The following is a 69,907-nucleotide window of genomic DNA, read 5'->3' as shown; positions in this document are numbered from 1 at the left end:
TTTCTTTTGTAAACAAACACAAAAAAAATACGTCATAAGAAACAAAACAAAAAAAGTATTTCTGGACGCAAAATGCAGACCCTTATGAAGCGTGTTCATAGCAGACCCTTACGAAGCGTGTTCATAGCAGACCCTTATGAAGCGTGTTCAAAGCAGACCCTTATGAAGCGTGTTCATAGCAGACCCCTATGAAGCGTGTTCATAGCAATCTGATGTTGCCCTGGGCCTCTAACTGCTGTTGGCTTTGAGTTCAGGGTACTTTTCATTCTTAAGCAGAACAAACTTCTCAGATCTAGAATTATGTGCCATGGGCGGGGTTCCATTCTCATTTTCGTCCTCATTTAGCGATACTTACAGGGCCTGAATGTCCACTAAATATAACGTAGGGAAGATATGCCCGATATACAGTCATACATTACAACCATGCCAAAACAGTACAGGCCATATGGACGCTGACCAATCTTCATCATTGTGCTGAAAGTCTTCCAACTCTCTCCAATGTAAACACATATCTATTGCAACCAGGGGAGGCTGGTGAAGGTAGAAATCGGAGGACGGGCTCAATGGAATGCTTTATATCTGCAACTAATTACACACTAATGCATGACCTTCTATCAACATCTAAAGTTAAAGTATGTGTTCTGTAACTCATGGGTGCATGCTTTATCTTATATGAATGTATGCACAAAATATATGCTTTAATATCATTCCACGTAGAAGACCCAAGCATCTCCTTTTAGGCCAAGAGAACATCCTCAAGCTTGGGTTTACAGGGCTCTGGGAGGGCTACCTCATCAGTACATTTACATGTATGCCATTTAGCAGACGGCTTTATCCAAAGCGATTTACAACAAATACATTTGTTTAAGTAAGTGTATCATCTATCCATCAGTCATCATAAGATAAAATAATCAATGCTCGGACCAGGGGCAGTCACAATTCTAGAAGAAGGAAAACATTTTTATTAATAGGAGAGAAACTTGTACAGGGGGCTAGTGGGGGTGAAGAGCTCTTTAGGAGGGATGTGAGAGGAGAGCGTTATTCCAAACCATCTCCGCTACACTCCGGTATGCTAAATGTGGTGATATACTGTGTTTGACTATCGCACTGGGATTCAAACCAGTGAAGGCTGGCTTTCCTCACACCGTTCCATGTATTACAATGAGCCTGTCCTCCGATTTCTGCCGCCACCAGCCTCCCCTGATTCAAACAGAACAGAGAGCTGTACAGACACCTCACACCTCGTCCTTGTGAGTTCATAACCAGAACCAGTAACCAGTACACAGGTCCAATGAAGTTCTGTCTGGCCAAGGTGCTGGCGAAAACCAAATTTGAACTTTCCACAGTTGTTCGTCCATTCAGCCAATTAGAAACAAGGTTTCGGGGGATGCTTAGTGGCGTAGCACACTAATGCGCTTACCACGTAATCGCAAGGTTCCTGGTTCGATTCTGACCATCGACCTATCTTGCATGTCATCCCTCCTTTCTCTCCCATCCTTCCTGTCAATCTCTACTGTCTCTATCCCAATAAAGCAGAAATGCCCTAAAAACATATTTTAAAAAGAAAAAGAAAAAAAAGAAACAAGGTTTCGTATTGAGTTGCTAGGTTGTTTCAAAAGACGCCCGAATTCCACTGATCAAATTATTTGATTTCCTACCTATTTGTTTTCGATCCCCAGGGCCTAAAGTCCTCTTACTATAAAGGGCCCACCAACATGCTGGCTGGCACATGTCTCAAAAGTTTACTGCAGAGTTTAAAAAGAGAAGTGACATTTCAACCCTTGCATAAGGGGGGAGAGTGAGAGAGGAGGGGAGAGAGAAACAGAGGAGGGGAGAGAGAAACAAGATAGGGCGGAAGTTGGAAAGGTGTTAACAGGACCCTGAGAGAAGTGGAGAGGCATCAGTGTGCTGAGAGGAAGGTAAAGGGGAAGGGAGAGAGGTAGAGGGGAAGGGAGAGAGAAAGGTAGAGGGGAAGGCAGATGGGAAGGTAAAGAGGTAGAGGGGAAGGTAGAGGGGAAGGTATAGAGGAAGGTAGAGAGGAAGGTAGAGGGGAAGGCAGAGGGGAAGGTAGAGGGGAAGGCAGAGGGGAAGGTAGAGGGGAAGGGAGAGGGGAAGGCTAAGGCTGCTGTGGCAGCATAGTGAAGAATGACTGCTTCATTCACTGGAGAAAACACACACAGGCTACAAACACATTCACTGTCTACATTTCTAACTGTTACATGCAGTGTCTACTGTTCACTTCCATTGTGGGCCACAGTAGATCTTATTACATAACAATTTACATCCGAGATCATTCAAAATGTCACTAAAAGTGTGTCAAATATATCTTGAAATATTGCACACCATAGACTGTAAAAAAAAAAAAAAAAAACATCCACAAGCACACAGAAAGGCCTTACAACTCAGATTCTGCTTGACCGACTCCCGTTAACAGAGAGGTCATTGTAAGTGCCCTCTGCTGGACACTGGAGGAACAACAGGCGCAACTTGGCGTGGCTGAAGCGTCTGCTCCGAGGTAGAGATCTCTAGTAATCCAGGATTGCTTCCCTTTCAAACAAACGTGAGTAAGTGTAACACCATTATTAAGTAACACCATTATTGCACAAAAACCTTATGCACAGTGATTGGCTAGCGAATGTGTGTAATGTTTGAGTCGGGAGTGCCACTGCAAAAACCCGTGAAATGTGGGTACCAGACAAACGTGATAATGTCCATATCACACCGTGCGTTGAGGTGAAAATAAATCTCTCCCACTAAAACCAGTTTGGGTGTCCTCATCAGGCGCGTCCGTCAAAAGGCTCTGCGTTCGTCTACGCTGTCGAGCGCGTTAATGGACGCTCTGTCTGTATTTCAGACGCACGCAGCGGCTAGTTCCGTCCATTATTGGTGTCGTCTTGCTGTGCCGTCTGACGGATCATATCAGGACAGCTTTCACAGCTCACAGTACGCTGTCTGCGATGGTAGTCGTTGCCATGTGACACATTAGTTCTGTATTAACAATGACGCATGCTAAGCTATTGTTTTTTGTATTACTGTTACGTGTTCCTACACAATCCAACTGAGTTTCTAACTGTGATATTCCGGGAATTCATATAGCCTGACCCGTAATTGTGAGAGAAACTGTATGTAGCTTGACATGTTTATTTTGCAAACAACGGAAGACAAGCGTAAAATAATCTATTACTGGTTTGGCAAATATGTACAAGTAAACTTTGATATTTATACAATTCGTCCATAATTTCACATTTACTTTTTTGGGGCCCTAATCCTCTAATGCTTATCCTTCTAAATGGAATTGGCAAGAAACCATATCATGTCCCTGGCGGACAAATTCAAACCAATGACCAGTTAAAACCGAGGGAGGAGACAAGGGCGGAGGAGGGAGATGAGGAAAAAATAAACCTGAAGAGAGAAGTGGTCATTACCAAACAGCGACGAGAGAAGTACGGACACTCGGCTCTCGCTGCTGGCCGCGGTGGGACGGACACCGTGTTGTTGAGTCTCTGAGCGGAGGTCAGCGCTCCCTCTGGTGGCTTCACCGCGCAACTGCAGCGCCACTGGCCATAGGTCAGCGCTCCCTCTGGTGGACTCACCACGCAACTGCAGCGCCACTGGCCACTGGGGGCCTGGGGGTCCTGCTGGACTGAGGACCTGTTTCTGGGCAACGGAGGACCTCAGAAGCTGGTCGGGATATTCGAAGCTGAACGGGCCCATAATTGGCGCAAATTGTGCTTTAATTTGATTATTGATTACTTCATCTCCTTGTTATGTGTAGTATGTTATTCTGAACTATGATCTGAGCATATCCACACAAAACCTCAAGGTGTTACCTATCAAATGGCATCCTGCTTTTGCATCTAATCATCATATGCAGTTTAGTTTGTGTCTGTTTTTTAGAAATTAGTCAAATAGGGCTTTCAGCAGAATAGGTTAAGTGGACAAAGAGATGTATCTTTTCTGTGAAGCCTAAAGATAACTGACAAATTAGTTTAAAACCTCAGTGTATTATTGCTCTAAAGCAAGTGCAATTGTTGACAGGTTTTCCACATTTCTCTTTGACCAATTCCTTGAACTATTCAATAAAACTGATGGAAATCCACAAACCCACGCAAACAGGTATGGTACAGTATTAAAAACTTTACTTGGACATGATACAACGAAACAGAAAACAGATTCAGAATTCATGAGCGAAGAAACAAAATCATTATTCATAGTTTACATCCTTTCCCCCAAAGCGCACAAAACAGTCAATCATTTCCGCATGTATGCTGGAGTTTAGAGAACAACCGGACAAAGAATAAGTCGCGAGAATCAAGAAACTGAAGATCTCACGTGACTATAACAGTTTTTGCATTTGTTTAATACTCCTGAATACACACAGATGAGTAGTGCGGTGAGAGGGACATGTGAAACACAGACGAGGGAGAGGTGGGTCTCGATGGGAGCCGATGGCAGGAAACATAGAATCTAATGGAAGAAAACAGCTTTTCTTGACCAACAAATAAACATCTGATCCAAGCTCGTCCCTCCCTATGCCCACCTGTGACAGCATCTCCAGCATTGAATGCATTCTTGCGACTGGACAGCTCAACCCCTCCTCCTGAGTGTGGGGTTGGCCTCGCCCTCTCAGGTTCATTCACTGTAACGGGACACTACCCTGGGGTGTGGCCTCAGCGCTGCACCTCTGGGGTCTGTATGGGCTGGACCGTTTCCCCCCCCCGAAGCCATGGCTCGTTGGCAGTGTCCGATGCAAAACATTTTTCTACGTAAACACACTCCTGTTTGTACTGGACACAGGAGACAGAACCGTGATTCGAATAGTGCAGCCGGGCCAAATAAAAAAATCTTGCATTTTCCTAACTTTCCTAAACTCTGCCCATCCTACTCTCGGAAACCAAAAGTGAGGGTGACCCTTTAAAAAGCACCAATGCACAGCATAAGCACCCTGAGGGGCTACTGGCCCCGCCCCCGACACTGACCAGCCACACCTCTTGCCATCTGGCCACACCCCTCTCCACCTGGTCCCGCCCCGACACTGACCAGTCCCGCCTCTCCCCACCGCCCCTCCCTGGGGCCTCTGTAGTAAACACATGAGTCTGAACCCTCCACAGCCAGGGGACTCAAGTCAGGAGGAACAGCCAGGGGAACAGCCAAGAGGAACAGCCAGGGGACTCAGTTAGGAGGAACAGTCAGGGGAACAGCCCTTTGCCACAGGGTTTACATGTTTATAAGCATGTTTATAAGCACGGAGCGCCCATTTATCTAACAATTAACGACAGCCCCACAACCCACGATCCACTTCAAGAAGAGTTTATTTTCTGTCTTTAAAAAAAAAACACGAGTGATTTCAAAATCAACGAGAAGAAACTGTACGCCACCAGCTTCCCCTGATCAACACAAATGCAGACTCACAACCACCAGACTTTAAAATCAACACCCGTTCATCTGTTAAACTGGCTGCCTGCACAACTTGTAAATGCCTAGCTTATTCAACCTGTTGAATCTGTACATAGCTGTCTCATGTACTGTCCTAAATAACCTCTGCCTAGTTCATGGGAATCAACACACGGACAGCATAGGATAGAATTCACTTTAAAATGTCATATTAGAAGCAAACAGGAGGATCCAAGTCGTTCACATTCAACTTTAAGGAAGCTTCAAATAACAAAACAAAAGACAATTGCAAAAAAAACTAAAAACACATCTGTCGCCAGAATTGAAGAGATCATTATTCACAACGGGGTGCATCTGTAGGGTACAGACTCTTCTCTGTGGGACTAAAATCTTTAAGGACCTTTGAGCTCTTCTCTACTTCTATTTCATTCCGGAGTCGTGTCTTCTTTAGAAGAGAGAGCTGAACTCCTTTTTTATTCAGAAGTTCCACTCTGAACCCACGAGGCTGCGAGCGTATGGGCCTCTACTCTGTACATTCACAATCTAGGGGGGGGGGGGGGGGGGGGGTCTTGAAGGGGGGAAACATCACCTTCTTTGAGATCCCTTCCCCCAATGGGACAAATGGCTGTGAGCTCTCTGGGATGCTTTACAAGTTCTCTGGAAGGTGTCAAAGTGGTGGTGTCATCAGTATAGAATTGATGGGATGAATTCTGATTGGTTCCCCCTTCAGTCCTCTCTGGGCAGAAATGTTTGACTGTAACTGAATCTCAGGGATCAACTGAAGAGAGTGTACAGTTCAGTGTGGGACCCGTTTCAGGTGGACATCAGATTCTACCGTGACGAGAGGGTCAAGGGTGTGTCTGTGTACTTGTGTGTGTGTGATGATTGCATTGGTGTCAACAACATGCAAGTCTAAGTGTAAGACCGCACAAGTAGTTTAGCACCGAGTATGGAACAGCTGGACTTCTGACTGATAAAGGAAACAACAACAACCTCGGTACTTCCTCCTCACAGGTTCTGAATGGTAGATAATATACTGTATGAATGACCCGATACACCCTTTTAAACCACCAGTATTGCTTAAATTAAGTGTGTGGTGAAGCCGTTCATTTGTCTTCTGGTGGGCTGCATCAGGTCACCGCTAGTACATAGGTCAGGGTCACGTGACCCCTAGTACATAGGTCAGGTGACCACACTGGACAGTCACAGTAGATGACTGGTAAATCAGCCAATCGGGTGCAAAACAGGAAGTATTGGCAGAGGCTGGACCGCCACGGGAGGCAGGGCTTATCCCACTGGCACTGCTGAATGTGGGAACCCACAGAGAACCCACTCATCCCCACAGGGAACGCACTCATCCCACAGAGAACCCACTCATTCCCACAGTGGGAAACCACTCATCCCCACAGGGAAACCCACACATCTTTGACTGAGGGGGAATGAAATGCACCATGATAGTCAACGACAACGTTCTCATACGGTCTTATAATCCATTCTATCTACAACGACCCCCGGATATCAAGTTTTTTTCTTCTCTTCTCTCTCGTGTGTATATATATACATGTTTCATGTGTACGATATCTGTTTTTAAAACGGGAGCTTCATTCATACTGCAGGTCTGGCTGCCATTGCATACGTGACAGTTGTGTGTAAACATGCAGCCTGCCCCGGGGGTCGTCCCCTGCTCCGGGGGTCATCCCTACGGTGTGTATGCATAGACAGGGAAGGCCCAGCCCCGCTCCTATGAGAGAGGCATGTTCATCAGCAACAACTGACCAAATGTCGTCTTATATACAGTACATATCATACCAGTCTGACAGGAGGCTGCTAGTCGCTAGTCGACACGACCTGAATAATCTTGTTTGGGGGGGGGGGGGGGCAGTGTGTTCCTGTAACATGTGGAAATAGACCATCAAATGAAAGCTAGTGCGAGGCATATCCCCCGCCCCCCCAACCCGGAAAGAAAAGTGGCCTAGAAGCTCTGATTTGGTAGCCCCCTGGTGGAAAGAAAGAAAGAAAAAAAAAGTAGCCGTTCACGTCGGGAGTTAGTCGTCCCTCTCAAGGACGGTTCAGTCGACCAATAGGATGAAGACCTGAAGACTGCATCCTGATCTTCTAACAGGACGGCCATTTCACAGAACACAGCACAGCCATGGAGCCTCTGCTCCTGTGAGGACGGCTGCTCCAGGAGAGAGGGAGATTCACTCCACATTAACACCCCTGCCTGTGCGTCTCGGCCCAGTGCCTTTAAAAGCTGTGCAGAAGGGGTCAACGACAAAAGGTTCACTTACACAGTCAAGTACTTTTTCTTAAAAAGCTTGGTGTGCGCTTAAAGGCAGGCCTATCAAAGTGCCTGCCTGGACCTCAATGCCTTCAAAGTCCTCATTTCATGAGTACAGAACTTCTTGAATTCAACGCATTAGCGTGACTCGAAGTGTGGTATTCAAATGACATCGGACTCGCTTAACTGGGAGGGCGTGTGTTTGCCACCGCTGGACATATCTGGACCTCTCGGTGCTGGGCAAATTGATTGAACTATTATGCACCCGATTCTCACGGGTTTGGGGTTAAACAAGTAACTGACTCCTTATAGCAATAACATACAGTAGTATTTGAATAACCTCTGAACCACAAATACAAAAACAAGGTCAACCGGATTTCAGAAGCATTTACACTTGAAATGGAAGGCCAGGGAACGAAGGCTTAATGACTTTTGACAAACGTATGTGGTTAAAAAAGGAGATATTTCCATGTATCTTAATCCGTCTGTGGAAAAGTGTGTATGTGTGAGTTTTTGACAGCATATGATCTTTCACAGCTGAATCAGCTTTGAGGGGTGGGGGGTGGAGGTGGAGGGGGCGTTTGGCGGGTGATGGATGGGGGTGGGGTGGGTGTGTGAGCAGGACGTCAGAACCACCAGATGGTGAAGCCCCAGAACCATGGTGCCGGACCCCCTGGTGCAGACCGGACCTGAGCGGACCTCCTAGGTCAGCTGGTGAGGTGCCTCCAGCATCTCCATGAGGAAGGTGTCGATCGGGGTGTCACCAATCAGCTTGAAGAAGAACAGGTGCTCCAGGCACTTCAGACCAATGGAGCGCAGCGCAGGCAGACGGAGGAGGAGCTTAGCAAACCTGGAACCACGGGAAGAACAGACAGGGTCAATGATGGGTGTGTGTGTGTGCCAAATCAAAGTTTATTTATTATGGGCACAGGATACAGCTGTAAACTTACAATGAACATGTGTGTGTGTGTGTGTGTGGTAAATGGACACATTGCTTTAGCAGAGGTGTGTGCGGGTACATGTCCTCTACCTGCCCTGCTGGTCGGGGTATCTTTGTTTACAGTAGGCCTCCAGCGATGCGTACACCTTCTCCCTTAACAGCTCCACTTCACTGGGGCTGGACAGACCCTTGGCATCTGGATGCAGGAACAAACAGCATGGATCATTGGAATTGGTTGACAATTGTTATAAAATCATTGACTTAGAAATGATACTTAAATATCAGCTACCACAATTATAGAAGATATGCCAGTGGATGTGTGGTGGAAATCTTTCAGTGAACAACAATAAACGATGTCTGGCCTCAGTTGAGAGTTTTGATGCATATGCAAAGTTTAAACAAAGTTATGTAACGGCCAAATCAGCGTTCCTTCACCAACCGAGTGGATTCAGATGCCGTGGCTGAGGAGAGGACCGTCCTTTACTCTAATGCTCGTACGTCATAGGTCTAGGTCATAGGTAAACATATCTTGCGTCTGCTTGCTGATAATGGGAAGAACCGTGGGCATTGTGAGCCACTATCTCAACGCCTCAGCCTGCGGTTAGGAGTGTTCCAAGGTCACATACTGTCTATTGTAAGATAGAAGGAGCAGTCGGTTTTGGTTCTTCCTCAGTCACGTAATGGAAAATAACATTAAGTACATTGGGTCACAACAAGGTCAATACATTTCATACAAAATAGTACAAATACAAATAATTTTTTTGCCATTACAGATGTTAAGGCAATGGGGATCAAGGCATACATCAGTGGCATGAGTAGAAAGTTGAACAGAGGCTGATGACAATGCTTTCAATAGCAATACTGGCAATCACTAGGTGGACTGAACTGTTGAGTCAGGGGAGGCTGGTGGAGAACGTAGAAATAGGGAGGACGGGGCTCACTGTAAAGTGTTTGATAGCCTTCCTTATTCCATTCCACACATTACAATGAGCCCATCCTCCAATTTCTACCGCCAGCAGCCTCCCCTGTTCAGAGTAGGGTGTGATGAAACGTGCTTCAGGATGGACATGACAAGAAGGTGTCAGCAGTGGGATCCTTACCCGGGTTGAACAGGATGATGGCTCGCAGGCAGCCTAGCTCTGTCTTGTCCATCTGCATGTCCCTCATCTTGCTGACCAGCTCTGTGAGAACCCTGCAGTCCAGGGCAAGAAGAGGGGAGGCAAAGGGAGGGAGGGAGGCGTGAAAAGGGGATTGGAGAAGGGGGTGAATGGGGTTAGTAGCTGCTTTAAGGCTCAACGCAGTCCGGTGCAGCCGTCAACCCAAAGGGGCATTTAGGAGTGGAGTTACGATGTGCTGTATATGGATCGGTCTTGAGACCTTTTTTTTTAAGAAGGTGACCAAATCTTTTCCAAAGGGAAATAAATAAATACAGTTGGATACCGTATTTGAAATGAGTAATTAAAAAAAAATATATATATATTTTTTTTTAATTACACATTTCAAATACGGTATCCAACTGTATCCTAGTGATAGCCACAGCCACACTTGTCTTATCTAGTTTGTCAGACTGCTGCACGTGAAACACTGGATTATGACAACATAGTTCCAACATGGCCGACAGAACAGAACACAGGATGGAAGAGAGGAAGCAGCAAGTGTTTCCGCAGGCCGTCTGCCGACCCCGTGTCAGCTGGCGGTCGACGTCCGCGCTCCAGACAGAAAAGAGGAGAAACAGAGCGTAACACACTCGCTGACACACAAAAGAGCAAGACACATGACTCTCACTTTACCTGGGGCAAAAAACAGCACTTTGCCATATTATCTGATTCTCAACAACTGCGTCAAGAAAGGGTTTTTTTGTGTTTTTTGTGTTTTAGTTGTTAATAGGGAGGGTGGTGTAGTGGTGTTGTTTGTGTTTTAGTTGTTGATAGGGAGGGTGGTGTGTGGTGGTGTTATTACCTGTCAAATATGGCCCCAACCTCTGCATTGTGCGCACTCTCCCTGTGTATGCAATCACAATGTGTTATTACACGGTTCTTTTGTTATTACATTGTTATTACACTGCGTTGTTGCAACAGGCTAGACTCTGCGTGCATTTTGGGGATCAGCCTCAGTTCTGAGCGTTAAAAGCTGCTTGGTGATGGAGACTTGGCCTGGTGGACTAGCGACCGATTCAGCTGTGGGATGGAAGCTTGAATGACAATATCACTAAAATGTAAAAAGTAAAAAGCCATCAAATAGGTCTATGATGTTCTAGAAGAGACAAAATCTAGAGAGCATTTTCGTATTGAAACCAACCTAGATTTAAAAGAAATTAAATAAAATAAAATTAAGGCAAATATGACCCAATAACTTAAACACCTTAAACTTAAAACCTGGGTAATTAGGTATGAAAGGACTGCTACACAACTCCCTCATAACGGGCTCCGAAGTGAGCGTTAAAATTTAGTTTGTTGAACTTGCTTCTGAATCAAGCTAAAAATCTTCAGTCATTTTTCTCATTGGGATTTTTTCAAGTAAGATATAAGCCAAGAATGACATTCACGATTGTATTGACCTTTAACCTTTTGGATGGAAGTTATGTCCCTAATTTCTTGTAAAAATATTATATTAAAATAAAAAGAGACTTTTAAATCTAACTATGTCTCCCGAGTGAGAACAAAAGGCAGCTAGAATAAACACATACTCACTCAGGAGACATAGTTAGCTTTAAAAGTTTAGGCTACTTTATTATAATGTTTTTAAAGAAAAATTAAACCATTGAAAACGATGTATTCAATTGGGCCGAATAACACTGTTTTAGCCTGCGATTTCTGTTTCTATTATTTCCCACACTATCATAAGCAAATGAGTTTATTTTTTATTAACCAAAGGCACCTCACGAATATACACTGAATGTACACAAAATACACAGAATGCAATTCATAATCATAATTCATAATTCACAAATCGAAACTAAACTTAACTAACTGAACGCAGTTTGAAGCTTAGCAGTTTAGGTTTCTCTAGTCAATCTGTTAGCTATTAATTTTCACATTTAGACTTACAAACCCATAACATTTATAAAGTTACCAAACCCTAACCCTAACCAAACACTAGTTAATCGGAATATAAATGTAATAAGAAATTGTACACCTGTATGTTTCACAAAACTGACTGTGGTATATTATATTAGCTATTCAGGACAATCCCTATGAGAAACATGACTGGGTACTTCCAGTTTGACTGAAACCATAAGCAAGTTCTGGTTCTACATTTTGGCAAAAGCGCTTTGCTCCCTTATACTGGTGTATCAAAATCAGCAAAAAGCGGTTATGGGTAAAAGCATGAGCCAATGGCAATAGAGCAAAGAAGCATAAGCACAGAGGAGATTAAATAGTCAGCAATAAATTAACAATGAAACATTATTAGGGCATTTGAATTTGGTATGAACAAAAAATAATAACAAAAAAAGTTACATATTTTTTTTCTGAAACTAAAGAATTAAGTGATGAAGTGACAATTTAGAAATGGAAATTAGAAATTAAAAACAATAATCTTATTGACTGGAACACAAATAATGAAAGCAGGGGTGTCTAGATAGCAATGAATCTGATACAAACGCAACTGGTTAATCCAAGAGATGCCCAAAGAGTCTATGCCCCGCAGACAGAATGCTTAATTAACCATTAATAACAATGTAATTACTGTGTAATTAACAGTGAATTCACACCATGTGATGCGGGAACCCTATAGAGTTGGGGTGTGCATGTGTTTTCCATTGACATGTGCCATACCCCTTCTACCTCTGCCAGAGGGAATGGCTGAGGAATTTAAATGTTGACACATGCCTGTTAAACATTGTATAAATGAGTGTGCAGTGTGTGGTAGTGTGTGTGTGTGTGTGTGTGTGTGTGTGTTATCCTACTGAAATCAACAGCAATTTCTACATGAAGCATTAGGGCCCCGGCCACACTAGTCCGGCGGAAAACAGACAGAAGCGTAAACGTATGAAGTCACTATCCCATTGGATGCCTGGAATTAGGGTTTAACAACCAGTGGCATGAACGCTTCCTTGTTTCTAACTGTCTTAAAGAAGCATTTTTCCCTGTCATCAACAGGTTTTCTGTTTCCATTCGTCCGCAGTAGACACATTCACCACAACAATCGCATTTCAAACAATGTGAGTCAAGATATCTGGCTTTCAATGTCCTGATCAGTTCTGATGTTCCAAATCGCACATTTGAGCCAATCCCTGTCCAGACCGTTGTCCGTCAACAGATGACTCAGCTAGAAAAACCGTCGGCTCACTCCGTAACTAACGTACGCCACGGACTAGTGTGGGGGCGGGCCGTTAGCCGCCAGCTTCCTGCCATGCTGTCATTCTACAGACAGTCTATGAAGAGCAGTCTCAGCCAATCAGACGCAGACACACAGCCAGCAGAAAGCGAGGGAAGAGAGCGACTTCTCTTCTTCTACCGTTCTCCCTTCTTCCTGGTCTTTACCAGTCAACAATCTCATCAAGTCTTCATAAACATGTCAACAATCTCATCAAGTCTTCATAAACATGTCAAGTTTTAAACTAGTTAGGAATAGATCTTACAGATACTAAACAGACATACTAGCGATATATGGTTTTTATTTTCACTGGAATTGTGAAAAGGAAGGATGCAAAGCTTTGTCATGATTACTGAGTTACTCTCCAAATCACATAAAGGCAAAATCTCTCTCACTCATGAGGATGCAAGATGTTGCCATTATATGGTTTCCGGACAGACAGACAGAAAGAGACAGGGTGTGTGTGTGTGTGTGTGTGTGTGTGTGTGTGTGTGTGTGTGTGTGTGTGTGTGTGTGTGTGTAATAAACGTGTGACATGTTCACATGTGTGTGTGTATTAGTGTCATTCTGTGTGTGTGTGTGTGTGTTACCTGTCAAAGATGGCCCCCACCCCGGCGCTGTGGGCGCTGTTCCTGTGGACGTGGAGGCCGGTGGCCAATAGGATGCCATCCTTCACCGCGATGGAGCGGTGGGAGAAGGAGGCAATCAGCAGCTCGTTCCAGCCTATGGGGAGAGAGAGGGGGCGGGAGTGATGGAGTCATCAGCCAATCCATGAGGGCCAACAGTTGAAAGGAGGGGCTATTTCTCTTTTAAAAAGGGAGGGGGCAAAAGGCAGGATGCGGAATGTTTGTAAACAAAGCTGTTTGGCCGGAACTGCGTACCGGCGCGTAGCAGGATGACCTGGTCGTCCAGGGTCAGCTCAGAGAAGTGAGGAACCCTCTTGGCCCACTCAACCAGGGTGAACAGCTGCTTGTCTGCTGCCTGGCAGATGTTGGTGACAGGGTCGTTGGGCTGCAGAGAGAGAGAGAGAGAGAGAGAGAGAGAGAGACAGAGACGAGAGACAAGAGCGTTTTCTCAGTTGTTAGGAACACAACATCATCTCCCCTCTCTCTCTCACCCCCCCCCCCCCCCCCCCCACACACACACACACACACACACACACACACACACACACACTCACAGAGCTGGCCTCTGAGCTCTCGTCTGCGTGAAGCTCAGTCTTCTGCTCCACGGCCATCTCAGCCTCCAGGATCTTCTCCACCGGCATCTCCTCATTGACAGCGGAGGTGGACTCCACCTCTCCATCCCTCTCCTTGTTCCTCTGTCGCTCCTCCTGCACTGCTGCAGTAGGGGGGGGGGGGGGAGAGAGGGAGGGAGAGAGAGAGAGACGGATAGGGGAGGGGAAGGTGTGAGAAGAGAGAGTGAGCAGCAGAGAGCAGGAGAAAGGGGTGGGGAATGAAAAGAGCAGAGGGCAGTGATGGAGAGAGTGTAAAAGGAGAGGAGAGGAGAGCAACAGGGAGGCAGAGAACGAAGGAAGAAGCGAAGAGGTAAAAAAGAGGGGGAGGACAAATGTGTGGAAGAGAGAACAACATATCGGAGGGAAAAAGAGACAGACAGCAGGAGAAAAGTCGAAAGAAAAGCAGAAAAGCCAAGCAAAGAGTAGATGAGAGAGAGAGAGAGAGAGAGAAATACACAGATATACACGATTCCTGGTTAGTTCAACTCCCATGCAGCCCTTTCACACTGACACTCAGCAATAAAGAAATGCACCATTATTAATAATAATGAGATGTTTTACCGCCTCACCAAATAAAGAAGTAGAAAATAAACCAGAAGCAGAAGAGAGACATTTACTGTTGAGTAACAGTCTCACTTGGTACGGTCCATCTCTGAACACTGACATGAAACTATAGAACAGTATTTACAGAAATACAATACCATTCTCACACACACACACACACTTTCTCACACACACACACACACCCCCCCTCCCACTGTTTTCCTTACATCGTTGCCGTTCATCTTGGACCACTAGAGAAGCAAGGAGAGGGGGAGAGAGAGAACGAGAGGAAACAAGAGAGGGAGAGAGGGGGACAGGGGTTAGTGTTGACAAGGTTGTCCTCCCCCTCTCTCCACCTCTTATTCTCGTTCTGTCCATCCCCAATTAAGTGAAATCAATACTCTCCCCTTAGAAATGTATAGTACAACATATAATTTCAACATTAAATAAATATTATGATCTCTGACATCCTCACTGTGCATTCATTAATTCAGTGGACACACACAGAGAAGGAAAGTCAATGTGTGTCTTGGTGTCAAACTGATATTTCAAATATTGTGAAATGTAATCCATTGAACAAATATATAATCTAACATTCAGTGAAATTTCAGCAGGAAAACATACATGATGGCTAGTGAGGGTCCTCGGAATCCAAAACCAGATTACTTCAAGTTAACTGAACATTTGCGTGACAGAGTAACCTTTCAGTATGTTTATGACCTGGGAACAGTCTTCTCTGCTCTGCCAGGGTAGAAAATTTACTTTTTGGTCGACCAGCCAAGGTAGAACATTCCCCAGACGTCTCTTCTCTCCCTCTTCTACCATCCCCTCTGCCTATCCTTCTGTCTCTCTCTTCTTCTACCATTCCCTCTGCTCAGCTCCCCCTACTGGTGACTACTGGTACCCAGGGCCAGAAGTTTTTCCTGCTTTGAACATGGCGTCTGGGAAAAACTCCTGCCCCCACCCTCCATGTACAGTAATAACGTCCACCCTGTAAACCAGAGGTTTCAGACGTGAGAGGAGCGGACTGGAGGCATGGAGGAGGGGGGCCTCTCACCTTCCCTCTTCATGCCCATGGCCAGACACTTCTGGTAGCGGCAGTACTGGCAGCGGTTCCGCTGGCGTTTGTCCATCAGGCAGTCCTTGGTGTCCCTGCAGGTGTAGGTCAGGTCCTTACGCACCGTCCGCTTGAAGAACCCCTTACAGCCCTCACAGCTGTACACACCATAGTGCTTACCTACAGAGGGAGAGGGGGGAGGGAGGGAGAGAGGAGGGAGGGTGGAGGGGAGAGGAAGAAAGGAGAGGGAGAGACATACAGATAGAGAAGGAGGGAGGGAGAGAGACACAGAGAACTTCAAGCTTACAGCCCAGAGTCTGAACCTCTAAAGGTGTGATGCAATGCCACTGACAATCAGACTGGGTGGAAACAGTATTTCAATGTGGTGCAGTCAATACCGCTGTTGACTGTAAGTAAGGTAAAGCGTGTACCGTGAAAAGGGCGTAGCGTGTAAAGGGAGGAGCGTGTAAAGGGCGTAGCGTGTAAAGGGCGTAGCGTGTAAAGGGCGGAGCGTGTGTAGCATGTAAAGGGTGTAGCGTGTGTAGCGTGAAAAGGGTGTAGCCTGTAAAGGGAGGAGCGTGTAAAGGGCGGAGCGTGTGTAGCATGTAAAGGGTGTAGCGTGTAAAGGGCGTAGCGTGTAAAGGGCGCAGCATGTTCACATATCCCTCTCCGCTGAGTGGAACGGAGAGTGGCAGACACAGGACAGATTTGTTTCAACGTTGCTAAAATAAGTAAAATGGTGCCAGCTGTCAGAGTCTGATCAGAGCCCCCCCCCCCCGGAGGGCTGAGCTCACCAGAGGAGCGGTCCCCACAGATGGCACACAGGCGCTTCTGGGACAGAACCGGCCCGGGGCTGTGGGCCGACAGCTGCTTCAGGCCGAACGGAGGCTTCACGTCATCAGAGCTGCTGACCGCGTGCAGGCCCGACATGGACACTGTGGAGTTGATCTGTGACAGAGAGGGAGGAGAGGGAAGTCATACAGGGTTGATCTGAGGGAGAAGAGGGGGGAGAGGGAGAAGAGGGATGTCATACAGGGTTGATCTGAGGGAGGAGAGGGAGGAGAGGGATGTCATACAGGGTTGATCTGAGGCAGAGAGAGAGGGGTGTCATACAGGTTGATCTGAGGGAGGAGAGGGGTGTCATACAGGGTTGATCTGAGGCAGGTCATACAGGGTTGATCTGAGGGAAGGAGAGGGATGTCATACAGGTTGATCTGAGGGAGGAGAGGGATGTCATACAGGTTGATCTGAGGCAGAGAGGGAGGGGTGTCATACAGGGCGAGACATGGAAAGGGAGGAGAGGGTAAGGGATCCCATCACCGGATGCAACCGCCTACCAGCCCCACATAGCAACAACGAGTTCGCTGTCTGACTCTCCATGTTAGGTCTACCTTTAACTCGGAGGTCAGGGGTTTAATGTGGCTTTTCCTTTTGAATTTCCCATTTTTAAGCAGTGCTTGTGGAAGCAGACAGAAGAGTTTGTGTCTCTTCCATTCACTTCTACTATTGTTGCTAAAAATGCTAACCAAGAGAGTTGATGAAAGATGTGCATAGCTACCGCAATGCCAAATGGATTCAAAAATTGCAAGTCAAACCATGGGACAGTAAAAAATAAGTTACATCCAGGGATCTCATTAATAGAGAAGCGCTGACAAAGCGCTGACTCACCGAGAGACCGATATGTCATCCATCAATTTGACAGACACTCGCGTCTGACTAAAAACATATTGGAGGAGAGGATCTAGGTTCCTCCCTTTACATAGTCTCTTCCAATCGCCGAGGACGAAGAGAGTGGAGGACAGAGGAGAGGACGCGAGGAGTCTTGTTGCTAACAACTGAGAAACAGCTACTGAGAAAGAAGTGTCAGTGGAAGTACTCCTCGCCCTCAAAGCAACGTAACTTACTGAGCACTTCTAACCATCACCATCTTAAGTCATTCAGTGCCGAGGGTGAATAAAGTCACCAAAAAATCATAAATGATGATGCTTAATTTTGTAGCCAATCAAAGTATTGTTGCTAGGTAAACACCACATAAAACACTCTGCACTTTAGGTGGCGAGTGTTACGGAATTCTTTGGCAGTTGGTGAGTTAAGCAGGTTAATTCTCTCAGTGTTCCGATTGCCTGGCTAACCTGTGGTGAATCACCGGCTAAATGTGAGATGGCTAGGGACCAGCGGGGGAGAGGAGGACGACTGACAGAGACAGAGACCAGGTGACCTGGAAACAACTGACAGGAGAAGAGCAGTAGAGTGACAGGATGTCGCAACCCATTCTCTACCCGTCTGAAGGCTTACGGCTCACCTGGGGGCTGCTGATTGGCCCATAGCCCACCGAGGGCGTCCCGGGGAGGCAGGGCGAGCCCAGGGAGGAGCTGATGACGGAGAAGGGGGAACCCATGCTGCTGATGGGGCTGTTGACGGCGGAGGTGATGGGCGGCAGGGAGGTCATGGCGGCGGCCGATGGCGTCAGGTGGGGCGAGCGCTGGCCCAAGGGGGGCGAGGATACAGACGAACTATCGGGGCTGCGGGAATCTGACGAGAAGAGAAAAAGGCAGAAATTATTATTATTATGGCAATGAAAAACACACAACTCAAGATTAACATCAGAGCAGAGTTCGGTGGAGGTAGAAATCGGAGGAAGGGCTCGTTGTGATGCATGAAATGGAATGAGTTTGATACCATTCCTCATTCCATTCCATGCATTACAATGAGCCCGTCCTCCAATTTCTACCTCCACCAGCCTCCCCTGGACGATTTCTTGTAAATGGCAGGCTTGTTCAACAAATGTCCACAATAGCATATGATTCACAACGACATTCTGTCCTATGCATTTATTCATAGAAAGGGCAGAGCTCTCGAATAAATTAATCATAAGTCTTTACATTTCTATCACCAGGAAAGATAAAGATAAGCTATAAGATATGCCATAATAATGTCTGCAAGCTCGACATTTAACCCTCGCCTTGTATTCAAATCACATACAAGAGGAATCTATGCATTAATTCCTAAACCCCTGTGACATTAGCTCCATACCTCTGCTGTCGCCCATGTCGGACTCCTGAGATGAGAAGACGTGCTGGGACACGGAGAGACGTGCTTCAATCACGACTAGCTATCAAACTCAAGACCGCGGACTGTGGCCCGGGCCAGAGTCGCTTTGAGGGACCAAAATTAGGGCTGAAAATGTTCAAAACATGAGAAAGTTGCATGAGGAAAAACGGACAGAAACGTCTATCGTTAACATCACTCTCATCTCTCTAACGTTAGCTAGCTACGTTTCACATTCGGGTCGTGTGCTCAGGCTATAACGTGTGCATGCTGATTTACAGTAGTATCCCTCTCTGCTAACAACAAGCATGTTGTTAACCAGCTAGCTAACAAGTGCTAGCTGGCTAGCCATCATCATCAGCTGTTATTCAGACTAGCTAGCTAGCCAGATCACAACTACAAATAATAGTAGCTAGCGATCATTGTTCACAACCCCTTACGTCTGGTGCATTATATGACGTTAACAGTTTTCTATATGTATATATATATATATATATATTAAGTGCGGCAAATGGACTTCTGAATCTGGGAAAATTACAGGCGTGCAATCTAGCTAGCTAGCTGGAGCTAGTGTGTGGCTAACAACACAGACCGAAGAAAAACTACGAAGTGATTGTTGGTCTGATTGGAAAGAATTCCGCGATCCATTTCGCCTCCAGAGGTATACATGTGAAAATAAACTACCTAACAAAAACACCTATAGCTACTGACATTTTTGACGGTGCCGTTTCTTCGCATGAAAAGATGTGCTTAGGAAGGGCCCCGTGTGTTCTTCCTCTCCTACCCCCTCCTCCTCTCTTTCCCCCACTTAGTCGTCGTCAACCCTCCCCCTGCCTGCCTGAATTTGCGACATGATGGGTATTATTTATTTTTTGTTGGAGTCTGGTCAACCTTTACTTGCCCCATGGTGTAACAGTGGGGCAGTGGGGCAACTAATAGGAGTGTGATGGTTTTGAATAGATCGCAGCCGTGTATCTTACAGTAAAGCATCGCTGGCCTGGTTGTCATGGCGACCCCCTGACCGGGGTCGGATCAGATGGTGTCCCCCACATCTGACACAAAGTGTGTTTTGTTTTTAAGAGTAATATGATTAAAATGATTGTAAAATCAAGTCACAATGATAGTGGCTTACACTTATGGTCCGACGAAGCAGTTTCATGATGACTAATTACGGTTATTGATACCATGAATAGTCATGTTATATTACTCAACTTTTGCAATTATGATTAATTACTAGGTATATACCGCTTTGCAATTTGTTGATTTGTCATGGCGGAGGATAGATTTTCGGACAATTGAGAAAGGGCTACGCCTACTGCAATTAGGAGTAGGTGATGAGGGCCCTACATAATCAGCACGATTAACCACAGCTGGCGTTGTGTTCAAGGTGAGTAAGCATAGTGCATGTTGCTTTCCCCTAACACAACGGAATCGATGTACAGATGTGTTCCCCAACCATGTGTGATTTACTTACTTTACATATTTCTGAAATTGTTTCGGGGTTTTGTTTACTAACCACTCCATTTCAGACCATGTGTTTCCAACTGCTGAACTATGGTAATCAAATCAAATTTTATTTGTCACGTATATCACATACAGTGATACCATTTTTCTTTTTCTTTTTTTTTATAATAATATATATTTCTTTTTTTATATATATTTTTTTTTAGGGCATTTCTGCTTTATTGGGATAGAGACTGTAGAAATTGACAGGACGGATTGGTGAGAGAGAGAGAGGGAGGAGGGATGATATGCAGGATATGTCAATGGCTGGAATTGAACCAGGGCTCATCTTCTCATCTTCCGTAGCTTTGGTGGTGGGACGGGCTCTGCTGATGGAGTGCCTTTCCGTGGACTCTGGGAAGAAGTCCAAGCTTGAGTTCTCAGTCTACCCAGCTCCCCAGGTGTCCACAACAGTGGTGGAGCCCTACAACTCCATCCTGACCATCCACACCACCCTGGAGCACTCTGACTGTTCTTTCACACAGCCTCTTTAAGTGTTAAGCCTATTTAAGTCATATGCAGGTGTCCAGAATGAATTAGAGAAGAGTTTTACTCCTTAATGTTATTTTGTGGGACCTGGAGAGTTTGTGGTCCGCAGGGGAAGATGAGACAGAGAGAAGAAGTAGCTCATTATTTGGTGAAGGTCTCACATCTGCATGTGGCTTCATACCCTGCAAGAAATGGATGTAAACAGCTCACTGTTGATTTGAAACCCAAACCCTTTTAGTGGTCTAATATGATTGGCTGAAAGGATTATTCTGAGCACGTCCCTGTTATTAACTAAAGTCTGTCATTTTCATCATTTCATGTCAACAATATTATCGAGTCACTGGACTCCAAAAAAACCTGTGCTGCTCTTTTTTATAGATCTTTCGAAGGCCTTCAATACTGTTGACCACCTCATCTTGAAACAGCGGCTGCTCATCATTGGCTTTTCAGAGCAGGCCGTCGACTGGTTTGAAAATGATCTATCAGGCAGGACACAATGTGTTAAATTTGAGATGAGGCTTGAGAGGAACATTAAGCACCTTTTTCCATCTGTGTCATTCGTGAGTGCAGAGCAGTGGAGCCTGGTGGAGGTAGACATTGAAGGACGGGCTCGTTACGATGTATGGAATGATATGAGGAGTGGTATGAACACACATGGTTGATACCATTCCTTCTTCTATTCCATGCATTAAAATGAGCCTGTCCTCCTATTTCTACCATGATGAATTAATTTTGTGCTCAGGCCTTTGTTTCTTTTTTTGGGACTGTAACGTTAATGCGTCATAATCGTCTGTCAGCACGTTAGTCTCCAAGACTCAATTGATAGTTTGATTGCCTGTTCTTGATGTAGAAATTGTGTGTGTGTGTATTTGACTTAATGTAGCCTAATACAAAGGTTTTGGGAAAAATATAGGCTTGAAGAGAGTTTCATTCCAAAACGCTATATATCAATTTGCAATTTCCATTAAAACCGTACTTTCAAACGTGTCAAAGGGGTTTTAAGTTGTTTCAATAGTCTGCACACAAAGTGAGTGAAATAGATTTGATGAAACCACATGGCATGCGCCATTCCTTTAGCCCTGTACATGTACATTAGTTTGAAAGACGCAAGATTTAATGTAAATGCAAGCCAATAACTGATCATCAATTTGGGTTAATATAGCTGCAGCACAATGCCTATTTTGTGGGAACCGTCATTCAGCTAGAAATTTACAGTGGTTTCAGTTTTGGACAAGATCGTAAACATGTTGTCCCCCACACCCAATCAATTTCAAAATTCGTTAGGCTGTAGGCCTACTGCATAATGCTCCAATCTACACAGCCACCCTTGTAGAGCTTATTTGATTCATTATCAGATGTGCTTCCTACAGCTTTTACATTTCTCAAAATGTCTCAAAATATTATTCCCAAATTCATTGGGCCTATACAATTAATTCAACATGTTGATAAATGACGCCTACTGAACCCATGTAACCAAACCATCGTATTATTTGAATGGATGAACAAATCAATGAAGTGTAAATGAAACAACATCAACAGCGCATATGCTTTTCGGTTTATTAAAGGTTTACAAAAGGGGTTGCTGAGACAAAGTACAAATACTGACAATTAGGATTAATATTCATCCTCCTCATCTTCACCGGCATCAGCAGAGTCCAGCCCCACCTCCTCATAGTCCTTCTCCAGGGCAGCCATGTCTTCTCTGGCCTCAGAGAACTCTCCCTCCTCCATGCCCTCACCCACATACCAGTGCACGAAGGCCCGCTTGGCGTACATCAGGTCGAACTTGTGGTCCAGTCTTGCCCAAGCCTCCGCTATGGCGGTGGTGTTGCTCAACATGCACACGGCCCTCTGCACCTTGGCCAGGTCTCCCCCTGGCACCACTGTGGGCGGTTGGTAGTTGATGCCCACCTTGAACCCAGTGGGGCACCAGTCCACGAACTGGATGGAGCGGCGGTTCTTGATGGCAGCGATGGCCGCGTTGGCGTCCTTGGGCACAATGTCACCGCGGAATAGCAGGCAGCACGCCATGTACTTGCCCCGCCTGGGGTCGCACTTCACCATCTGGTTGGCCGGCTCGAAGCAGGCGTTGGTGATCTCAGGGACAGACAGCTGCTCATGGTAGGCCTTCTCTGCAGAGATGATGGGAGCGTAAGTGACCAGTGGGAAGTGGATGCGGGGGTAGGGCACCAGGTTGGTCTGGAACTCAGTCAGGTCTACGTTCAGCTCCCCGTCGAAACGCAGGGAGGCGGTGACGGAGGAGACAATCTGGGCGATGAGGCGGTTGAGGTTTGCGTAAGATGGCCGCTCCACTCCAAGGTTACGCTTGCAGATGTCAAAGATGGCCTCGTTGTCCACCATGAAAGAGCAGTCGGAGTGCTCCAGGGTGGTGTGGGTGGTCAGGATGGAGTTGTAGGGCTCCACCACTGCTGTGGACACCTGGGGAGCTGGGTAGACTGAGAACTCCAGCTTGGACTTCTTCCCATAATCCACAGTCAGGCGCTCCATCAACAGAGAAGCAAAGCCAGAGCCTGTCCCACCACCAAAGCTACGGAAGATGAGGAACCCTTGGAGTCCGGTGCACTGGTCAGCCTGGGAACAAAAACACCACAGGAGTCACGCCCAAACGTTCAACACTGAGACTTGCTTCCTTGTACAGAAATGGCCAAAGAACAATGATTATGAATTGCTATACGTGTACTGCATCACTTTTGTAGAGCTTCACCATTTTACGTATTCTGTCCAGCACAGATTCCACAATCTCCTTGCCAATGGTGTAATGGCCACGGGCATAGTTGTTGGCAGCGTCCTCCTTGCCACTGATGAGCTGTTCAGGGTGATACAGCTGACGGTAGGGTCCATTCCGGATCTCATCTAGAGATTATATATATATATATATATATATATATATATATATATATATATATATATATATATATATATATATATATATATATATAAATAATATGCCATTTAGCTGACGCTTTTATCCAAAGCGACTTACATTGCAGTTAGTGCATACATTTCAGTATATATGGTCCCAGCAGGAATCAAACCCACAACCTAAGCGTTGTTAGCACCATGCTACCAACTGAGCCACAGAGGACCAGACAAGCAGTCACATTGACACGTATGGCGAAATCAAGGCAACTGCACGAGAAATGTGACTTCACAAGCTACTAACGCATCACAACGAATCAGGATTATACTCAAAATGCAGTTTCATTTCATAGTATTATGAGGGGCAGCAGACCATCACCAGTGTAGAGTAAGCCTGCACATGCTTACCAACAACTGTAGGCTCCAGATCAATGAAAGCAGCCCTGGGAACATACTTCCCGGACCCAGTCTCACCGAAGAAGGTTCCAAATGATGAGTCAACCAGGGCAGAAGCACCAGAGCCCTGCTGGACCGTCCCATCTGGTTGGATACCATGCTCCAGGCAATACAACTCCCAGCATGCATTGCCCATCTGTACACCTGCTTGGCCGATGTGTACAGAGATGCACTCCCTCTGTTGAGAAAAACCCTTAATCTTAGAGTAACAAGTCATAATGTACAGTACCAGCTACCATTGATCCAAAGTGCGTACTAACAGAGTTAAGTCACTGATGGCGAAGGTGGGGCTCACCATGCCAAACTGAATTAATTGAAGACCCAACTACTGTGTTAGTGTGCAAGCAGAACTTGAGAAGTGCTTGAAATGCACCTCAGCCTACATCTCAAACAAAGATTAATCAGTTTGGTTCAAGGAGCTATGCTTACCATAGTTCAGCAGTTGGGAATGGAGGTTATTCTTTTAAATGAGTGCTTGATAAACAAAACCCTGAAACAAATATGCCATGTAAATCACATGAGGTCGACAAACATTTTTTTTTTCTTTCTTTCAATAATTCAGTTGTGTTAGCAGCCATCTTGCTTACTCACCTTGAACACAAGGCCTTCTGGGTAAATCATGCTGATTATATAGGGTCCTCACCTGCCCTCAGTGCTGCAGTAGGCAAGGCATTCAATTGAACGTCATTTAAAGGAATAGACATCAAATGTTCAGTTACACTCTATTGTGATACTGCAGCTTGCACATCACTTTGTATACAATTATACAATAATTTTCTTGCCGTGACTCGTTCAATTTAAGAAATTGGTTATTCCAAATCCTCTTAATATCTCTAACCCAATGATGCTTCACATGCTACAAACACATCTCATAGAATGAATCTCACGTAATTCCATCTCATTTCATAGTGCTATGAAGCATTTATAGTCAATACAGGTAGGGAGAGTTGTTAGGCACGACGCCAGCTGAGTGCCGGCAAACCCCGTGACGTTATTGACGATAAATCACGGCTTCGAGGCCATTATTGCTTTTATACGAGTTGTTGTATATGTATGGTTCTCTCTCTCTCTCTCTCTCTCTCTCTCTCTCTCTCTCTGTACCCCCCTCCCCCTCCCCCCGCTCTCTCTTCCGTACACGCGCTTCGTGTCCCTCCCCCTCCCTCTCTCTCCCTACTCCCCTCCCACGGATTCAGTCTATTAAACGGCTACCATCGAGATGTAAGTATAAATTCTATTTTTGATTTGGTAAAATGAATACGATACATTTCGAAAATAGTCACTGTCGCATATTGACTTATTTTGAGTCACCTACCTATTTCTTTTAGGATGTAAGCAATATTTACCGATTTAAAAAAGTTGCGTGTATATATATATATTTTTTTAATGTAATGACATCTATTATTGAAATTGTGTCTTAGACAATATTATGATGACTGACACTCAGTCTCACGACATCACTACGAGTCATTCACTGAGTCATTTTCTATTCATCATTGTACTTATTCTCAAAAGTGCTTTCATGTCGGTAATGTGCTCCTTATCTTGCATTTCCTAGTTTTGATATCTCTTCAGTCATCATATTGTACACGTTGGGGGTTTATCTAATTGTAAAACCCATCTATTTTATGTTAGCAGCCTCCATTGCTTTTTACTAAATCTTTCTCCATTTTGGGTGTCGAAATCATCCTGGTTTAATGCAGGCTTTGGACTAAAAGTAGGCTATCGTGGTTGTTTGGCTGATTGCTGAAGAACGCATTTTATAGGATGTTGTTTAGTAATCTGTCATCAAGATTAACTTCTAATTCACTGTAGTGTGCATTTGGTCTGTTGTTACTTCAACACATTTTTGCACTTAGCATTTTTTTTTTTTTTTTACAACATAAAATAAAGAAACTTAAATAAAATAAAATAAATGAAATGAAATGAGTCTATGTATGATAGACATGTTGGAGTGGTTTTGTCTCTTATTCTCTCTCCCTCCCCAGGTCTGCTCCTATCCCAGACTCGGCCACTCCGGGAGCCCCAGGGGGCCCTGAGGGAGAGGTTGGCCCCCCGGCCGCGGCCCCCAACCTCACCAGCAACCGCCGACTACAGCAGACTCAGGCACAGGTTGATGAGGTAAGAGAGGGGGGTCAAAAACAATGCTTTATTTGCCATGCAATCAATTGTCAATCAACCCCCCCCCCCCACCCCACAACCCCAAAGACAGGACGAATGAAGGATGAAATCCTAAGGAGAAAGGGAGGGATGGGGATGAAGGGATGGGGTCATACAGAGTTCACAAGGATGTTATTATCAGTCGGGAAGAGAACGAACCGTCCTCGTGTTCTGTGACATCACAGCCTGATGACAGTTCCTTATAGCCACTTCTCGGCTGTGATCAGGGCCAGGAGGTTTTCCCGGACATTCCTAAGGCCAGTTCGGGGTCATATGGAATGACTAGGGCCTAGGTGAACCACAAATCTCTCCCACTATAACCAGTTTGGGTGTCCTAATCAGCTGCGCCCGTCAACAGGCTCTGGGTGCGTCTGACGGATCGTATCAGGACGTCGACGCAAGCGACGAGGTGTTACCGGTCATGATTGATTCCTAATTGACTGACTGAAGGGTTTGCCTCTACCGCCCCCTGCAGGTGGTAGACATCATGCGCGTGAACGTGGACAAGGTGTTGGAGAGGGACCAGAAGCTGTCGGAGCTGGATGACCGGGCCGACGCCCTCCAAGCCGGCGCCTCGCAGTTCGAGAGCAGCGCTGCCAAGCTGAAGAACAAGTACTGGTGGAAAAACTGCAAGGTGTGTGTGTGTGTGTGTGTGTGTGTGTGTGTGTGTGTGTGTGTATTTGCAATCATTGGTTGATTGTTTATTGCTTGTTTTGTGTGTGTGTGTGTGTGTGTGTGTGTGTGTGTGTGTGTGTGTGTGTGTGTGTGTGTGTGTGTGTGTGACTTGTTAATGACTGTTATTAACATTGGCCTATGTGTGAAAGTCCTTTATTGTTACTGAAAACACCATAGACAATAATGAGGTGAAGAAGACATCATAGCCAACCAGGGGAGGCTGATGGAGGTGGACATCGGAGGACGGGCTCATTGTAATGCATGGAACGGAATGAGGAATGGTATCAGATACCATTCCTCTTTCCATGCATTACAATGAGCCCGTCCTCCAATTTCTACCTCCACCAGCCACCCCTGTAACCTCTTGAGGGTTATTTTTAATAGAAATGATTAGTTGATAACCTTCATACAGGACAGTCTTTGAATCATAAAAAACGACTTTGCAACGTTATGCTTAGGCTTGCATAGTGCAGGCTACCATGACAGTCACTCGCTGTATTACATCATGATGAAGTGCCACTGGTGTATTTTCACTGTGGTCAGCCATTTTGTGAAAATAATGTCCGTATACACAGAGGATATGTTGGTTGAAAGGACTCTCTTTCCCGCCTGTATTGCACCAGTCTTCTTGTGTGTTGATGTGACTGTCTGTCCTGCCTCCATCTTCACCCTTGGTTTGTTTTCTCCTTTCTCCTGCACTTCATATTGGACATATTTCCCATCCTTCCATCCCACGATCTGTCCATCCCACGATCTGTCCATCTATCTATCTGTCCATCCATCTATCTGTCCATCCCACTATCTGTCTATCCAACTATCTGTCTATTCCACTATCTGTCCATCCCACTGTCTGTCCATCCCACTATCTGTCTATCCAACTATCTGTCTATTCCACTATCTGTCCATCCAACTATCCATCCATATTTCATCTTTCAACATGAATTTATAAACCCTCACGCAGACGGCCCGTTCTGCTCCTGAGCACAGATGGCTGGCCCGGTACCCATCCAATCAGATTGCTCTGTTGGGGAAGGGGGGAGGGGGAGGGCTAGAAATCCCAATCTGGATTACAGTAGGGGCTGGATTAAAAACCCAGCTGTGACTTGTGATGTAACTCCTCCTAATCATCCCTCTCTCTCCCACACTTTCATGCTCTCTCTCTCTCTCTCCCTCCCTCTCTCTCTCTCCCTCTCACTTGTTCTCTCTCTCTCTCTCTCTCCCTCCCCCCCTCTCTCTCCCTCTCACTTGTTCTCTCTCTCTCTCTCCCTCTCATTTCTCTCCCCCTCTTTCGCTCTAAACCCATGTTTCTCCTAATCTCAGTCGTCCGGTCTCCACCCCCATAGGCTTTTTTTTATTTTTTTTATATCTTTTCATTTCTCAACCTCACGGCTCCTCTCTCTGTCTGAAACATCACAGCTCCTCTCTCTCTGTCTGAAACATAGACATCATGGCTCCTCTCTCTGTCTGAAACACTCCTCTCTCTGTCTGAAACATCAACATCAACATCACGGCTCCTCTCTCTGTCTGAAACACTCCTCTCTCTGTCTGAAACGTCAACATCACAGCTCCTCTGTCTGTCTGAAACATCAACATCGACATCGACATCAACATCACGGCTCCTCTGTCTGTCTGAAACATCAACATCACAGCTCCTCTCTCTGTCTGAAACTGACTCTGTCTGAAACTGATCGCTCTACCTGTAGAAATGATATTGGATATCAATGTTGACTGACTCAGCAGTGTCATATTATTATTATTAGTAGTAGTAGTAGTAGTAGTATTAATTATTATTATTTGTAGTAGTAGTATTATTAGTAGTATTATTAATTATCATTATTAAGTACTAGGGGGGTTTACAAAGTAGAACTGTAAGTGTCAGATGATAAATCATGTTGAGAGATAACACAGAAGGATTCATATTAATAATTATTATTACTGGTCCTCTGTGGCTCAGTTGGTAGAGCATGGCGCTAACAAACATTAGGTTGTGGGTTCGATTCCTGCTGGGACCATATATACTGAAATGTATGCAATGTAAGTCGCTTTGGATAAAAGCGTCAGCTAAATGGCGTATATTATATTATATTATACATCTGAAAGGTGTTTTAACTTGTTTTGCAGATGATGATAATGATGGCAGTCATAGGCGTCATTTGTTTTGGAATCATTTTCTGTAAGTACCATGTTTGTAAATGTTGACTTATACAGTACCAGTCAAAAGTTTGGACACACCTTCTTTTTCTTTATTTTTTATTATTTTCTACATTAGAGATAGATTAATATTGAAGACATCAAAACTATGAAGGAACACATATGGAATTATGTAGTAAACAAAAAAGTGTTAAACAAACCAGAATATGTTTTATATTTTAGATTCTTCAAAGTAGCCACCTTTTGCTTTGATGACAGCTTTGCACACTCTTGGCAAGGTGTGTCCAAACTTTTGACTGGTACTGTATATTTCAGCTACAGACAGTATGTCAAGCTTACATAACGTCATACAACACTAAGGTATTGAAGGCAAATGGAAGCTGATCTCAAGCTGATTCTCAAGTTTGAATATGGGACAATACAGGCCAATGTCCACACAGATGAGAGTGTACTTTTAGAATGGAATATGTGTCAACATAGTAATTCATCATAGAAACTAATCTTGTGTACATCTACAAACAATATTTACAAAAAATGATTGGCTTATGACATGGTTTTCCTGCTCATGTTCCCCCCCTCTCTCTCTCTTTCTTTCAGTGTATTTTTTCTACTGAGCAAGTTTCTCCAGGGATGGACACCAGCAGAAGACGAGATACCAGAGCGTAGCCATGATTGTGAATCCTCCCTCTCCCCCTTTACTCCTCCCCTTCATCCCACTCTTCTCACAGATGCCTTCCAACAGAACCACCAGACACCTGTAGACATGCAGTACCCCCTCCTCTCCTGTAGTGGGTGGCTCTTTCTCTCCTTTCCCCTAATTTTACACTTGACCAGATATTTCACCTGAACAGTACAGTATATTCTAGTGTATTCCATATAATATGTGTGCTTTTCAGGAGCCGAAGCAAGTGATACCACTTAGGATGTGTCTTTGCCCTTGGTTGACTGTGTTTGCAGCACATTTCAGCATATATGTAATGAACTGTACCAGGGAGAAAAGTGGGAAGAGCTGTATTTGCTTTGTTGTACAAAGCACATCCTTGATATCTTAGCTTATTGATGCTTATTGATGCTTTTGAGTCACTCTATGGACTTGTCATAGTGAAAGGAGGCAGAGAGCACCAACACAAGGAGAGAGGGAGAGAGCTGGGATCTACAGATGCAGAATGTTTTTTTTTTCCCTATTTCCTTCAATCAATTAATGTCTCCGCCCTGATCCTATTGACAAGAATAACTACAACGGTCATGATGATGTGAAGTATTTGTTGTTTCTTCAGTCTTGTGAACCGTCACGTTGCCGTTCGGTCCTGTATTATAGACGTCTTTTGGGTATAAACGTGTCCCTTGTTTCTTACCTCCTCTGTTAGGAGAAGTGTGTAGACTCGTTCAAGTATAATTTCACTGTTAAAAAAGGGCCAAAGACGAGTGAAGAAAATAAGAACAGCATACATGAGAAGAATCTGACGACTCATTTCATAATCTATGCTGACGTGATTGTAGCCTCCACCTACTTTCTGTAACTACAGTGGGACTCATGTAGTTTTATGACAGCCGAGACCCTAAAGGGGGGCCTAATATTTGTAGTCCACACTTGGGGTTAGCGTTTTGTTTCGTATTTAGCAGAACTTGGGACAAACTCCTGTATCAAGCAGGATTCGGTTGGTTTAATTGATAACGTACTCATACACATTTAGACACCTCGGTTTCTCTAACCACAGGCAGACTGTGAAGGCACAGTAGGTCAAGGCATTGGCAGAATTGTGTGTACAGGGGAAAGAGAACACATTTAAATACCCTGTTGATATGGGAATTGATACAAATGTGAAGACGAACATTTTGTTCGAATAGGAAATGAAATGGTAGGCCTACCACTAGTTTTAGGCCTTGTGATTACAGCACAATTAGGCAAGTACCACATTACCCTCTTTTATCTAGACAATAAACAATATAATATTCCAACTGATTTAAAATATGAGTATTTGTGAAAGTGATAAATGAACAGTAATTGAAGTGAACTACATATGATCATTTCAATTAGGAACAAATATCTGTGTGACGGTGGAGATGAGGATTTCTCTATGGGATTTGGCAAAATAATAGTTTGATCGTCTATACTGTAGAAAAAGAGCTGGATGGAATATTTTTGATAACAACACTGCTAAATGACGTGATTCAGTTATGCAACAGCACAGCCATTTGCTTACCATATGCTTATTCTAATAAAGGTATGAATATAGGCATCTTTCGGTTCGTGTTCATTTCTACATGGCTACATTTCTTTTTCTAATCAAATCCATCAACATATGGTATTTATTTTGTAAGTATGTAAATTATGTGAGGACAGTGCGGTGCAAAAGTATCTAGTAGTATTTTAAACACTAACCCTTGTTTTTCATTTTTAATAAATGATTGCCTTTTTAAAAAAAAAAAAAAAAACATGTTTCTTTCACTTTGAACGTGTCCAGTAGGCTGTGTAGATCTGTAGGGAAAAATGTAATGTTTTTCAATTCCAGGCTGAGGTACCAACATTTGAAAATGTTGTAAAAAAAATAAAAAATAAAATACTTTTGCACGGTACTGCCTGTTTCTTCCCTAGCAAGTGGGGAGGGGAATCCATCTAAAGTATCGATAAGGTTAGAATGATCCTGAAACAGTTGAAGTGAAGCTGCCTTAAGCTGCCTACACACTACTGAACCACAAAGGACTTCCTACGGTCGGAAACTTTGACGCCACACCCAGATGAGAAAGTTCCGTCTCTCTCCAGACGCGTGGATTTCACACCTAACATCAACAACTCCACCGTTTCACCGCAGGAGAGGAACGCGCTTTGGGCACAATCAAATATCAAACACGACATTGTTCCAAAGGTCGCCGATCGTCGCAGAGTGCAGCGTGCTTTTAATTTACACAATTCCCAAATCGTCTAATAAGCCTAGCTAGCTCCCACATCCTTCAGTCATGCAATCAACCTAGCGATACAAAACAAACACTTCTTTAACAATCCTTTATTACATGTTTATTTAGGTCCCAAAAACATCATAATAACATTATATCAATAATATTAATAAAGAAATTGAAAAAAAAAAAAGAAGGAACAAATAAAATAGCTTTTATTTCCACAGCCTCCATGGGTGTCAGCCTATAGAAACTCTGCAAGTCCATATATATAGGTAAGGGGGCGTGGCTTCAAGCTTGAGCAGGTGGTCTTAGCTGGGCCAATCAGGAATGTAGAGGTGAGGCGCGGGGGCGGGGTCAAGAGGGCTAGCCTGAGCCAGGCTACTGTTGTGACATCTGCTGGAGGTAGAGAGAGAGATGCCAGAGTTAGCAAATGTCCCAAGAAGAAAAAAACATGGAGCACATGTCAGCCTTTTTTACTTGTTGACTATGTCTGGGCCTCTACTGGCCTTTAGTACCTGTTGACTGTGTGTCTGGGCCTCGACTAGCCTCCTAGCCTCTAGTACCTGTTGACTCTGTGTGTCTGGGCCTCGACTGGCCAGGCGACTCAGGATGTTCCTCTCCGACATCTGAAGTCTCACGGCGACGGGTGGTATCCGGGCAATGGTTGCTGGGAGACGGGTGACATCCGCCTTCATGTCACTTAGCAGCTCCTCCAGCTGTTTTAGAACTGAGGGAGAAAGAAGAGAGGGAGGAGGGAGGGAGGGAGAGAGAGAGATGAGAGAGTTGGCTATGTAAAAAGTGCTATGCTATTTGATTAGTGATAGTAAACAAAAGGCTGACTACAGTCTTTCAGAGCTCATGTTTAATCTTTTGGGAAGAAAACCTGTCTCCCTCTCTTCTATGGAAAGACTATTCCGCTCCTACTCCCTCGACATGGGCGTTAGCAGGCAGCAGCAATGCTAGCTACCTTTAGCCTGACGCCGTTAGCAGCAATGCTAGCTACCTTTGTGCAGGACGGCGTTAGCGGGCTTGTTGCCCGACATGGACTCTTTGCTGAGGTGCTGGTGGGACTCGGCCAAACACTCGACCTCGCTGAAGCGAGTGTTCAGGGCCATGGAGGGGTGGGACGGGTCCTCAGACATGTTCAGGTAGGCTGCCCTGCGCAGCTGCTCCTCGATCACCAGGGCCTGCTCCAACAGCTGGGGGGTGGGGGGGAGGGGGCGGGGGAGAGGAGAGATTTAGTATTGTGTGACAGGTGTCGTGTTGTGCTCAGTGCATGTTAAGTAAGAGTCATTTTGGAGGACAGAAGGATTGTCGTCTACTGTAGTCCAAGATGCCTCCTACAGAGGGACGACGTGCAGGGGTTGTGTAGATTGTGTGTGTGTGTGTGTGGGTTAGGGTTAGTACCTTAAACCGCCTCGCCAGGAACTTGTTCTTGATCTCCAGGAAGTTCCCTCGGTTCATCTCGCCCTTGAAGGGCTCGTTGAGGATGGCGTACTTGACGTCGTTCTGGATGTCCTGCCAGCGCGCGTAGCCGTGTCTAGGGGGCGCCAGAGTCAAGGGACAACACACACACACAGGCCTCTCTATGTCTGCTGTCTCTGATTGTTAACTTCTGTTGTTGCAGGTTGAACTCCTTGAAGTCTGGTTACCTGACTGATTGACTGTCTCACTGGTTGATTGGCTGACTGACTGGTTGACTGCCTCTAGATCCTACAACAGGGAGCCAACATGGGTTTGAAACAGTGGAGGCTGGTGGAGGTAGAAATCAGAGGACGGGGCTCAATGTAATGCGTGGAACGGAATGAGGAACGGTGTCAAACACAACATGTCTGAAAGGATACTGTATGATGCCAGCCAAGAGCCAGTAGTCATGGCGACGGTGCCAAATCTCATTGGTCTTCTTGGTGACGGTTGCCGCCCGCTCCTCGTTCTGCCACAGAGAGTGCAACTCTGCAGGGGAGAGAGAGAGAGAGAGAGATTAGAGATTATTAACTCAGACATGACCAGTGAATATATGCGCGTGTGTGTGTCCGTCCGTCCTACCTGTGAAGCCTCCATCTGCGATGTTGAACATGAATCTGGTCTTGGCCTTCTTCTTCTCCTCGCTGCCCCCCACCACCACAACATCTCTGGTGCTGTCTCCGTTCTGGAGCTTCTCCTCCGTCTTCACACCATCCTTCTCCTCCTTTTGCTCTGCGGACGGGGAGGGAGAGAGAGAAGGAGAGAGAGAGAGAGAAATGTTAGGAGGGCTTGTCCAGGAGCAGTATGGCTGATAGGTCTCATGTAGAAGAGATGATATTGAGAAAGAGAGGGAGAGGAGCTACCTTTCTTGTCCTCTGCAGCAGGAGTGGTGTCCATCTTCTCTGCCTTCTCCTCCTTCTTGTCTTCTGTCCAACCAGACAGGGTGGAGGAGAGAGAGAGGGAAAGTGGTTTTAGAACGCAGACAATAAAAACAACTCTAAGTGGCAGATGGAATAGAAAACAGAACGGAACCCCGGAGACTACATTCATTATCATTCAGCGTCTTTGGGTCCTTAAAAAGCGCAGTTTTAAATCGGATTTATTATTACTATTCAATAACAGGTAAACGAGGCTCCAGAGGGAATTGACCAGATTGAACTTTCACCTTTGGCCTCGGAGTCTTCCGATTTGACCTCTGCCTTGCCCTCTGCCGGAGACTTGGTCTCCTCTCCTCCCTCCGCTGGCTTTTCTGCAGTCTCTCCCTCCTTCTCCTTCTCTCCCTCCTTCTCCCCCTCTCCGGTGACAGCCTTGTCCGTCTCCATGGGCTCCTCATCCTTCTCCTCCTTCTTCTCCTTCTGCTCGGGCGAGGGAGTCTTTTCATCTTCATCAGGGATCGCAATGATCTGGACGCGAGGGGAGAAGAGGATGAACAGAATTAAGACCAAAACAGAAAGGCAACCGATGCGTTTTAGAACGTGACGCTTTGGGTTTCTAGAAATGTATAGAAAATCTCTGAACACCTAAACTGTGAAGGTGAAAATTAAAGTGAAAACATCAAGATGAAAATCGGCCGATTTTAACTAATTTCTTTCATCTAATAAAACGCATGTCTCTGTGTTGGGTTAGTTCCAGGTCTGGTCTGGACTCTGGTAACTGGGGGAGATCAAGGTGTGTCATTATGGGATGTACCTCTGGGTCGTCTGTCTTGCTGGGCTCCTTGCTCTCCTTTTCTACCTCTCCCTCCTTCTTCCCATCTTTCTCTCCATCCTTCCCGCTCTCCTCCGTCTTAGAGGCCTCGTCTGGAAGGGGAAAGCAAGATCATCATCATCATCATCACCACCTCCATCATCACCACCACCACTCCTCTTGAGTGAGTGTGTGAGTGTGTATGAGAGTGAGAGTGAGAGAGTGTGTGTGTGTGTGTGTGTGTGTGTGTGTGAGCGAGAGAGTGAGAGTGTGAGAGAGTGTGTGTGTGTGGGGGGGGGTGTTACCTGGGGCGGGCGTGTTGGGCTGCGTGTCTGCGGGTGTACCAGTGGAGGGCGTTTTGGGGGCTGGGGGGGTGAGAGCACAGAGGGGGTGGGGGAGGGGGGGGTGGGGTTACTGGGAGTGTTACTGCAGGAGCAGGAAGCAGGAAGCAGAGACAGGGGTGAAAGGTCAAAGAGGCAGGGGGGAGTCAGGGATAGGACGGAGCATTAGACAGCAACAGATTGTCATGAGTGATTGAAGGCTCAAATTAGCGATGAGCGCTGCATTCAAACTAAAGACCTGGATTAGGAAAGTGGATTCTGAGGACAGAGCGTCAAATGAGGACTCCATCATTGTAATGACAAAAAGCAGATGAATGAAAAAGAGAGATGATGAAAGGATGATGGGAAAGTGAAAAAAAATCAAACATTTGTAAGTAGTAAGTGTGTATAAAAATCAGGGATGGACAGAGTTGAGAGGTTCTGAAAAGGAGAAGAAACAGAGGAGTGAGAGAGGGGAGGGGAGGGGGAGGGATGAGAAAGGTACCTGTGGCGGGGGTGTTGGGCTGCGTGTCGGAGGGGGTGCCGGTGGAGGAGGTCTTCCCTGGAGAGTCGGGGTGGGCTTGGGCTGCGGCCACAGCAGCTGCCTTCTTGCTCTCCTCCAGCTCCATCATCCAGGGCATGGACCACTGGCCGTTGACGTGCTCAAACTCCTGCACCTGGGGGGGGGGGGGGGGGGGGGGGAATGGCCACGACGGGTCAGTCAACACACTCACACCATCCACATGGGATCACCATCTGACAATCTTTGTTAAAAGCGAAAATTAAAGCGTTATGTTCCTTTATTCAGCATTTTAGCTGTGTGTGTGTGTGTGTGTCAGTACTGTGTGTGTGTGTGTCTCAGTACTGTGTGTGCGTGTGTGTGTGTGTCAGTACTGTGTGTGTGTGTGTCTCAGTACTGTGTGTGCGTGTGTGTGTGTGTAGAGCGTTACCTTCTTGCGGATCAATGACATCACGCCGATGCGAGTGAGGACGTGTTGCCGTGACAACCCTTCGCGGGGGACGCCGTCTGCGAATGTCTCGGCTCCGTCCGCCCCGGGCTCACACAGATGTCTCATGAAGAGAGAGACGTACGCCCTGGGGGGGGGGAGAGAGACAGAGAGTTACCAATGGAAAAACAACTAGCCGTAGCAAGAAGATAGAATCTAGCATCAGTATCTACACTAGAACAAGGTAACAACAACACCACCAACACCAACAAGGTAATAGAAGTGTTTCGTACTTGAACTCCTTCTCAGACTTCCCTCGCAGGTCCCTGACCAGCCACTGGGTGGTGAAGGCGTCCTGCGGGGGCATCCCATAACGCATTACTGCATTCAGGAAGGCCTTCCTCTGCCGGGCGTTGAAACCCAACACCTGGGGAACAGAGAGAGATGGGGGGGGTCAGGGAGCGGTCGTACGCAGGGCTCTGTGTGTGTGTGTGCTCTAGCAAGGCTGACTTGCTAGAGCACGTGTTCTGAACGGAGACACGTGAGGGGAGCAGTGGAGGCCAGGGGGAGGGAGAGGCCGGCCGGGAGGTAGAAATCTGAGGACGGGCTCATTGCGTTGCATGGAGCGGAATGAGGAATGGTATCAAACCCGTGTTCCATCACAATGAGCTCTGTCCTCCGATTTCTACCTCCACCAGCCTCCCTTGGTGGTGAGTAGGTTGAACAGGCCTCTCCTAGGAGCAGAGGCTCACCTCGATGTTGCCTCCCACTCTGGCCAGCAGGGGGGGCAGTGGCTTGTCTCGGTCGTTCCTCAGCCCTTTCCTGTTGGGTCTGCGAGCGTTCGCTGTGAACACAACAAGCACACACACTCCTTAACTTTCCACTCTCACTCACACACACACACCTTAACTTTCCACTCACACTCTGAATACTTCAATCTGACTGACTCTCTCACACACACTGTACTGACACACACACACACACACCTGAAGGAGACTTTCTTACCTTCCGCCCGCTCATCAAAGTCCTCGTCTCCCTCCTCCGAGACAACAGAGTAATCTGATTGGCCGTCGGACTGGTCATCCTGCCAATCGGCTGTGAGAGGACAGAGACGGCAGGTGTAAATGTTAGACCACCATCACGTGATATGTTCAAAACAGCACATTTAAACACACACAGGCTGGAACCCACCGAGGAAGAGCCCTGTCACGCGCACACACACACACACACACACACGCATGTAAAGGTAAGTAAGTGACGCGTGGCGTCTTGCTGTTACCCCGTCTACTCCCTCGGTCCTCCTGGGAGCCGTCATTGTAGTTGACCTGCTTGCGGATGCGCTTGCCCTTGCCCAGGTTGCGGGCCAGGTCCTCCTGCTGCTGCTCGTAGTGGTGGCGGAGAAGCTTCTCCCAGTAGTCTGGGTCCACACTCTCCTCCTGCTTAATGATCTCCCTCTGGACCTCATCCTCCTGGGCATGGAGGGGGACAGGGTCAGGGTGGAGGGGTCTAACACACACACACACAATCTCCATGCTCCAACACATACCTCCATGGTTCTCGCACACACACACACACACACACACACACACACACCTCCATGGTACAAACACACTCTTCCTTGACCAAGTACTGGGCCACACCCACACCCACTCACCGCCTCTTCCTCGTCCTTGACGACGTACTGGGCCACCTTGAAGGAGCTGAGGTACTCGTTCATGCTCTGGATCTCCGTGTCCTCCGACTCGATCTGCTGGTTCCGGTCCAGCAGCCGGTCGATGGCCTTGTCGTCATAGTGGATCACACTGCTGTCGTCCTCCTTGTTCTCCCCTGCAGGGACCAGAGGGGCCAGAGGGGACCGTTACAGACCATCATCACCCAGGGGAGGCTGGCGGAGGTAGAAATCGGAGGACGGGCTCATTGTAATGAGGAGTGGTGTCAAACACAACCGTTCCTCGTTCCGTCCCGTGCGTTACAATGAGGCCCGGCCTCCGATTTCTACCTCCGAGTCAAACGGGCAATTTGGAACATCGGGACTGGTCGGGGAATTCAAAGCGAGATATCTTGCCCCGTCCTGACTAACCCTAACCCTTGTTTATGAAACAGGATGTTTTGTGAATGCGTCTACTACTGACTAATGAAAACAACAAATCCGCTGGATCACAGGGTCAAACTCCGCTTTTACGTTAACCACCATTCATGACTGTAGTGTTGTCGCGAACATGACCGTAGCGTTGTCGGGAACATGACCGTGGCTGCTGACTCACCCTCTCCCAGCTCATCCTTGAACAGCTCTTCCGTTCCGAACTTGAGGATGTCGTCCAGCTCCTGTTTGGACATGGAGCCGGTCTTGGAGCCCAGGCCGGGCCGCACCACCAGGTGGGTCAGCATCATCTTCTTCTTGGCAACCTGGAGAGGAACAGGGATGTGCTTAACTCATTCACTGTGACAAGGTGTCCCAGGTTTTTATGGTGTGTGCGTTTGTGTGTGTGTTCATGTTGTGTGTGTGTTTTTATGGTGTGTGTGTGTGAGACGAGGTGTTCCAGGTGATGGTTCATGGTGTGTGTGTGTTTATGGTGTGTGTATCTGTGTTTATGTTGTGTGTGTGTTGATGGTGTGTGTTTATGGTGTGTGTGTGTGAGATGAGGTGTTCCAGGTGATTGTTAATGGTGTGTGTGTATGTGTGTGTGTATGTGTGAGACGAGGTGTTCCAGGTGACTGTTTACCTGAGTGATCCTCTCCTCCACGGAGGCCTTGGTGACGAAGCGGTAGATCATCACCTTCTTGTTCTGGCCGATTCTGTGAGCCCGGCTGAAGGCCTGGATGTCGTTGTGGGGGTTCCAGTCCGAGTCGTAGATGACCACGGTGTCGGCCGTGGCCAGGTTGATGCCCAGACCTCCTGCCCTTGTCGACAGCAGGAAGGCAAATTGGACCGCTCCCGGTGCTGATGACAACAACAACAACATTAGTCAACAGTCAAACCAGCACAGCAGATCTGTACCAGACTCTGATGATGGACACAGGCTAGTTCTGAAGTTCTGAAGCTGTTGTGGAGTGGGGTGGGGGAACAGCGTGTGGTGTATGTTGCCAGCCTCCCGTGGAGTACAGTGGGGTTGAGACACGTGGGGAGTGGAGTGGTGATATCCAGCGTGTGTGTGTGTGTGTGTGTGTGTGTGTGTATATATGACTGTGTGTGTGTGTGTGTGTGTGTGTCTCACCGTTGAAGCGGTCGATGGCCTCCTGCCTCATGCCCCCGGTGATTCCTCCGTCAATGCGTTCGTACTTGTATCCCTCGTTCTCCAGGAAGTCCTCCAGCAGGTCCAGCATCTTGGTCATCTGCAGCAGGTGGCAGGACCGCGGCAGTTTAGATGGGTTTATTTATTGTTCATCGTGGTTATTGTATTTATTGTTCTATATAACTGTGTGTGTGTGTCTCAGTACTGTGTGTGTATCTATATGACTGTGTGTGTGTGTGTGTGTGTGTGTTACCTGAGAGAAGATGAGTACTCTGTGTCCGCCATCTTTCAGTTTCTTCATCATCTTCTGCAGCAGCGTGAGTTTCCCTGCTGCCTTCGTCAGCGCACTCCCATCGTACATGCCATTGGGCATCTTTGGGGCTTCCTGTTGAGGGGAACCAATCAGCAGTCAGTATCCGGTTACAACATTTGTTAAATGGTCACAGCCATACAAAAACCTTTCATTACAATAGAGTCATAAAACTGCTTGGAATTAGTATCAACAATGTTGACAGCATATACAAGGTTCATTCATGTGCCTCCCCCTCCCCGCGTCTACCACAATGGCACAGTCCATTCCCTATCCCAGGAGTGGAGGACGGGTTGTACCATAGCAGCCACAGGGAAGAGGTAGGGGTGGTTACAGCACTTCTTGAGGTCCATCACCACGTTGAGAAGGGAAACCTGGTTTCCTCCAGCGCGGGTGTTCAGGGCCTCAAAGTTACGCGTGAGGATGAACTTGTAGTACTTTCTAAAGCAGAGAAACAGACAAAAGGAAAGTTAAAAACACTGAAGAACCTACTTCTTTCCCCATCCATAACGTTTAAACACATACATGTTAGTCCTCCCAGTAAGTTAGTCTTTCTGAGGATGCCTTCTGTATGTCAAGGATTTAAAGACCACCTCCAGTCAAAATCAAGTACGTCAATATTCAACCATCCCCCCCTCCCTCCATCCCTTCCACCCCCTCCATCCCTTCCCTTCCACCCCCCCCCCCCCCCTCCTTACTTCTGCATGGGGCTGAGCTCCACCCTGACGATGAGCTCTGTCTTGGAGGGCATGTGTTTGAAGACATCAGCCTTCAGTCGTCTGAGCATGTGCGGGCCCAGCATGTCGTGTAGCTTCTTGATCTGGTCCTCTTTGGCGATGTCGGCAAATTCCTCCAGGAAGCCCTCCAGGTTACTATAGAGGGAGGGGGGGGGAAAACGCAGGCCAGAGGAGTTAACCATCAATGGTGTGGGTTAGGAATCTCACACACACACACACACACACACACACACACACACACCTGAATCTCAATGGCGTGAGGAAGTTGAGCAGGTGGAAGAGCTCCTCCAGGTTATTCTGCAGTGGGGTGCCGGTCAGGAGCAGCTTGTGTTGGAGGGGGTAGTTATTCAACACCCTGAAGAACTGAGGGATGGAGAGAACCGTGTCAGAGAGGGAGAGAGAGAGAGAAAACGAACAGCAGGAAGGAGGGAACAGCAACAAACATGTTTTCCGATTTATCCGATTTCTACCTCCAGCAGCCTCCCCTGCTGTAGGGGAACCCGTCTCCAGGCCCCTGCTCACCTTGGACTGGTTGTTCTTGAGTCTGTGGGCCTCGTCCACCACCAGACAGGCCCAGTCGATGGAGCCCAGGATGGCCGTGTCGATGGTGATCAGCTCGTATGACGTCAGCAGCACATGGAACTTCACCGACGAGTCTTTCTGTTGGGGGGCGGAGGCGAGCGGTTTCAGCATGACACGAGAAACGTAACATACCAGCAAAGTAGCATACCAGCAAAGTAGCAACCCCCCCCCCCCCCCCCCCCCAACTGTCATTTCCCATGTCGATATGTCTGTGTAATGCTTCAATATGCTTTTATTTATGTCATGGGTTTTGTTCATGTGTTTTGTTTTTATGTGATGTTTAGTGTGTTGATACCCTGGTGATAACGCACTTTAAAACTTAAGTAAACTTGAAAAGCAGTTTCGGTGCTTTGAGTACTGTGACACGCGGTCTCTCTCACGTCTGAACGCTAACATCAGGCCTCTTTTCCTGCTAGCTCAACCAAACACAGACCGTGGGCTCTCTCTAATGGTCCCAGGCCAGGGACAAACCACTGAAGACGTCATCAGATACCGAACCAGCCAACACGTGGCTGGACTGGATTACGTGGCGTTTCCAGAAGTACCCAGAGGACGAGTTAGCAGCTGTTGTGAGTAAATGCATCCTTTAACTCATTCAGTGCCACGGGTGACTTTACTCACCAAAAAAGCATCTATTATGATGCTTCATTTTGTAGCCAATCAAAGTGTTGTTGCTAGGTAAACACCACATTGAACACTCTGCACTCTTTGGCAGTTGGTGAGTTTAGGGGAGCAGAACTCTTTTAACTGGGCTAACTGAAAGACACCATAACCTGTCTCATCGACATTCTCCTGTTGGTTTGGAAGTTTCTTCACTGTCATTTTTCCTCCCCCTTTCTATCCTTCCTTCCTTCTTTCTTTCTTTCTTTTTTCACACTCACCTTCATCCTGGACGCCTTTTTCCCTCCGCGGATGGCGTTGTCTTCGAACGAGAACTCGTTCTCCCTGACGACGGCTCTGCTGTCCTTGTCCCCTACGTAGGTGACCACGTACATGTCGGGAGCCCACATCTCAAACTCTCTCTCCCAGTTGATGATGGTGGACAGCGGGGCGCTGACCAGGAACGGACCCTTGGAGTGACCCTGGAAGAAAAAAACAAACATAAAAACAAAAAGAGTGAGTTTAATTTTCTGTCTTTTTTAGGGCATTTCTGCTTTATTGGGACAGAGACAGTAGAGATTGACAGGAAGGATGGGTGAGAGAGAGGAGGGATGACATGCAGGATATGTCGGATTCGAACCAGGGACCTTGCGGTTATGTGATGTGTGTGTTTGTGTGGTACGCCACTAAGCACCTCTCACTCTTAATAGTGAGATATTAGTGAGATATAATAGTGAGATATTTCTTGCATTATTGTTGTATTACAACACTCCCCCACCCCCCATGTTTTCAATGCACAGGAAAACAACCACGAAACAGATCTGCCAAGCCATCCGTGTTTTCATTTAAGGAGTTGCATTCTGCACTCCGACCAGTAGGTGGCAGTACTAACCCACGGGATCACCTCCGGGAGTGTTTACTCAAAGCTCAAGCTAATGTCGTCAGATTTCACCTGACTTAAACAAAATGGCTGGACTGGTATTCAATCATATGGGCGGTACGTGACCAAGTTGGCATCGTGCGTCAACAAATGGAAACCACTTCACCATTTGGCCCTACGCAAACACAACATGACGCAAATCAAAGTTTATGAGTAGTCTTGTAAATAAAATAAAATAAAATAAAAAGATAAACAAACAAAAAAAAGTTATACAAATCTACCCACTCTCCCAAACAATGCGTTGCATGCCACAAACACACCTATTTGTAGAGTGAGTAGAGACACACACAGACAGACACACTCACAGACAGACACACACCTGTTTGTAGAGTAGAGACACACACAAACACACACAGACACACACACCTCTTTGTAGAGTGAGTAGAGGAACACGGCCGTCTGGACCGTCTTGCCCAGGCCCATCTCGTCAGCCAGGATGGTGTCGGTACCCTGGGCCCAGGAGAACCTCAGCCAGTTGAGCCCCTCCAGCTGGTAGGGGTGCAGCTTCCCCCCCGTAGTGTCCAGGTAATCAGGCTGACGCTCAAACTTTATTGTGGGCTGGAGGAGGGGAGGGAGGGAGGGACAAGGAGTTTCTTTACAACACAATTGCAAATCCGACACACACTTCATGGGTTTTACGACACACACACACACACACACTTCATGGGTGTTCCGACACACACACACACACACACACACTTACATCAATGACAGGGTTCTCTGGAGGCCTGTTCAGTCTTTTTAGTTTGCCCTTGACCTTCAGCTTCTTCCCTGGCTTCCCATCATCTCCCATCATGAGCTCCCTGGAACACCACAGACACGACAACAACAACAACGTTACCCTCAGACTACGTCCAGGTGGTGGTGGTGTTCTTACCCAGACAGAGAGGCAGAAACCAACAACTCGATGAAGGAAGTGGAGGAGATTTGGGCCTTTGGGAAGGCCCAAATCTCTCCCCTCCCCCGGGGCCTCACCTGTGGTTCCAGTACTGCAGCTTGAAGGCGTCGTACTCAGGCACGTCCATGTCCTCGGCCTCCCAGGTGGCCTGGTCGTACGGGAGGTCCTTCCACTTGATGAGGTAGTGGACGTTGTTCTTCTTGTCCGCGCTGAGGAGGAGAGACAGGGAATCAGGTGAGACAGGGAGTCAGATGAGGAGGAGAGACAGGGAGTCAGGTGAGACAGGGAGTCAGGGGAGGAAGGGGAGAGACAGGGAGTCAGGTGAGGAGGAGAGACAGGTGAGACAGGGAGTCAGGGGAGGAGGGAGAGAGACAGGGAGTCAGGGGAGGAGGGAGAGAGACAGGGAGTCAGGGGAGGAGGGAGAGAGACAGGGAGTCAGGGGAGGAGGGAGAGAGACAGGGAGTCAGGGGAGGAGGGAGTAGCCAATCAATACTTTGATTGGCTACAAAATGAAGCATCATTTAAGCATTTATGGTGAATAAAGTCACCCATGGCACTCTAGAATGTTGACCATTTGATTTAGGATGGAGAGATGGAGGAGAGGAAAGGAAACGGAGGACTAGAAAGCTAGACCCTGACCCGTGGTTGAGGATGGAGTGATGAAACGGAGGAGTAGGAAGGCCTTACCTGTGGTTGAGGATGCGGTGTAACATCATCCACTCCATCTTGATGCCGAAGCGATAGTACCTCTCCTCCATCTGGGCGTAGAGAGGGTCCTTGTTCTTCCTCTTCAGGCTCTTGTCTTCTTCCCCCTCCCCTCCGAAGTCCACCGGCGGGGGCTCGTCCATGTCGTTCTTACGCTGGTAGTTCCTGAACATCACCTGGCAGTGCAGCTCCAGCTGGGGAGGGAGGGAGGGGGGGAGGGGGCGTTTAGGAACGTGGCTGTGTGTGCGTCTCCATATAAGTATGTGTTTGTGTGTGTCCGTGTCTCGTTTCATGTGTGTGTCCATGTGGGTACCTGCAGCTCAGACAGCCAGGAGCAGTGCCAGTAGGGTGTGTGTGTGTGTGTGTGTGTGTGTGTGTGTACCTGCAGTTCAGACACCCAGGAGCAGTGCCAGTAGGGTGTGTGTGTGTGTGTGTACTTGCAGTTCAGACACCCAGGAGCAGTGCCAGTAGGGTGTGTGTGTGTACTTGCAGTTCAGACACCCAGGAGCAGTGCCAGTAGGCTGTGTGTGTGTGTACCTGCAGTTCAGACACCCAGGAGCAGTGCCAGTAGGACATGTTGCTCCACTTGGCGAAGAACTCCCTCTCGGGCCGCCCCGCCAGGGGGGCAGGGTCGGGCTGGTCGGCCAGGAGGTCGGGGGGCCGCGGCACCGGGGTGGGGGGAGGGGGGTCCCCCCAGCGCCACGTCAGAATCTTCTGGACCTTCCCCTTCATGGCGGGACACTGTGTGTGTGTGTGTGTGTGTGTGTGTGTGTGTGTGTGGGGGGGGGGGGGGGGGGGGAGTTATATTAGATACAGCACATTTAAACAGCACATTTAAACAACTTTCTCTAATCTTCATTGTGAAGAACTGATCACAGAGGACTGGTGTTATTATATATTCATATCATAACTCTGTCTGATGAGCAGACACACTAAGCTGGTATTGGCTGTTGTGTTACATCCGTCTATTAAGATTTAGTTTCCCTGTGTTTAACACAATTTAGGCGACATTATTCATCCTCGGCACTAAATGAGTTACACCCCCCACGACTGACTTTGCTTCATGTCAATCACCCCCCCGCCCCCCCTCTTCCTCCTCCTCTCCCAGTCCAACCCCCCCCCCTCCTCCTGATCCACCCTCCCCCCCTCCTCCTCTCCCAGTCCCCCCTCCTCCTCTCTCAGTCCACCCTCCTCCTCTCTCAGTCCACCCTCCTCCTCTCTCAGTCCACCTTCTCCCTCCCCCCGCCCTCCTCCACCTCTCCCCTGACTCACAGTGCAGCGGGGGCAGATCCACTCCCCGTTGGGGATCTCTGGCAGGGGGGGGTTGAGGCAGTGGATGTGGTAGGAGGAGGGGCAGGAGTCGCAGCACAGCAGCTCCCCCCCGTCCTTACACGCCCGGCAGAACTCCATGTGGTGGTCGTCCTCCTCCGCCTCCCCTCCCAGCGCCTCCCCCTCCTCCTCCACCTCAGAGCCCTCCTCACGCGCCTCCCACTGGATGCCCTCCTTCTCCTGTGGGTGTGTGTGTGGGTGTATATATGTGTAGGTGTATATGTGAGTATGTGAGTGTGTAGGTGTGTGTGTGCATGTGTGGGTGTGTGTGGGGGGGAGATTAAAAAGATACAGGTAGGTGAGCAAGATGGTCGCAAACTTTGCGGTCAAACACTCAAAACACACAAAACACTCTAACCGGCTTCTCCTATTGGCCGAGCAGAAGCACGTCGCTACATAACCCGTTTCCCGATTGACCGAGGGGGCTGTCACTCACGCAGTGGGGGCAGCTCCAGGTGCCCTCGGGGGCCTTCTCCATGTCGGGGTCCAGGCAAACCATGTGATAGGCCCGGGGGCAGGTGTCACACAAGATGATCTCCCCGCCCTGCTGACACACCTCGCAGTAGTCCTGGTGGTCCGTCTCGTAGCCGTCCCCATCCTCCTCCACTGTGGGGGGGGTACAAACAGACGTGAGAAACTGACATTAAAATGTTTGATTAAGCGTACATCTGTGGGAGAAACGGGTCTCGAGTCTACGGGGGAACAGGGAAGGTGGCTCGTCCCTTCACTGTGCGCGCGCGCGTGTGTGTGTGTGTCAGTTGGAGGCCGGCGGGGGTAGAAATCGGAGGACGGGCTCATTGTAAACGCACACTGTGCTTCACACCGTTCCTTGTTCCTCGTTCCGTTCCATGCATCACAAGGAGCCCGTCCTCCGATTTCCACCTCCGTCGGCCTCCCCCTGGGGTGTGGAACAACACTGCAAGAAGCACTCCTCTCAGTTGCCTCGTCAATACGTATCGACGCTCTGACAGACAGAACACCTCGTCTGCATACCGCTTCCATGATAAAACTATTTAAAGCACAGTGTTTTCACTGTGACTCAGACACACTGACTCATCATGGCCGTGATGGATCCTCTTTCGTGTTAGGACGGACGGACGGATAGACGGAAGACACAGAAAGACAGACAGACATACACACACGCAGAGCATTGACCCTGACCCTGACCATGACCCTTTCTCTTGAGTTAATACACAATGACCTGTGGCCATGGATGATCCAATGTGTGTACACACACAGAGACACACACACAGACACACACCTTTCTTCTTCTTGGGCTTGCTCTTGGGCTTCTTGGAGCGGCTGCTGCGGCTGTTGGAGCCGTCCGACACGGAGACGCTGTTCATGCTGCCATCGTCAAAGTCACTGTCCACGTCTGGCTCATCCTCCTCACTCTGGGGGGGGACGGGGTGGAGAGATAGAGGGAGAGAGAGGGAAAGACAGAGAGGTCAAACCTTGTCCCAACAGGTCAAACCTTGTCCCCATCACCAGGACTAAACATCAGACCTGGGGGGACCGGGCGTTCTCCACTGCAGCCCCCCCCCCCCACTCTTTGGAACAGAGCACGCCTAGATACTCCCAAAGCACGCTCTCCCCTCCTTCAAACTATCCCTCAAAAGCATTTTTCTTTTTCACATTTGCTTTTTAATCTTTAACTATGTTTATTGTTGTTTTTACTGACTGTGCTTATTTATCTATCTATCTATCTATCTATCTATTCTTGTTCTCTCCGTGGAATGTAGTGTCGCCGAGTACTGAGAAAAGCGCTATACAAAATAAATGCATTATTATTGTTATTATAATAAAAGCAGTTTCCTGCCAACATGTGGGTCTGGGGCTTTGAACCAACGAGTGGAGCAGAGAGTGTGTCTGAACGTCCACCCTGATAAGCGTTCCCCAACTGCTATCAACGTGAGAGAGCGTCAAACTGGAAACTAACAAGACAGGTGAGGGTGAGAAAAGATGACTTAACAGGTTTAAGGAATAACTGTAGCAGCCAGGGAGAGAGAGAGAGAGAGAGAGAGAAAGAGAGAGAGAGAGAGAGAGAGAAAGAGAGAGACAGACTGACAGACAGAGAGAGAGGTGACTAAACAGGTGCTAAGGAAGAGAAGGAAGGAAGACCAGGGCGTTCTTACGGAGGAGCGTTTCCTCTTGCTGTTGAAGCCCCCCAGTTTGATCTTGAGCGGAGCCACTTTTTTCGTCTTGACGCTCTTCTTCTCCTGAGGTTTGGGGGTGGGCTTGGACTTCTTACGGGCGTTAGGACCTGGACAGCAAACAGCACCATGGAGACAGCCAGTCAGAACAGACACACTAAAACACACTACAGTTAACGCTGATCTCCACACTGCTAACACTGTGCTACACTGCTATCGGGGGAACTCATATAAAAGGAAAGTAGACAAGAGTCATAACTACGTTTGTGTCTAAATGTACACCTTTAAAGAGAGACCAACAGAGAGAGAGAGAGAGAGAGAGAGAGAGAAAGAGAGACCAACAGAGAGAGAAAAAGAGAGAGAGGACAAAGAGTCAGAACCACGTCTCCCCACCTTTGCCCTCTTTGGTCTTGGCCTTGCGTAGCGGGGGTGCGGGGGGCGGCTGGGGCTCGGCGGGCGGAGGGGGTGCGGGGGCCGGGGGCACGGCCTCTGCCACCATACTCTCCACGGTGGCGGACACGTTGGCAGCGGCCAGGGCAGCGTTGGCGGCAGCTGAGCCTCGCAGCGGGTTGTTGGTGCTGAACTCACGCCACTTGGCGCCCAGCACCATCATCATCTTGGAAACGGCGATCTTGGGGTTCTTGGCGGCGATGAGCGGCCTGAGGGAGGGATGGCGAGGAGGAGGAGGAGGAGCATGGTGAGAAAACGGGCAGGTGTTAAAGGTATATACTGAAATAGACGAGGGGAAAAAAACCGAGAGAGCACGGAAGAGAACGAAGGGAAGAAACATCAAACGAGAGAGAGAGAGAGAGCTTGGTATGTGACTCACACTACAAACTTGGGTGAGGACAGGGAGAGACATGGGGAGACGGGGGTAAGGACAGCGGGAAACAAGAGTGAGGACAGGGGGAGACAGGGGTGAGGACAGGGGGACTCACCTGACATATTGGCTGAAGGCCTTGTAGTTGGTGAGGGAGCGGTAGTCCTCCTCAGTGAAGACATGGTCGATGTCCTCCATCCCCCAGTTTTCCAGCAGCTGGGACGACGTCTTGGGTTCCTAGAGGTCAGCGTGAGGTAGGACAGGTCAGCATGAGGTAGGACAGGCCCACGTGAGGTAGGACAGGCCCACGTGAGGTAGGACAGGCCCACGTGAGGTTGGTCACTAACCGTCTAATCTCTCCCTACACTTCCAGTGGAGTGAGCAGTGAGCATCACACTGGGACCAGGGGAGGCTGGTGGAGGACATGTGTTATAATGAGCCTGCCCTAAAAGCGGCCTCCCCTGCTGGAGACCAGCGTATTACCAGTACTACTACTACTATTATATTATGACAATATTATGACTACGATTTTTTGTTTACACCGATGACACAATACGAAGCTGCCGCTAAAACGCACGTGGCAGCCGTCGCCTAGATACTCCAAGCTGGCGGAACCCGAGGAACCACTGACAATACCAGAACGCACATCAAATTCTACAAATCTGAACGATCCAACACCGTCAAAGGAGTCAAACCGGAGAGAGCCTGACATACTGTACCCCCGATGCTGGCGTTCAGCCTAACAAAGGGTTGACAAACGGCCGTTCTGCGTTGCTATGGTTACGATATGCCTTTGCATAAACGCTATTAACAGCCTTTTCCTGGTCGGGGTCCCAGCGTTCTTTGCTGTGAAGAGATTTAGAAGCCCTCGACTATGTGGAGAAGTGGCTGGCGGCTAAAAGCATGCGTCCCCCATAGAAACCCATGTTAACATAGAAACCCATGTTAACATAGAAACCCATGTTAACATAGAAACCCATGTTAACATAGAAACCCATGTTAAACTTGGTATTCCATCTGGCTAGATAAGACCGCTTTGGATTGCAATCTCGATTTCATTTCTCTCTTATCTGGCCAGATGGAATACCAAGTTTAACATGGGTTTCAGTGCTCTGTGAGTGTGTATGTATGTATGTATGTATGCATACATACATACATACATACATACACCAAACACTTTATTAGGAACACCTGTACACCTTCTCATGGTGGAGGTGGTGTAATAGCGTGAGGAATGTTTCCTTGGCACACTTTGGGCCCGTTAATACCAATCAATCATCGCTTGAATGCCACAGCCTATTTGAGTATTGTTGCTGACCATGTGCATCCCTTCATGGCCACAATTTACCCATCTGGTAATGGCTACTTCCAGCATGATAGTGCACCATGTCACGAAGTAAAAGTCGTCTCAAACTGGTTTCATGAACATGACAATGAGTTCAGTGTTCTTCAGTGTCCTTCCCAGTCACCGGATCTGAATCCAATAAAACACCTTTGGGATGTGGTAGAACTGGAGATACACAGCTTGAAAGTGCACCTGAAAAATCGGCAGGAATTGCGTGGTGCAATCATGTCATCATGGACCAGAAGCACAAAGGAACATTTCCAACATCTTGTGGAATCAATGCCACAAAGAATCGAGGCTGTTTTGAGAGCAAAGGGAGGCCCTACCCAGTATTAGTATAGTGTTCCTAATAAAGTGCTAAGTGAGTGCGTGCATGCGTGTCTGTATGTATTTTTTTATTTATTATTATTATTTTTTATGTCTGCTTTATTGAGAGACAGTAGAGATTGACAAGAAGGATGGGTGAGAGAGAGGAGGGATGACATGCAAGATAGTGCATGTGCTACGCCACTAAGCACCCCCCTCTCCCACAACCTCGGTTTTATTAGTTCCTCCTATTGCATCGTCTTCTCCCAGGGAACGATCTGCTTTTCAAAGCCCACACACCAATCGCCGTCTCTCACAGGAATCCATAGAATGGGCGGTTGTTAGCCATATCCATAAACACACACATGATCAATGGTCAGGGTCGAGGACCCTCCACACAGACGAGATGGCGATTGGTGTGTGGGCTTTGAGAACAAACTGTTCCGCGAGAGAAAACAACATGACAGTAGGAACGATGTAGAAACCTTCTCCTCACCCTCTTGGTGCTGGGGGATGGGAGGTTAACACAGGTTATGGCCACGAGCCACTTCTCCACAATGTTGAAACTATTCCTCTGCGAAAACCAACGCTCTCTGGCTAACAGAAACATCAACCACCTCCCGGAACCCAGACTCACCTGGCTGTCGTCGTCATCTTCCTCCTCCTCCTCTTCCTCGGGCTCGGGGTCCTTCCTCTTGGAGGTGGACCCTCCCCCGGAGCTCCTGTCTGCTCCGGAGCTGCTCCTCTTCTTCTCCTTCGGCAGGCTCGTGCGCTTCTTCTTCTTCCTCCCGGGGGTGTAGTCGCTGCCCTCGCTGTCGGAGCGGGCCGGGGGCGCCCCCCGGTGCTCCTCCCCCTCCCCCGCCTCGGGGGTCTCCATGGGCTCAGGGGAGCTCATGGGCAGCTCCTGTAGGAAACGCCGGGGATGGTGGGTGAGCAACAGGCCGTGAGGGACACAGACAGAGGTATTCTCCATGGCTGCGGTGTCTGCTGGCTTTATTGATTTGAAGTCATAACAGTAGTCTTGAGGATCAACTCTGCTGGGGTATTCTGATCTAAATCAGCCATTAAATTGAAATGATGGCAGAGAATGACTGACGTTAACATCTAACTCAGGGGAGGCTGTTGGAGGTAGAAATCGGAGGATGGGGCTCATTGTAATGCATGGAAAGGGGAATTGCATTACAATGAGCCCCGTCTTACGATTTCTAACTCTGGTCTGCCAGCCTCCACTGATCTAACAGGGCCTCTAACTGAGGCCCTGGAGAATGACACAATGAGCATCCCTGAGAGTCTGAGTCCACAGACAGGCCTAGACACTATGACACGCACACCTCTCTGCAAAGGACTAGGGTTAGGCAGGACTAGACAGTGTGACATGCCTACCTCTCTGCGAAGGCGCCTCTTGCTGCTTTTACTCTCCCTGCTCTTCTTGGCCTTCTTCTTCTTCTTGACCTTCGGGGCCTCGTTCTCTGACATCTCCTCCTCCAGGTCCTCCTCTTCTGTAATGAAGAGGCATAAACACATAGCATGATGATCAGATGATTCCAAGATGGCTGCCTCGGTTCAAGCTGCTCTTCGACTGTGCTCTTCTCTTGCACTGTTTTGTTGATATTTGTGACCCTTTGTGTGCAGAACGTGGCCATTTTTTGTTGTTGTAAAAGGCATTTTGTTGTATATTGTGTACTTGTATTCAATGTAATGACAAATAAACATAACTTAAACTTGATATGAAGGGTAAAGGTTAAACTTGTAGTGTCTCTCATATATATATATATATATATAAGAATAATCGAAAAATAAAATCATGCAAGTACTGGAATAGCCAAAACATTTCAAACGCCCGGCCCTAACACTGTGAGCACCAGTCTGCTCAATGCTTGCCTTCATAATCAAAAGGGACTGATCATATATTCTGAGTTCTTGTAAGTGTGGATAGATATATAGATAGATATATATCTCCACACTTACAATGGGTTTTTAGATACATCTCCCATGGGGCTGAGCAATAAAACTATAGAAATAATTACCGAATTATTTTTGGTGTTATCACAATAAACTACATTTTGCGTCCTGCGTCCCCCATTGAACATCTGATAAAAAGCAGAAGAAAAAACGGACGGCAGGAGAGAGGCAGGACGCATAAAAAGCGCGCGCGAGAGAGAGAGATGGAGATTATTTATTTTCTCCCAGTGCGTAGGCTACTGGAGCCCTTCATGTTTCAGAGGAGCAGCGGACTGCTATTAGCGTGAGAAAACCACAGAGCAGTGGAGAAGAGCAGATCTGTGCACAGATTATTCTTGCCGATCTTTGCTGCACAAAAACCTATTTTTAAAATAATGTGGTCTTTTCACAGCTCTTGCATGTAGTCTGCTGTCAGGACTGTGTTTGGTTTCCGTTAGTAATAAAGACCCAGACCCACGGACACAAACGCAACTTTATTTAGAAAATGACTTGCTTCAGCCATCTATGGGTGTTAGGGCAGAACTCAAGGTAGGCTATAGAAATAACCTTTAATTGTATGTTATTTTCTTATTTCGGGCAAAAACTCTGCAGATGGTTTCTTTGAATAAGAAATGTATTTGAACTTTATGTTAAGCATCATACATACTATTGGGAAATCAATACACAATTTATCTAGCTCTCAATATTCTGTAATCACCCAAATGTCTAGATATGGATTTTAAGCAATATCGCCCAGCCATAATTTCCCATGTTGACGATTGACACAGAGGGTTTTAAAGTAATTAAATAACGTTTGTTATTAAGTTATGTCCAGCAGCCATGATAACAACTTGTAAACAGAATGGGAGTAAATGGGGCAAGTAGCTTCCTGCTCCATTTAGCCCCAAAATATCATTTCAGAAATGCCAAAGTTCCTGTAGATTAGCAATCTAGACGCTGGTGATCAAGTTTGAGTTCTGACAGGAATTAGGAATGGGGTTTGAGCACCCTGAGACACCATACTCAGGAAGAGCAACAAGATTCTGATTAAAACATGATTTTCCAAAAATTATTTGGTAATATGCCAACTTACAGCACTCAGAAGACATATAGTTGCTTCACAAGTAGCTTGGGAATTTCTAAAATGATATTTTGATGCTTAATGGAGCAAGAAGCCTCGCTTTAATCTAGGATTAGGATTAAGCCATTTCTGGGAAACTGGTAATTGGTCTTCTTAAAAATGAATGAGAGGTTTGGGGCTGTGATGGACATCGTCTCACTTGGCGAGCAAGACTGCAAATGAATCATGTTGAGGCTACTCTCCCCATACGACCAGAGCAAGGTCCTCAATCCAACATCATAACAACCTTCATATGAGCAAAGTCAAGTAGAATAGGGTTCAAATGCTATTACCCAATTGCTTATGTCTGGAAATGTAAGCAAATGGCTCCTTGGCAATGAGCAGTGGCTAGTAACCCATGTCTAACAGGATAATATCTACGGGTCTGAATGGCACTTCATTTTTATCAATGCAATCTAAATGCGAGCTGTCAGGAGTCGAATGATTGAATCTAATGCAGTGGAACCGAAGTTACTGCCGCCAACCCTGTGTGTATTGTTCAGGTAATTTACAGCACATGCACATGCTCGTCCAAATGAAATGGGTCAAATATATTCCTAAAAGGTAGGCCTGTTTCAAGTATGTGGAGTAGGTAATACAAAACTTGCGGGAGCAGATGTAGAAACTACTGGTAATAGCTGGGTTTGGGCTAGTTGTGAACACAGCCAGCCCCTTTATTAGTTAAAGTTATTGTCCCTGTAGTGGTAGGTAAAGGTGAGTGGGTGCTAGCTAGCTAATACTGACCGACGTATTGTGCAGGACATCTGCATCATGTCTGAACGGGAAAATCCCTTCGCGTTTAGCACATTTTAGCTCCGTCCTTTCAACTTCTTTTTCAAATATTCGACACATTTCCGTCATATCCGTGGTCTAAACATCGGCGTAAACAGTAACGCGTTAATGGTTGACCCTTCCTGATATCGAGGAGTCAAAACAGGTGTTGTTTTTGTTCAGTCAAATGCACAACCTGGGTAAATTAATTCAAATGTGTGTGTGTGTGTGTGTGTAGCTGTACCACGCAAAACGGCGCTAGCAGCGAGCCGCCGGGGAGGAGGAGAGCTGAGCTAGCTAATGTTACCCAAACGTCATCTGCAGCTTCCAAGCTAACTGGCTAACTCCATCTTGTCATCGGCACGTAAAAATACCGGTAGGCCGCAAGAAAATGCCGGTGGGTCGGCGTGATTTTCAAATACTTTTTAGCCATCTAGCCAGCGTTTCACTGTGAGCTAAAACCTCAGTTTGTGTTACAACATAGGAGCTAATGACTGCAAAAAAAACCATGTAGCTCGTCAGCCAAGGTTGAAAACGCCAGCTAGCGGGTTAGCTAACCCGAAACAACTCTACTCGGTTAGCTAGCAGCCCACACATTACACTGCTAGCTAGCTAGCATCACGTTTTTTGTTCAGTCTAAAACTATTAATGGATTGTATGGTAAACAATTGCCAAGTGTCTAACGATAGCTAGCTGTGGTTGGGCTAGGCATGTTTTTCACATTTTGATTGCAGTGAGTGAATAGTTTGTGAATTTAAGTTTGCAAAATGGTACTTACCTTGCAATAAAGACCGGTCTTCGGGAGCTCCAAAATCATCCCTGTCGCCCTCGCTTCCAGACATGATAGCAAACTTTAAATTTAGTTAGCTAAACAGCTAACTAAATAAAGTTTTAAATAAATTAATCCGTTTCGTCTTCTGAGTCCTCTCCGTCCCAGTCTAGGAGAGTCCGTCCAGATTGAGCGTTGAGGGAGGACAAGTTTTGGCAAGGGTGAAATAAAGGAACAAACAAGAAAACGGAAGTGATTATTTACAGTCAAAGCAATTTAGCTGGTGTGATTCCTCACGATCTTTTAACAATGACAAAAAGAAGAAGACAGCAACTTCTAATGTCGCCACCACTTGAAATTATTAACCTCTTTCTATCAATTCGTCGCTGCATAGCTGACCATCAGACATGCCATCTCCTTGCTAGTACTAGTTTCCCGTCCCATTACTTTGCTAGCCCGCTAGCTTGACAAGATAGCTTTACCGGTGAGGCTCATTGAACACGATTCCCACAAAAACGTTCTGCAATCTAGCGATTTTGACGAATTTACTAAAGTCATTCAATCCAAAATGGGAATGTTTACACAACACAAATGCTTTGAAACAAGAATAAGTTACGAAGCCACTGTACTTACAACTTGAATGATTCCACTGTTTGAAAACAGTAACAACGAAAACTGGATTCCTTCAACAGTTTATACAATTTTTTTAAAAGGTTGCTTTTTGGCCTTTTTTATATTTCCAATAATTAAATGCAGTATTTTTTTCATATGCTGTCCAGCGTTGCACACAACGTCGCCGTCTCCCTCTCACTAAAACACCCCGCGCATACACACAAAGAGATCAGGGGGCAGACATCCCATAATACTTCCCCCCCCACACACACACACACTCACCCCTCCCCCACTCTGCATAGTTACCTTGCAACGTACAGACCATAATAATCCACCCCCACATGCAGTCTATTCCCCATTCCTCCGTGCCCCCCCCTTAGCAACCGACGTTACCATGGAGACACTCAACCCCTCCCACCCCCACCCAACATACCATAATAGTAATGAGCACAGTCACTACCATCCCACAATAAGCATAACTCCAAAGAGAGAGAGAGAGAGAGAGAGAGGGATGGGGGGAAAGCTATCACATGGCAACTAAGCACCACATGACTACATTTAACTTCGGTATATACTGTAACCACGCCACCATGGTGTACATTAAAGAGCGCATTTCACATTCAGCCCGCACAAAGCATGCTAATGCACACGGTGTGTACACAGGTATGAACAGCTGTCACCACAGGGCATGCCCAGGTGAAAACCTGCTCTAGAGGATGTCCTCTCCAACACCAAGGCTCTGTGATGAAGTCTCCCAAGCCTTCATGGGTACTCCATTCACAAACCACAGATGAGATCACACAAAAAAAGTTTGAGCGTTCATTCTGCAGAAAACAAAGACAGAAGAGGTCAGGAACCCTGGGACGAGGTCGTTCTCAGGTTTATTGATAGGTAGGTTTTTTTGATAACAATGTTGATTAAAAGTCGACTTCGGAGAGACAGACGGGGTCAAGGCCAGCTCTCCTCCAGACCTTCGTATCCTAGTCAGATACAGACAGACAACAGCCCAGTCTCAGTGTCAGCATATGAGGTGTAGTAACATGTATTGCACTCTACTGAAGTGGTTGGAAGACAGCCGGTAGGCCGACCCTGGCCTGAAGGTGCTGCCTGCCTGGATAGGGAAGAGACAAAGGGCTGTTCTGCACGTTAGGATATAGCTGTAGAGCCCCGCCATGCTGGAGACTAATTCAAGCAGCCTTGGTTGCGTGCCAAAAACATTGTTTTGTGTCTTGTAGAATGAAAATGGATGTTGTTATAATGTTCTGCACTGGCAACAAAGAGAGTGGGATATTGTAAGGTTTTATTGCTGGTATAACCAGTGTTGAAGCTATTCCAATTAAACTCAAACCTATTCAGATAAATTCACTGAAACGTACCATTTCTCATTTCCTCCATATCTTAATATACATCAAATCATGAATTGAATTGAATTGAATTATTACATTTTCTGAACAGACTTGATTTCAATGAGTCCGACCACAACCGTGTATAGGATATTTGTATGGAATGGTTCGACTTTAATACAGGAGTAAACCACAGATGAATTGAGGAAGCAACTAGAATCCTTACATGAAAGTGTTTTATTGTGTTTGTTTTGTGTTAGCAGAGATGATGTTTCATAATGATTTTTACACTTCCATTATTTCAAACAAACCTTTCTCTTAAGTTGACCTCTCCACACTATCTACTATCTGTTTCTCTCAACCCTTTGTTTCTCCTCCAAGGCCTCTCTCTCTCTCTCTGCCTCTCTCTCTCTCTTTCTCTCCTGTTCCCCCTCTCTCTCTCCTGTTCCCTCTCTCTCTCTCCTGTTCCCTCTCTCTTTCTGTCTCTCTGACTCAGCACACCTTCATGTTGATACTTCTCTGTCCCTCTCTTTTGTCTCTTCCCTGTGTCCCTCTCTTTGTCCCGTTCGCTGGTCTCTTCCTGAGTCGTTTCGTTCTCACACGGCGAGGCAGTGCACAGAAAACAGCGGAAATGAAGCACATGTACACTCCTAAATTCTCCCTCGCTCTCTCTCGCTTTCTCTCTCTCTGTTCCTCCCCCCCTCCCCCCCTTTCCTCTCCTTCACTGTGGACACAGTGTTCATGTGTGTGCGTTGGGGGGTGGAGGGGGGGGGGGGGGGGTTGGGTAACATCCCATAATCACCAATCAGAAGGATATGAGGGCGGTTGTCATGGGAACCCACATGCACGCTCCCCTCCCCCACACGGCAGACGCACTGAACATCCCATAATATCATTTCTGAGCGAAAAAAGAAACTACAGACCATAATATTCTTCCTGTGCCTGTTGTCACTATGGAGATAAGCAGCAGGGAGGGGGTGGGGGTTACAGGCAGGGTCAGATTACCATGTAAGCCAAAATACAGACCATAATACTCCTTCAGCCCCCCCCCCCCCCCACACACACACACCCTCTCCATTCCAGACATCATTTAATGTAACACTGTCACTAGGCAAAACAGTATGTATGGATTTATTCACACACACACACGCACAGACACTGATACACCAGAAAGCAGATTGAAACACAGATGAGACAATAATGACTTGACTGACGGACAGATAGACAGACAAAAGTGATCGAAGGTATTTCATCGACAACCAGACAATACAAATGTATTGTAAAATACATAATTATCTTTTTTTTTTTTTAAACATAAGTAGCCATTCCTATCTCATCTAAATGATGAGCATGATATATATACAATAATATTTGCCATTTATCTGATGCTTTATCCAAAAATACATTCCATTATATATGGTCCCAGCGGGAATCAAACCCACAACCTAAGCGTTGTTAGCACCATGCTCTACCAAGTGAGCCACAGAGGACCACTGCATGACCACCATTCTAACCATGCCTCCTCTTGGTAACGGGAATGATGAGTGTAGTGTCGTTTATAACTGACAGGAATGAGGCCATGTGAGACTGAAGGAGACTAACAGGGCAAAAGCCAAAAGAGATTCTTGAGGGACACAACGACATCGGTTAAAAGTCTAGTTCTACCCGAGGTCCAACAGAACCATTCCAACCTACCAAGACGGTGTCTGTTTCGGTGTACGTTTCTTCTGTCATTCAGAGTCAGGGATTTGGCCTAGCGCTGGTACGTTGCATGTCAATGAAGTGTTGAACATGATCCTTTGTTCTTATGAGGGGTGTGTGTGTGTGGGGGGGGGGGGGGAGGGCAGTATGAATACATTATATTCATAATGGTTTTGTGGAAGAAATGTCTGAACTGAAACCCTCCAGGATCTGACAGGAAGTACTGTGTTGTGGGATGTTCTGTAGTCAGCCTTCTTCCCTTCTGAGTCTCCCAGACAGACAGACAGACAGACAGACAGACAGACAGATAGACAGACAGACAGACAGACAATTGTCTCTTGTTTCTCCATCCCGCTCCTGTCTTATCATGCCTGTCCCCCTTTTAGACTCAATCTGCACCTGGGGAAACTCACACCCCATAATAAGCTACACGTCTAGCCTTGATCTCAATGCGTACACCGGCTCCCTTGGTAACACACACATACGCATTCTCAAGCAGGGAGGGGAGAGAGGGAGAGAGAGAGAGTGGGAGAGTTACCGCACACAAAAACAGGCCAGACCATAATACCCCCCCCCACCCCTCCACTCCCCCCCCCACTTCCCCGCCCCCACCCCTCCCCCCACCTAACAACGCTTGAATCCCATAATAAGCACAGCGCCTGCCCTCCCCCCCCCCCCCACCGCTGCTCCATCATAATCGGAGTGCTAATTCTCCCTCCCCAGCCCTCTCTGTCTCAGGCTCCTTCCCTATACAGCACTGTGCATCGCCAAGCTGTGGACACACACACACACACACACACACACACACACACACACACACACACACACACACACACACACACACACACACACACGAGCCCAGATAGCTCAGAATACATTGCGTGCTGTGACGTTTAGAACAGACCTCGTCATGCAAGGGTTCCTGTTCTCTCTCCCTCCCTCCCTCCCCTTTTTTCCTCTCTCTCTCTCTCTGTCTCTCTCTCTCTCTCTCAGGTAGCCTTTTGCTACCACCAGTAGCCTTCACTGACACAGTGGGCCCATGACAAGTGAGGTGGGACACACAGACATACTGTGGTGTAGTTTAGGCTGGGTGTAGTTTAGGTTGTGGTGTAGTTTAGGCTGTGGTGTAGTTTAGGTTGTGGTGTAGTTTAGGCTGTGGTGTAGTTTAGGTTGTGGTGTAGTTTAGGCTGTGGTGTAGTTCAGGCTGTGGTGTAGTTTAGGCTGTGGTGTAGTTCAGGCTGTGGTGTAGTTCAGACTGTGGTGTAGTTTAGGCTGTGATGGAGTTTAGGCTGTGGTGTAGTTTAGGCTGTGGTGTAGTTTAGGCTGTGATGGAGTTTAGGCTGTGGTGTAGTTCAGGCTGTGTGACCATTGTTGAAGTCTCTCAGGGAGTTACCCCAGGAAGAGACAGCCATTGGGCATGAAGGGGTTAATGGTATAGTGTATCCTGTACAGATTAACCGTCATAGGAGCGAGTCAAACCCTACACACACACGGAGAGAGGTTGCTTTCCCTTTGCTACCGGTTCCAGTCAAGAGGCCTAACGCGCACACACACACACACACACACACACACACACACAGACAAACATTATCTCCACCCCCCCTCCCCCTCCGCCTCCCCTCCCCCACCCTCTCTCCCCCTCCCCCACCCACCCACCCTCCCCCCATCCCATACCAGGGCACGTCGTGACACAACAAAGAACACCCCATAATATTACCGTCGGCTGCCGTGGCGTCACGGTAAGCATGGTAACCAGTTATGTCAGCGATGGAGTTGACATGCACACATACAGGAGTCCTTGGGCAGTGTATTCCACATTCATATACCGTACAATGGGGATTTTCTATAGACATGTTATGCGTACATGCTATTGTAAGCATTGTGTGTGTATGTGTGTGTGCTTGTTTGTTTGGAAGTGTTTAAGACAGTTATTAAGACACCATCGTTATTATACTAGAATGTCCTTTGGATGCAGGATTCGATCGCAGGGATTCGGTACTGTGAGTCTCAGATCTATCTCTGTATCTTGATGAGATGTCGAGTTTCTATCCCATAATTACCCGGCCCCCCCCACCCCCCCTCTCTATCTCTTAGCCATGGCAACTGTCTTATAATGAGGTCAAACGGCCACCCAATAATATTCACTAACCACTGAGACACCGGGACCTGTCACTGGATGTGACCACGAACACTTGACGACATAATAACATAGGCCATTCAGCCGACGCTTTTATCCAAGGAGACTTACATTGCAGTGAGTGCATACATTTCAGTATATATGGTCCCAGCAGGAATCAAACCTACAACCTGAGCGTTGTTAGCACCATGCTCTACCAACTGACATAGGATAGATGACTTACTGAATGTGACCAGGAACACTTGGTGACATTCAGATAGACGACTTGCTGAATGTCATAGTTATTTATAGATAACCTGCCTGGCCCCTTTACATTAAGCTACGCCAGGTTCTAGATGAGATCACACCTGGTGTTGGCCGTGTTGCTGTGTCTGGCCGGTAGTAAGTTGAGTTGCAGTCATATCCCCTCTGAAATATACCGACACTGTTCAGATATGTACAAGTATGAGGGTAGAATGAACCATTAGCCAGACATTGTTGTAGAAAGGATCTCCAGGTCAATGATTCGGTATCAAACACACACTCCCTGTTCCGTTCCGTGCGTTACGATGAGCCCGTCCTCCGATGTCTACCTTCACCAGCCTCCCCTGTCCTCCGATGTCTACCTCCACCAGCCTCTCCTGATTTGCATACCCTGGAGAGTAACTCCTGCCTTTGTGTTAGTAATCGAGACTTTGTTCACACGGTATGATGTTACACACCGTTCACATGTCAGTGGATCATGGAGGGTGGGGTGGGGTGGGGGTGACTGCCTATCCCTGTTCTGTGATAACGCCAGCATTGAGAGTTGCCTTAAGTGTCTGATGTGTTTCTTCGGCTGAGAACAACACTCCCTCCAATGGGAGGATCGCCCTGACGCAATGTTTAAAGAAATACTCTCAGTATCATCTACAGAGAGCTCCTAGCTAGTCTGTCAGGGAGACTGATGCCGGACTGGAGCTCTCTTACAGGGCCGTGCGTCAAGAGGTTTCAGTGTTCATCAGAGAAGTGAACGTGAACTGTACTTGGTGAATTTGAGGGCTCTTGACTTTGCTAGTGGGGTTTTCCCTGTACTGTATCAGCCATACTTACTGCATACAGTTACACTCTCTAACATACACTCTCACACACACACCTCAAAAATCCCTCTACATGATTTCGTCCTCCTGGATTCTCGAATCATGAACCGATGCTTCTAGACCCATTTAGAACTGACAGCCAACATGGGCCTAGGACCGTCGATGAATAATATAGGTCACTTATTTGAGCTCCATTCAAAATACATGTAATAGCTCCCCCTAGTGGCCAGACGACAGAGAGGGATGTCATGTTTACACTTCCAACCGCCGAAGGTTACTTCGTACATTAGCGGACACTTCACCCGTCTTATAAAACTGTTTTTACCGGTTTCGTAATTTCACGTAGGAGGAAGTGACGTCTAGTTGTGGTTGTTTGGGAGTTGTCAGGGATTGTCTTTATGTGTTGGCAGCACCTTGTTTTGGTAGCGGATTCCTAAATGGATACACAGTGCCTTGAAGAAGTACAGCTTGATCAATTTAGGGCTGGTTTCTCAAACACAGATTAGGACTAATCCTCGACTGAAATGCATCTTTAATGGCTATTTTCTATGAAAATGTGATTTGGTCCAGGAACAGGCTTAATCCGTGCCCGTGAAACAGGCCTGTAGTGTTGAATTGATTCCCTGTTCAACTAAGGGGCTCTACAAAGACATGGGAATTGGATCTGAAATCTTGTCAACTGTTGTTATTGCACTCTGATGGACTCAGTTCATCTTGTTGTGTGACTTGTTAGACATGGGAGCTGATTCTTGTGCGGCAGCAAAGACGGTGAATGCAGTCAGGCCTTCTCAGTTTTTAAATCTTGAATATGTGCAGAGGGTCTACTGTACCTGCAGATCTCCTCAACTGAATTAGAACATCAAACGGCTGCCTTTCAGGATAGGAGCCCCAAAACCAGACAGGGGAAAATAACTGACAAGTTCAAAAATAAACTGTCGCCTTAAAAATAACTGACAACATTTCAACACTTACGATGAGAGCCATAAAATGCAACATTGCTCGACTTGAGCCACCGTGGTACATCTGTGCCTTGTCGAGATAAAGTCCTAAGTCTAAGCCTTTAGCCAGAGGTCAGAGGTCATCCTGTGAGTGAACAACGGAGAAAACAATATATACAGTTCAAGTTTTTATTTAGTAAAACTCCTGATTTCCATGGACCAGATGAAGATGCTTCTATAGAGCTGTTTGTTATTGTTCACAACCGTTATTGCTTCTGCTGTTATTACTACTGACATCAAGACCAGCCACGTAGTCCCTAGAGGCATATCGTGATTGTTATGTCAAATGAAACCAGTGACATTCAAACCATTGGCACACGACACCCCCCCCCCCCCATCCCCCCCCAAAACATCAACAACAACAACAACGTGTCCAAACCCCTCAAATATCCCCCAAAATGAAGAGCTAAAAAACCCCAAAAATAAATCCTATAATACTCATAACAACATCATCATTAGTCCACTGCGATCTCCAAAACAAATGGCGACAAAGAAAAAGTGGAAATTCAGTTTATGTTCTGGCCTCCAGGGGGCGCTGAGAACCGAGAGAGAGTGATGATCACTGAGAGGTGTCAGTGCAGCGCTGGGCAGCGGACAGGAGGAGAAGAAGAAGAAGCAGCAGGATGTGAGGCTACAGTGTCAGCCATCAGACTGAAGGGAGAAGCAGGTGGCTGGCAGACAGAGCACTGATGGTAGTGTGTGTGTGTGTGTGTGGGTGTGTGTGTGTGTGCGGGTGTGTAGCGAAGAACTGCACAGTCGAAAGCAAGTTTCCAGTTAGTTCAGTATCATCAAACTCTCCCTCTCCCTGTCAGACTAACACACCTGTTGTGTTTGTAACTTTAAGGCAATCAAGGTTCACCCCATCTATCTCTCCCTCCCTCCCTTAATTAGAACTCGTTAGGAAGAAAACTTATCAGCTTGTTAGAACCGGAGCCATAGAGGTCAGGAGAGGCTGGTGGAGGTAGAAATCGGAGGACGGAGGCTCATTGTAATGGATGGCACAGATTGAGGAATGGTATCAAACACGTTCCCCATTCCGTTCCATGCATTACAACGAGCCCGTCCTCCGATTTCTACCTCCACCGGCCTCCCCTGAGAGATACATTATCATGTCAATGTATATGGCTGTGCTTGTTACCCCCCGCCCCGCCCCCATAACTAAAGGCACTGTTTAAATGAGTGTCTCACACGTTTACTCTGGACTACCCCCCCCCCACCCCTCCCAGCTTTGTCTGTCTGTTCCCATGCCCTCTTGTCTGTCTGTCTGTCTGTCTCTCTCTCTCCCTTTCTCTCTCTCTCCCTCCTTCCCTCCCTCCCTCCCTGGCCGGTAGAACTCCAGAACTATAGAAGGGCGCAGCGCTTCTTGGGCTTGGTTTCTGGAGGCTCCAGCGCTGCCAGGATGGCCTCATCAAACACGTTTTTCAACCCTCGCTGAGGGAGAGAGGGGGAGAGGGAGAGGAAGAGAGGGAGGGATGGAGAGGGAGGGAGGGAGAGGGATTGTAAGAGAGGAAGAGAGAGGAAATTCAGTCAGTGCTTAAAACTTTGTATCTCTAAAAACAATCTCCCATTTCATTGTAATAATCGTCAATAATCAATAATCAAAGGCAAAAGTGAAGTGATCATGACCATGAAAATACCAACAAGCGGTCTGGAGACAGCGCACGCACGCGCACACACACACCCAAACACCCACCCACCCCACATACCCACCCACCCACCCAAGCCCTGCCTACCTGGGTGAGAGCAGAGCACTCCACGTATTTTACGGCACGGAGGTCCCTGGCCAGCTTGTCTCCGCTCTCGGGGGCCAGAGGCCTCTGCTTGTTCTTGGCCAGCTTCTCCACTGTGTTGCTGTCGTCACGCAGGTCCACTTGGGTGCCCACCAGCAGGAAGGGGGTCCGGGGGCAGTGGTGGGAGATCTCTGGTACCCACTGGGGGAGGAGGGGGGGGGGGTTGTAGAGGAAGGGAGGGGAGGGGGTGTAGAGGGAGCGGGGGAGGGTGTAGAGGGAGAGGGTGAAGAGGGAGAGGGTGTAGAGGAAGAGGGAGAGGGTGTAGAGGAAGGGGGGGAGGGTGTAGAGGGAGGGAGGGTGTAGAGGGAGGGAGGGAGAGAGAAGACAAAATGGGATCATTTTTTTTATGTATCCCTTATTTTACCAGGTAAGTTGACTGTTGATGCTCTCTTCTGCAGCAACGACCTGGGGAAGAGTTGCAGGGGAAAGAAGACGGGAGGAGAGGAGGAAAGGAGACGGGAGGAGGAAAGGAGGAAAGGAGATGGGAGGAGAGGAGGAAAGGAGATGGGAGGAGAGGAGGAAAGGAGAGGGGAGGAAAGGAGGAAAGGAGAGGGGATGAATGAGCATGGAGGTAGGATCTAGAGGACGGGCTCATTGTCTCACACGTGTTTGATACCATTCCTCATTCCAGTCATTTCAATGAGCCCGTCCTCCAATTTCTACCTCCGCCAGCCTCCCCTGCTTGCCGGTCCCTGGGATACGGTGGAACACACACACACACACACACACACACACACACACACACCTTCTCACGGACGTTCTCGAAGGAGGAGGGGGACACGACGGAAAAACACACGAGGAAGACGTCAGTCTGAGGGTAGCTGAGGGGCCGCAGTCTGTCGTAGTCCTCCTGACCTGCGGGGGGCGACAGAGACAACGCCATAATGATCAAACCAGTCACCTTAACGTTAAACAAAGCACAGCGTTGACACATCTACCTGATCTCCCACACTCTGACAGGCAACAGAGAGTGTGTGACATGTATGGCATCACCTCATGTCAGCCAACAACAACAACAACAACAACAACATATGAATACATGACTCAATGGAACAGGAGAAGCTGTATAGTTTTAGGAGCATGTCTACCTGCTGTGTCAAACAAGCCCAGAGTGTAGGGCTCTCCTCCAATCATCACTGTCACAGCATAGTTATCAAACACCTGGGGGGCAGGAGAGGGGGGGGGGGGGAGAGGGAGGGAGAGAGAGTTCAATATATATTTCCTTTAATGAGTCCTGTCATCTTCAAGAAGGACCTGAAAGTTGCTCTATTTTTGTCCCCTTCTCCAAGGGCCCCAGACAGTACCCATTCTTTCCGTGTATGTGTCTGTGTGTGTGAGTATGTTTGTCCGTGTGTGTGTGTTTTTGTGTGTGTCAGTGTATCTGTGTGCATGTCCATGTGCGTGTGTGTGTCACATAAGTTCCATAACCAAACCGAGCTGTAAAACCTGCACCTCATCCACCAAATATAGTAGAAAACCTGCCCCTCATACCCAAACCTGCACCCCATCTACTAAACCTGCCCCTCATACCCAAACCTGCACCCCATCTACTAAACCTGCCCCTCATACCCAAACCTGCACCCCATCTACTAAACCTGCCCCTCATACCCAAACCTGCACCCCATCTACTAAACCTGCCCCTCATACCCAAACCTGCACCCCATCAACTAAACCTGCCCCTCATACCCAAACCTGCACCCCATCTACTAAACCTGCCCCTCATACCCAAACCTGCACCCCATCTACTAAACCTGCACCCCATCTACTAAACCTGCCCCTCATACCCAAACCTGCACCCCATCTACTAAACCTGCCCCTCATACCCAAACCTGCACCCCATCTACTAAACCTGCACCCCATCTACTAAACCTGCCCCTCATACCCAAACCTGCACCCCATCTACTAAACCTGACCCTCATCTACCAAATCTGACCCTCATCTACCAGATCTGACCCTCATCTACCAGAGAGAGAGAGAGTTCAATATATATTTCCTTTAATGAGTCCTGTCATCTTCAAGAAGGACCTGAAAGTTGCTCTATTTTTGTCCCCTTCTCCAAGGGCCCCAGACAGTACCCATTCTTTCCGTGTATGTGTCTGTGTGTGTGAGTATGTTTGTCCGTGTGTGTGTGTTTTTGTGTAGGGGCAGAACTACAAGTCATGACAGGTTTGTGGCTGAAACTCCAGTTCACCTGTCACACTGTAACTATGGTCATGTTTCCGACAACGTACATATCTTAGCCCAGGGCTACTATTCACCCTCGCCATCGCTGCTAGTGGCCCTCCTGATCAGTGGGTGGACTTAGTCACCTCGTCTGCTGTAAGACGACGTGGGCGGGGCTTGAGGGGTTCAAGTCGAGACATAAACACGGTGATGGGTCGGGGCGCGGCAACACACACAGGCACACACACACACTCAAGAGCCACGAGGAGGACGACGTGTTTAGACAGGAAACACACACCAGAGAAAACCTGTGGGCTGTGAGTCCCTTCCTCTAGATCACTGACAGGACACACACACACGGCAAAAAGACACTGCTGTTTCTACATACGTTACACACCCTATTTATTCCCTTTTAAGGTGGTTTGAGAAAAGTTAGCTCGCTGCGGGTTCTCAAGAGTGGAACAAATCAACGTAGAAAAGCCACCCTAATGACGTCTGTGGACTGAAACGTTGGCGTCCCTCCACATAAACGTTCAGGTAGAAAGAGAGACATATTCCACACCAGAGGAGTATTACTGACAACAGTCAAACATTTCTACACTTAACATCTGATTGATGCTTAAGCTTAAGGAGAAGGGGACTCCCTCCATAAAGATTGACAAGAGAACCTCTTCACCCCCACTACAAGTTTCTCTTCTGTTAGAAATTAATTTAAAAAAGTAATTCTTCCTTCTTCTAGCATTGTGACTGCCTATGGCCCCTGGTCTGAGCATTGATTACTTTATCTTATGATGACTCATGGATAGATGATTCACTTACTTAAACAAATGTATTTGTTGTAAGTCGCTTTGGATAAAGGCATCAAATGGCATAAATGTAAGAACAGTCATGGAGATCGTTAGGGGTCTGGTGTATGGCTGACGTGAGCATGTCGCGCCCCAGTGGACCTGACTGGACAGTAGACAGAGAGGGCTGGGTCAGACTCTCTGCTTTCTGGTACAGCGCTGCTGACGACAGACAGAGAGAGAGAGACGCACGCACGCGCATGCACGGACGCGCCACACACGCACTCATACGCACTCACACGCACGCACACACATCACAACCATAGACGTTTATATCGTTTATGACACAGTGGTACAGTATATTAGAATATATATATATATATATATATTCTACTATACCACTCTGGTTTTAAGACATTACCCAAACAAGAGCAACACTCTTACACTCCCAAAGCCTTCCCAGCATGCCACTCACCGTGGGGACGTACTCAGAGGGGAACTTGTTGGTGGTGTAGGAGATCAGCAGGCAGGTCTTCCCCACCGCACCGTCACCCACCACCACACACTTGATGGTCTGCATCTGGAGACGGGAGACAGGACAGAGGTCACGCTGGAATGGTGTATGACGTAGGGTTGTAAACTGTGTGTATGCAGGGCTCCCTCGTAAAAGACACCTTGGTCTCAATGGGACTCCCGGCTAAAATAAAGGTTAAAAAGATAGAAGGTTAAAAGGCTAGAAACTTAAATTGATGGAGACGGTCTGGGATGGGCTAGGATGGGCTATGAAGGCTATGGTGGGCTAGGATGGGCTCTGGTGGGCTCAGGCAGGCTAGGATAGGCTATGGTGGGCTCGGGCAGGCTAGGATAGGCTATGGTGGGCTTGGGCAGGCTAGGATAGGCTATGGTGGGCTAGGGCAGGCTAGGATAGGCTATGGTGCGCTAGGGCAGGCTAGGATAGGCTATGGTGGGCTAGGGCAGGGTAGGATAGGCTATGGTGGGCTAGGGCAGGCTAGGATAGGCTATGGTGGGCTAGGGCAGGCTAGGACGGGCTATGGGAGGGCACAGTACGCGTTGCTGCAAACCCTGTCCAAGTCCCAAAAACCTCCCATGGTCCTAGGTGAGGGTAGGACCTTGGGCCATGGTCCTAGGTGAGGGTAGGACCATGGGGCCAAGGTGAGGGTAGGACCTTGGGCCTAGGTGAGGGTAGGACCTTGGGCCATGGTCCTAGGTGAGGGTAGGACCATGGGTCCTAGGTGAGGGTAGGACCATGGGTCCTAGGTGAGGGTAGGACCCTGGGCCATGGTCCTAGGTGAGGGTAGGACCCTGGGTCCTAGGTGAGGGTAGGACCCTGGGTCCTAGGTGAGGGTAGGACCATGGGTCCTAGGTGAGGGTAGGACCCTGGGCCAAGCACTTGTGTTAAAAGTGAGTGAAACTGCACCAGAGTCGGCCTGAGTAAGAGAGCAGACTACCGTTTCACCCTTGGCCACGGCATACCAATACCAAGCAGAAAGAATGCCACACATCTTGATAGCTGAAGAGCACACAATAGGCTGTCAGTCGGTCCACACAGGGGTGGCTCTGTAACGCTGTGTTTACAGCCGAGGGCCCTGTGACCAGTAAGTCGTTGTCGGGGCAACACACATACCTGTGACAAGCCACAATAGCACTTATTTTTGCGTGACCGTGTCTGACGACTGAGGGTACCATTGTTAGCACGGCTGAGAGAAGGGACAAGACGTCCAAGGACTACAATGCCAGTCCCAAACGCTGTGGCCAGACGCAGACTAGATAGAACAGTGTTCTCTGGCTGGAGCTGCCGCAGATATAGAATGAGTGCTGATGAGAATGATCGGCATAGCAATTATGCATTAGAATTGCATGTCGGACATGTTTTGGTGTATTTGCCAAATTGCCTTGGTCTGAGGCGGGACCGTGTCGGTTCTACTCTATTCTATTTCTATGGCGCCTCCGAGCTCGTCACAACACAAAATAAGACAGCTGACAGCGCCACACTGACCGCACAACTTCCGCATACTAAGCACCATATAAATTCACATAAATTCATATAAATGTAATACCCTGGGAACTGATGATGGGGCTAGCATGTAGCTAGCTACATAACAACACCTAAACAGTGTCAGAGGTGATAGTAGCTAGTGAACTATATGATACGTTGGATGGACAGGGTCTAAACTAAGTCAACTTTGATTCTGACAATATGGCTAAACAGTTAGTTAGACCCGACTTAGTCCAACTAAATCAGGCTCCGAATCGCCAGATGATTATTCAGGGATCAGAGATGAGTCCCTCCTTCAGTC

At 47.4% G+C, this 69,907-nt stretch overlaps 5 protein-coding genes across 15 annotated transcripts in view; 1 reads left to right on the top strand and 4 right to left on the bottom strand.

Moving 5' to 3' along the window:
- Nucleotides 1-4,122: 4,122 nt before the first annotated feature.
- rxrba (retinoid x receptor, beta a) lies at nt 4,123-19,621 on the bottom strand (the record flags this gene model as incomplete). Of its 6 annotated transcripts, none has more annotated exons than XM_083680676.1 (13): nt 19,529-19,621; nt 18,803-18,946; nt 18,072-18,301; nt 16,564-16,717; nt 15,770-15,949; nt 14,940-14,963; nt 14,107-14,273; nt 13,814-13,943; nt 13,523-13,655; nt 10,575-10,616; nt 9,716-9,807; nt 8,706-8,811; nt 4,123-8,525 (listed from the first exon to the last, which is right to left on the bottom strand). In XM_083680676.1, the coding sequence occupies exons 2-13, from the start codon at nt 18,816-18,818 to the stop codon at nt 8,378-8,380; spliced, it is 1,422 nt and encodes a 473-aa protein (XP_083536802.1). In that variant the 5' UTR covers nt 18,819-18,946; nt 19,529-19,621. The 6 variants fall into 6 exon arrangements, with proteins under 6 accessions (XP_083536802.1, XP_083536804.1, XP_083536803.1 ...); XM_083680678.1 differs by having other exon boundaries at nt 14,113-14,273; XM_083680677.1 differs by having other exon boundaries at nt 14,107-14,270.
- A 2,754-nt stretch (nt 19,622-22,375) lies between these two features.
- Nucleotides 22,376-24,629, bottom strand: LOC310811990 (tubulin alpha chain-like). The gene is made up of 4 exons (XM_083680374.1): nt 24,575-24,629; nt 24,098-24,323; nt 23,535-23,683; nt 22,376-23,401 (listed from the first exon to the last, which is right to left on the bottom strand). Exons 1-4 carry the CDS (start codon nt 24,575-24,577, stop codon nt 22,424-22,426), a joined length of 1,356 nt encoding a protein of 451 aa, XP_083536500.1. The 5' UTR covers nt 24,578-24,629; the 3' UTR covers nt 22,376-22,423.
- A 392-nt stretch (nt 24,630-25,021) lies between these two features.
- Nucleotides 25,022-29,984, top strand: LOC310812176 (vesicle-associated membrane protein 2-like; the record flags this gene model as incomplete). The annotated part of the gene is made up of 5 exons (XM_083680594.1): nt 25,022-25,032; nt 26,131-26,263; nt 26,778-26,936; nt 29,099-29,150; nt 29,726-29,984. The coding sequence occupies 5 exons, from the start codon at nt 25,022-25,024 to the stop codon at nt 29,740-29,742; spliced, it is 372 nt and encodes a 123-aa protein (XP_083536720.1). The 3' UTR covers nt 29,743-29,984.
- Nucleotides 29,985-32,117: 2,133 nt separating this feature from the next.
- chd4a (chromodomain helicase DNA binding protein 4a) lies at nt 32,118-55,799 on the bottom strand. 6 transcript variants are annotated; one of them, XM_083679968.1, is made up of 41 exons: nt 55,636-55,799; nt 55,012-55,171; nt 51,785-51,900; nt 51,039-51,305; nt 48,869-48,987; nt 48,324-48,589; nt 47,913-48,040; nt 47,039-47,171; nt 46,214-46,383; nt 45,721-45,957; nt 44,986-45,189; nt 44,431-44,642; nt 43,821-43,952; nt 43,549-43,648; nt 43,212-43,403; nt 42,187-42,387; nt 41,246-41,383; nt 40,965-41,086; nt 40,685-40,858; nt 40,286-40,427; nt 39,930-40,061; nt 39,659-39,776; nt 39,167-39,384; nt 38,708-38,849; nt 38,098-38,270; nt 37,723-37,912; nt 37,449-37,538; nt 37,196-37,287; nt 36,737-36,870; nt 36,447-36,591; nt 36,002-36,173; nt 35,482-35,541; nt 35,180-35,289; nt 34,656-34,893; nt 34,354-34,416; nt 34,073-34,222; nt 33,871-33,979; nt 33,434-33,566; nt 33,030-33,225; nt 32,542-32,753; nt 32,118-32,422 (listed from the first exon to the last, which is right to left on the bottom strand). In XM_083679968.1, the coding sequence occupies exons 2-41, from the start codon at nt 55,073-55,075 to the stop codon at nt 32,405-32,407; spliced, it is 6,012 nt and encodes a 2,003-aa protein (XP_083536094.1). In that variant the 5' UTR covers nt 55,076-55,171; nt 55,636-55,799; the 3' UTR covers nt 32,118-32,404. The 6 variants fall into 6 exon arrangements, with proteins under 6 accessions (XP_083536094.1, XP_083536095.1, XP_083536097.1 ...); XM_083679969.1 differs by having other exon boundaries at nt 32,118-32,419; XM_083679971.1 differs by having other exon boundaries at nt 32,590-32,753.
- A 7,167-nt stretch (nt 55,800-62,966) lies between these two features.
- The window catches only part of LOC310811725 (cell division control protein 42 homolog), a 7,386-nt gene continuing 445 nt past the window's right edge, over nt 62,967-69,907 (bottom strand). Inside the window, exons 2-6 of the mRNA XM_083679988.1 lie at nt 68,065-68,169; nt 65,730-65,802; nt 65,387-65,496; nt 64,585-64,782; nt 62,967-64,282 (exon numbers count right to left, since the gene is read on the bottom strand). Coding sequence (XP_083536114.1) covers nt 64,193-64,282; nt 64,585-64,782; nt 65,387-65,496; nt 65,730-65,802; nt 68,065-68,169 — 576 coding nt within the window. The 3' untranslated portion in view covers nt 62,967-64,192. The remainder of the gene's footprint in view (nt 64,283-64,584; nt 64,783-65,386; nt 65,497-65,729; nt 65,803-68,064; nt 68,170-69,907) is intronic.

The sequence above is a fragment of the Argentina silus genome (assembly GCF_951799395.1).
Source record: "Argentina silus genome assembly, chromosome: 11".
In the NCBI taxonomy this organism is placed as follows: Eukaryota; Metazoa; Chordata; class Actinopteri; order Argentiniformes; family Argentinidae; genus Argentina; species Argentina silus.
This window is presented reverse-complemented; position numbering and strand designations above follow the sequence as displayed.

Excerpts from the sequence above, each read along its gene's own strand:
- LOC310811990 (XM_083680374.1), bottom strand. Across the intron at positions 23,684-24,097 it reads TCTGGAGCCTACAGTTGTTG|ATGAGATCCGGAATGGACCC; the intron begins GTAAGCATGTGC and ends TATAATCTCTAG. Across the intron at positions 23,402-23,534 it reads TGGACAGAATACGTAAAATG|GCTGACCAGTGCACCGGACT; the intron begins GTGAAGCTCTAC and ends TTTTGTTCCCAG.
- chd4a (XM_083679968.1), bottom strand. The coding sequence starts at position 55,075 with ATGTCTGGAAGCGAGGGCGACAGGGATGATTTTGGAGCTCCCGAAGAC. Across the intron at positions 46,384-47,038 it reads CAAGCCCAAGAAGAAGAAAG|TGGAGGAGGATGGGGACGGC; the intron begins GTGTGTGTCTGT and ends CCCCCCCCACAG. Across the intron at positions 36,592-36,736 it reads AAGTCTGAGAAGGAGTTCAA|GGCGTACGTCTCTCTCTTCA; the intron begins GTACGAAACACT and ends CCCCCCCCCCAG.